The 72,089-nt window shown below is 44.2% G+C and overlaps 4 protein-coding genes across 5 annotated transcripts; all 4 read right to left on the bottom strand.

Moving 5' to 3' along the window:
- Positions 1-21,576: 21,576 nt before the first annotated feature.
- LOC123106679 (L-type lectin-domain containing receptor kinase IX.1-like) lies at positions 21,577-23,987 on the bottom strand. The gene has a single exon (XM_044528772.1). The coding sequence runs from the start codon at positions 23,834-23,836 to the stop codon at positions 21,659-21,661; it is 2,178 nt and encodes a 725-aa protein (XP_044384707.1). The 5' UTR covers positions 23,837-23,987; the 3' UTR covers positions 21,577-21,658.
- A 7,493-nt stretch (positions 23,988-31,480) lies between these two features.
- Positions 31,481-40,508, bottom strand: LOC123102533 (uncharacterized). 2 transcript variants are annotated; one of them, XM_044523921.1, is made up of 9 exons: positions 40,237-40,508; positions 39,189-39,279; positions 37,845-39,049; positions 36,148-36,991; positions 35,227-35,718; positions 34,823-35,103; positions 34,366-34,461; positions 34,127-34,252; positions 31,481-33,748 (listed from the first exon to the last, which is right to left on the bottom strand). In XM_044523921.1, exons 1-9 carry the CDS (start codon positions 40,378-40,380, stop codon positions 31,961-31,963), a joined length of 5,067 nt encoding a protein of 1,688 aa, XP_044379856.1. In that variant the 5' UTR covers positions 40,381-40,508; the 3' UTR covers positions 31,481-31,960. The 2 variants fall into 2 exon arrangements, with proteins under 2 accessions (XP_044379856.1, XP_044379857.1); XM_044523922.1 differs by lacking the exon at positions 34,366-34,461.
- Positions 40,509-41,124: 616 nt separating this feature from the next.
- LOC123102534 (membrane magnesium transporter) lies at positions 41,125-43,992 on the bottom strand. Its single transcript, XM_044523923.1, has 4 exons — positions 43,723-43,992; positions 43,338-43,390; positions 42,900-43,000; positions 41,125-41,506 (listed from the first exon to the last, which is right to left on the bottom strand). The coding sequence occupies exons 1-4, from the start codon at positions 43,793-43,795 to the stop codon at positions 41,413-41,415; spliced, it is 321 nt and encodes a 106-aa protein (XP_044379858.1). The 5' UTR covers positions 43,796-43,992; the 3' UTR covers positions 41,125-41,412.
- Positions 43,993-47,682: 3,690 nt separating this feature from the next.
- Positions 47,683-52,283, bottom strand: LOC123102535 (ATP-citrate synthase alpha chain protein 3). Its single transcript, XM_044523924.1, has 11 exons — positions 51,981-52,283; positions 50,602-50,778; positions 50,264-50,506; positions 50,065-50,116; positions 49,866-49,980; positions 49,261-49,342; positions 48,772-48,867; positions 48,591-48,692; positions 48,391-48,507; positions 48,167-48,283; positions 47,683-47,956 (listed from the first exon to the last, which is right to left on the bottom strand). The coding sequence occupies exons 1-11, from the start codon at positions 52,077-52,079 to the stop codon at positions 47,885-47,887; spliced, it is 1,272 nt and encodes a 423-aa protein (XP_044379859.1). The 5' UTR covers positions 52,080-52,283; the 3' UTR covers positions 47,683-47,884.
- Positions 52,284-72,089: the final 19,806 nt, after the last annotated feature.

Below are 72,089 nucleotides of genomic sequence, written 5' to 3' on the forward strand. Positions count from 1 at the left end.
GCGCCGGGTGTTGCCGTGACAGGAATTGCATGTACCATGGATGGATAGCAGCTGCCTGGTAGGGAAAGCAGGAAAATAAAAGAAGGGAAAAGGTAAACGGAAACGTAATTGTGCGGATCGGTCAATGCATTCGTGAGCAATTTCTCTCTCTCTATAACAAGGCAAGTTTGAAAGAAATTTCTATTGGTCACAGGCCAAATTCAGAACATTATGCTCCCTGCACATGCCAAATTTTAGGAAAAAATGTAATTGTCACACGACAATTTACAAACTCCATTTTTCTAAACCATGGCAACTCCCCTTTTATTGTTTTAGGTAAAAAAACATGAGGAATGCAAACAAAAATTGTATTTATCATGACACCTTTATTATAGACACCATGGAAAATTCTCTTTTTGATGTTTTTACCATGGCATTTTTTTTGTAGATAACTTGTACCAAATTCCTATTCTGTAGCATGGAAAAATCATAATTTTGTCGCATTTCTAGATAACAAAATTCCTAAAATTTTACCATGTGGCTAGGGAAAAATCTTATATTTCTAATCATTATTAAAAGAAAACATTCTTTAAATTTGCCATGACATGCACTATTTTTAAGAGCTTGATGGCATGTATTTGCTTATGCATCGTGGAACATTTCATACACAATCGCCACACTTTATTTTTTCTCAATTCCATGGCAAATAGTGTCATGGTAATTTTTACACGCATTTGCCATTTTTTTTCCATGTTGTGATTTTTTGGCTTTGACTTTATGATGATGTTTTAGTCGCCTCGAACTATGTACATGACATGGTATTTTAAATTATGTGCAATGTCTATTTGAGTTTTATTTGGGTTAGAGCAACTTCAATGGAGCGACCCAAACGGACGGCGCATTTGTCCGTTTTTTGCCCGTTTGGGTCTGCCGCCCGCCCGGTGTCCATCCAGTTTTGCATTTGGGTCAGCAATGCGCCCAACGCGCCAACCCATTTCATGTCCGCATTTAACTTTTGAATTAAAAAAGGCTCGCGGCCGATCATGCCAGCGGCCATGTCTCATGCCGGCACCATGTCACCACCGGCATACAATGTCGGCTTCAGAAAATACCACAGTTCCTGCTGGCGCACTCGCTCGCCAGCCGGCCGGCACACATGCCAGCACGCAAAAAATGGGGAGACTTAGAGTTCGACCACGTCACCGCGGCTCCCGTGGTCATGCCGGCACACCTGCCGGCATACAAAAAGATGGCCCTCGACGCCATAGATCAGTCGTCCTGGAACTTGAGCATGTCGGCCTGCATCTTCTCGAACCACGGCCTTTTCCTTGGCGACAAGGCGTTGAGATCCACCTTCATGATCTCCACCCCGGTCATCATGCTTGCAAGAGCCACTTCTTTTGCCTTTGTCTTGGCGTTGGCGGCCTCGATCTCTAGCATCTTCGCTTGCTTCTCGGCCTCGAGCTCAAACATCTTGGCTTGCTTCTCGGCGTCAAGGTCAAGCCTCCTCCTTTGGATCTCCATGAAAGCGCTCATTTGCTCTTCTTTGAAACGCCGGCGCTCCTCCTCCCTTGAGTCCTTCTTATTCATCATGCCGTCCACGCTTGCGATCAAGGCGTTGGTGGCCGCATCTTGCTTGTCCTCCTTCTTGGAGTTGGTCTTCCCCCGCGGCCGTGCCGGCTCGCCCTCCCCAACATCCTCCACGGCGCCCTTCCCCCCCACGTGCCTTGAGCGCGGCATATTGTGCCTTGAACATCTCTTCGTCCTTGATGATACGATAGCAATGGGAGAGGTTGAAGCACTTGCCATTGTGTTGAACCTTGAACGCCTCCAAAGCTTGAAATGCCTACAAAATGTTTCCATGCAAGTATATGGGTAAGTGATAGCAAATGAAGAAGTAAAAAATGATCTTGATGGCACAAAAGAGGCCGACTTGCTTGCTATCATACCATGTCTTGCACGCCGATGCCGCTCACGGGGCGGGCCTTGACACTCTCAAGGGTGGCACAAAACTTGTTGCACTCTTGTTGGATTACCCTCCACCGCTTGGAAATGGAGACCCACCCGCTCGTGCTCACAAATTGGTAGGGTGGAAACTTCTTGCGCTCATGAAACTCGCGGTGCACACGAGTCCAAAAGATTGAATGCTTTTGCTCGGCGCCCGTCTTTGGGTCTTGTCCAATATCTCGCCACACTCGCATAGAAGCTTGTCCTCGGCAGCCGTGTACGCCTTCGTGCGTTTGCTCTTGCGCTTCGGCTTCGGCCCGGCGGCTTGGTTGGCGAGCTCGTCCTCGAACAAAGGCTCCACTTCGATGTCGCACTCGTCCTCTTCCACTAGCCCATAGTCGTCCGGGAACTCGTGGTCGAGGGGGCAGCCGTCCAGGTCGATGCTGACCTGATCACGCATGAAGGCCGCCTGATAGGGATTATAGCCAGCGGCGGCGTGAACGCCCCGCGGCCGTCCTGGCTTTGCGTCTCATTAGGATCGTAGCCAGTGAAGGAAATATGCCTAAGAGGCAATAATAAAGTTATTATTTATTTCCTTATATCATGATAAATTTTTATTATTCATGCTAGAATTGTATTAACCGGAAACGTAATACTTGTGTGAATACATAGACAAACAAAGTGTCACTAGTATGCCTCTACTTGACTAGCTCGTTAATCAAAGATGGTTATGTTTCCTAACCATAGACATAAGTTGTCATTTGATTAACGGGATCACATCATTAGGAGAATGATGTGATTGACATGACCCATTCCATTAGCTTAGCACCCGATCGTTTAGTATGTTGCTATTGCTTTCTTCATGACTTATACATGTTCCTATGACTATGAGATTATGCAACTCCCGTTTACCGGAGGAACACTTTGTGTTCTACCAAACGTCACAACATAACTGGGTGATTATAAAGGTGCTCTACAGGTGTCTCCAAAGGTACATGTTGGGTTGGCGTATTTCGAGATTAGGATTTGTCGCTCCGATTGTCGGAGAGGTATCTCTGGGCCCTCTCGATAATACACATCACTTAAGCCTTGCAAGCAATGCAACTAATAAGTTAGTTGCAAGATGATGTATTACGGAACGAGTAAAGAGACTTGCCGGTAACGAGATTGAACTAGGTATTGAGATACCTACGATCGAATCTCGGGCAAGTAACATACCGATGACAAAGGGAACAACGTATGTTGTTATGCGGTCTGACCGATAAAGATCTTCGTAGAATATGTAGGAGCCAATATGAGCATCCAGGTTCCGCTATTGGTTATTGACCGGAGACGTGTCTCGGTCATGTCTACATTGTTCTCGAACCTGTAGGGTCCGCACGCTTAACGTTACGATGACAGTTTCATTATGAGTTTATATATTTTGATGTACCGAAGGTTGTTCGGAATCCCAGATGTGATCACGGACTTGACGAGGAGTCTCGAAATGGTCGAGACATAAAGATCGATATATTGGACGACTATATTTGGACACCGGAAAGATTCCGGGTAAGATTGGGACAATACCGGATCACCGGGAGGTTATCGGAACCCCCCGGGAGGTATATGGGCCTTATTGGGCCTTAGTGGAAAGGAGGGGAAAGGAGCAAGGGAGGGGGCGCCCCTCCCCCAAGCCCAATCCAAATTGGGAAGGGGGTCGGCCCCCCCTTTCCTTCCTTCCTCCTTCCTCTTCCTTCCGTCTCCTACTCCTAATAGGAAAAAGGGGAGTCCTACTCCCAGTGGGAGTTGGACTACCCCCTTGGGCGCGCCACCCTCCTTGGTCGGCCCCCTCCTCCACTCCTTTATATGCGGGGGCAGGGGGCACCCCAGAGACACAACAATTGATCATTGATCTCTTAGCCGTGTGCGGTGCCCCCCTCCACCATAATCATCGATAATATTTTTGCGGTGCTTAGGCGAAGCCCTACAACGGTAGAACATCAAGACGTCACCACGTCGTCGTGCTGACGGAACTCATCCCCGACACTTTGCTGGATCGGAGTCCGGGGATCGTCATCGAGCTGAACGTGTGCAAAAACTCGGAGGTGTCGTAGTTTCGGTGCTTGATCGGTCGGGCCGTGAAGACGTACGACTACATCAATCGCGTTATTATAACGCTTCTGCTTCCGGTCTACGAGGGTACGTAGACAACACTCTCCCCTCTCGTTGTTGTGCATCACCATGATCTTACGTGTGCGTAGGAAATTTTTTGAAATTACTACGTTCCCCAACAGTGGCATCCGAGCCTAGGTTTTATGTGTTGATGTTATATGCACGAGTAGAACACAAGTGAGTTGTGGGCGATATAAGTCATACTGCTTACCAGCATGTCATACTTTGGTTCGGCGGTATTGTTGGATGAAGTGGCTGAAGGAAATATGCCCTAGAGGCAATAATAAAGTTATTATTTATTTCCTTATATCATGATAAATGTTTATTATTCATGCTATAATTGTATTAACCGGAAACATAATACTTGTGTGAATACATATACAAACAAAGTGTCACTAGTATGCCTCTACTTGACTAGCTCGTTAATCAAAGATGGTTATGTTTCCTAACCATAGACATGAGTTGTCATTTGATTAACGGGGTCACATCATTAGGAGAATGATGTGATTGACATGACCCATTCCATTAGCTTAGCACTCGATCGTTTAGTATGTTGCTATTTCTTTCTTCATGACTTATACATGTTCCTATGACTACGAGATTATGCAACTCCCGTTTACCGGAGGAACACTTTGTGTGCTACCAAACGTCACAACGTAACTGGGTGATTATAAAGGAGCTCTATAGGTGTCTCCGAAGGTACATGTTGGGTTGGCGTATTTCGAGATTAGGATTTGTCACTCCGATTGTCGGAGAGGTATCTATGGGCCCTCTCGGTAATGCACATCACATAAGCCTTGCAAGCATTACAACTAATTAGTTAGTTGTGAGATGATGTATTACGGAACGAGTAAAGAGACTTGCCGGTAACGAGATTGAACTAGGTATTGAGATATCGACGATCGAATCTCGGGCAAGTAACTACCCATGACAAAGGGAACAACGTATGTTGTTATGCGGTCTGACCGATAAAGATCTTCGTAGAATATGTAGGAGCCAATATGAGCATCCAGGTTCCGCTATTGGTTATTGACCGGAGACGTGTCTCGGTCATGTCTACATTGTTCTCGAACCCGTAGGGTCCGCACGCTTAAAGTTACGATGACAGTTATATTATGAGTTTATGTGATTTGATGTACCGAAGGAGTTCGGAGTCCCGGATGAGATCGGGGACATGACGAGGAGTCTCTAAATGGTTGAGACGTAAAGATCGATATATTGGACGACTATATTCGGACATCGGAAAGGTTCTGAGTGATTCGGGTATTTTTCGGAGTACTGGAGAGTTACAGGAATACGTATTGGGCCTTAGTGGGCCATACGGGAAAGAAGGAAAAGGGCCTCAAGGGTGGCCGCACCCCTCCCCTTGGTCTGGTCCGAATTGGACTAGGGAAGGGGGGCACCCCCTTCCTTCCTTCTCCTTTTACCTTCCTGTTTTCCTATTCCATATGGTAGGTGGAATCCTACTAGGACTCGGGAGTCCTAGTAGGACTCCAAACTTGGCGTGCCCCCTCCTAGGGCCGGCCTCCTCCTCCCTTGCTCCTTTATGTACGGGGGCAGGGGGCACCCCAAAGACACAACAATTGATCCTTGAGATCTCTTAGCCATGTGCGGTGCCCCCTCCACCATAATCCTCGATAATATTGTAGCGGTGCTTAGGCGAAGCCCTGCGACGGTAGAACATCAAGATCGTCACCACGCCGTCTTGCTGACGGAACTCATCCCCGACACTTTGTTGGATCGGTGTCCGGGGATCGTCATCGAGCTGAACGTGTGCTAGAACTCGGAGGTGCCGTAGTTTCGGTGCTTGATCGGTCGGGCCGTGAAGACGTACGACTACATCAACCGCGTTGTTATAACGCTTCTGCTTTCGGTCTACGAGGGTACGTGGACAACACTCTCCCCTCTCATTGCTATGCATCACCATGATCTTGCGTGTGCGTAGGAAATTTTTTGAAATTACTACGTTCCCCAACAGTGGCATCCGAGTCTGGTTTTATGCGTTGATGTTATATGCACAAGTAGAACACAAGTGAGTTGTGGGCTATATAAGTCATACTGCTTACCAGCATGTCATAATTTGGTTCGGCGGTACTGTTGGATGAAGCGGCCCGGACCGACATTACGCGTACGCTTACGCGAGACTGGTTCTACCGACGTGCTTTGCACACAGGTGCTTGGCGGGTGTCAGTTGCTCCAACTTTAGTTGAACCGAGTGTGGCTACGCCCGGTCCTTACGAAGGTTAAAACAGCACCAGCTTGGCAAACTATCGTTGTGGTTTTGATGCGTAGGTAAGATCGGTTCTTGCTAAGCCCGTAGCAGCCACGTAAAATTTGCAACAACAAAGTAGAGGACGTCTAACTTGTTTTTGCAGGGCATGTTGTGATGTGATATGGTCAAGACGTGATGAGATATAAGTTCTTGTATGAGATGATCATGTTTTGTTGAAGTTATCGGCAACTGGCAGAAGCCTTATGGTTGTCTTTTTATTGCATAAGATGCAAGCGCCAAATAATTGCTTTACTTTATCGTTGTGCGATAGCAATAGTTGCAAGAGCAATAGTTGGCGAGACGACCATGTGACGACACATTGATATAGATCAAGATGATGCAGATCATGGTGTCATGCCGATGACGATAGAGATCATGACGGTACTTTGGAGATGGAGATCAAAGGCGCAAGATGATTATGGCCATATCATGTCACATATATTGATTGCATGTGATGTTTATCTTTTATGCATCTTATCTTGCTTTGATTGACGGTAGCTTTATAAGATGATCTCTCACTAAATTATCAAGGTATAAGTGTTCTCCCTGAGTATGCACCGTTGCGAAAGTTCTTCGTGCTGAGACACCACGTGATGATTAGGTGTGATAGGCTCTACGTTCAAATACAACGGGTGCAAAACAGTTGCACACGCGGAATACTCAGGTTAAACTTGACGAGCCTAGCATATAACAGATATGGCCTCGGAACACGGAGACCGAAAGGTCGAGCGTGAATCATATAGTAGATATGATCAACATAGTGATGTTCACCATTGAAACTACTCCATCTCACGTGATGATCAGACATGGTTTAGTTGATTTGGATCACGTGATCACTTAGAGGATTAGAGGGATGTCTATCTAAGTGGGAGTTCTTAAGTAATATGATTAATTGAACTTTAATTTATCATGAACTTAGTCCTGGTAGTATTAGCATATCTATGTTGTAGATCAATAGCTCGCGTTGTTGCATTCATATGTTTATTTTGATATGTTCCTAGAGAAAATTGTGTTGAAAGATGTTAGTAGCAATGATGCGGATTGGATCCGTGATCTGAGGTTTATCCTCATTGCTGCACAGAAGAATTATGTCCTTGATGCACCGCTAGGTGACAGACCTATTGCAGGAGCAGATGCAGACGTTATGAACGTTTGGCTAGCTCAGTATGATGACTACTTGATAGTTTAGTGCACCATGCTTAACGGCTTAGAATCGGGACTTCAAAGACATTTTGAACGTCATGGACCATATGAGATGTTCCAGGAGTTGAAGTTAATATTTCAAGCAAATACCCGAGTTGAGAGATATGAAGTCTCCAACAAGTTCTATAGCTAAAAGATGGAGGAGAATTGCTCAACTAGGGAGCATGTGCTCAGATTGTCTGGTTACTACAATCGCTTGAATCAAGTGGGAGTTAATCTTCCAGATAAGATAGTGATTGACAGAATTCTCTAGTCACCATCACCAAGTTAGTAGAACTTCATGATGAACTATAATATGCAAGGGATAATGGAAACAACTCCCAAGCTCTTCGTGATGCTGAAATCAAGAAAAACATCAAGTATTGATGGTTGACAAGACCACTAGTTTCAAGAAAAGGGCAAAGGGAAGAAGGGGAACTTCAAGAAGAACGGCAAGCAAGTTGCTACTCAAGTGAAGAAGTCCAAGTCTGATCCTAAGCCTGAGACTAAGTGCTTCTACTGCAAAGGGACTGGTCACTGGAAGTGGTACTGCCCCAAGTATTTGGCGGATAAGAAGGATGGCAAAGTAAACAAAGGTATATTGGATATACGTGTTATTGATGTGTACTTTACTAGTGTTTATAGCAACCCCTCGGCATTTGATAGTAGTTCTGTTGCTAAGAGTAATAACTCAAAAAGGGAGTTGCAGAATAAACAGAAACTAGTAAAGGGTGAGGTGACGATGTGTGTTGGAAGTAGTTCCAAGATTGATATGATCATCATCGCACACTCCCTATACTTTCGGGATTAGTGTTGAAACTAAATAAGTGTTATTTGGTGTTTGCATTGAGCATGAATATGATTTGATCATGTTTATTGCAATACGGTTATTCATTAAAGTCAGAGAATAATTGTTGTTCTATTTACACGAGTAAAACCTTCGATGGTCATACACCCAGTGAAAATAGTTCGTTGGATCTCGATCGTAGTGTTACACATATTCATAATATTGAAGCCAAAAGATGAAAGTTAATAATGATAGTGAAACTTATTTGTGGCACTGCCGTTTAGGTCATATCGGTGTAAAGCGCATGAAGAAACTCCATACTGATGGACTTTTGGAACCACTTGATTATGAATCACTTGTTACTTGTGAGCCGTGCCTCATGGGTAAGATGACTAAAACGCCGTTCTCCGGTACTATGGAGAGAGCAACAGATTTGTTGGAGATCATACATACAGATGTATGTGGTCCGATGAATGTTCAAGCTCGCGGCGGGTATCATTATTTTCTGACCTTCACAGATGATTTGAGCAGATATGGGTATATCTACTTGATGAAACATACGTCTGAAACATTTGAAAAGTTCAAATAATTTCAGGGTGAAGTGGAAAATCATCGTGACAAGAAAATAAGGTTTCTACGATCTGATCGCGAAGACAAATATTTGAGTTATGAGTTTGGTCTTCAATTAAAAAATGTGGAATAGTTTCACAAACTCATGCCACCTGGAACACCACAGCATAATGGTGTGTCCGATCGTCATAACCGTACTTTATTGGATATAGTGCAACTGATGTCTCTTACCGATCTACCACTATCGTTTTGGGGTTATGCATTAGAGACAGCTGCATTCATGTTAAAAAAGGCACCATCTAAATCCGTTGAGACGACACAATCTGAACTATGGTTTGGCAAGAAACCAAAGTTGTCGTTTCTTAAAGTTTTGGGTTGTGATGCTTATGTGAAATAGTTTCATCCTGATAAGCTCAAACCAGATCGGAGAAATATGTCTTCATAGGATACCCAAAGGAGACTGTTGGGTACACCTTCTATCACAGATCCGAAGGCAAGACATTCGTTGCTAAGAATGGATCCTTTCTAGAGAAGGAGTTTATCTTGAAAGAAGTGAGTCGGAGGAAAGTAGAACTTGATGAGGTAACTGTACCTACTCCCTTATTGGAAAGTATTTCATCACAGAAACCGGTTCCTGTGACTACTACACCAATTAGTGAGGAAGCTAATGATGATGATCATGTAACTTCAGATCAAGTTACTACCGAACCTCGTAGGTAAACTAGAGTGAGATCTGCACCAGAGTGGTACAGTAATCCTGTTCTGGAGGTCATGTTACTTGACCATGACGAACCTATGAACTATGAGGAAGCGATGATGAGCCCAGATTCTGCGAAATGGTTTGAGGCCATGAAATCTGAGATGGGATCCATGTATGAGAACAAAGTGTGGACTTTGGTTGACTTGCCCGATGATCGGCAAGCAATTGAGAATAAATGGATCTTCAAGAGGAAGACAGACGCTGATAGTAGTGTTACTATCTATAAAGCTAGACTTGTCGAAAAAGGTTTTTGACAAAGTTCAAGGTGTTGACTACGATGAAATTTTCTCACTCGTAGCGATGTTTAAGTCTGTCCAAATCATGTTAGCAATTGCCGCATTTTTATGAAATCTGGCAAATGGATAAACAAAACTACATTCCTTAATGGATTTAAAGAAGAGTTGTATATGATGCAACCAGAAGGTTTTGTCAATCCTAAAGGTGCTAACAAAACATGCAAGCTCTAGCGATTCATCTATGGACTGATGAAGCATCTCGGAGTTGGAATATACGCTTTGATAAGTTGATCAAAGCATATAGTTTTATACAAACTTGCGGTGAAGCCTGTATTTACAAGAAAGTGAGTGGGAGCACTACAACATTTCTGATAAATATATGTGAATGACATATTGTTGATCAGAAATAATGTAGAATTATTCTGCAAAGCATAAAGGAGTGTTTGAAAGGAGTTTTTTAAAGAAAGACCTCGAAGAAGCTGCTTACATATCGACCATCAAGATCTATAGAGATAGATCAAGACGCTTGATAAGTTTTTTTCAACGAGTACATACCTTGACAAGATTTTTAAGTAGTTCAAAATGGAACAGTCAAAGAAAGAGTTCTTGACTGTGTTACAAGGTGTGAAATTGAGTAAGACTCAAAGCCCGACCACTGCAGAAGATAGAAAAAGAATGAAAGTCATTCCCTATGCCTCAGCCATAGGTTCTATAAAGTATGCCATGCTATGTACCAGATCTATTGTATACCCTACACTGATTTTGGCAAGGGAGTACAATAGTGATCTAGGAGTAGATCACTGGACAGCGGTCAAAATTATCCTTACTGGAATAAGGATATGTTTCTCGATTATGGAGGTGACAAAAAGGTTCATCGTAAAGGGTTATGTCGATGCAAGTTTTGACACTGATCCAGATGGCTCTAAGTCTCAATCTGGATACATATTGAAAGTGGGAGCAAATAGCTAGAGTAGCTCCGTGCAGAGCATTGTTGACATAGAAATTCGCAAAATACTTACGGATCTGAATGTGACAGACCCGTTGACTAAAATTATCTCACAAGCAAAACATGATCACACCTTAGTACTCTTTGGGTGTTAATCACATAGCGATGTGAACTAGATTACTGACTCTATTAAACCATCTGGGTGTTGATCACATATCGATGTGAACTATGGGTGTTAATCACATGGTGATGTGAACTACTGCTGTTAAATCACATGGCGATGTGAACTAGAGTATTGACTCTAGTGCAAGTGGGAGACTGAAGGAAATATGCCCTAGAGGCAATAATAAAGTTATTATTTATTTCCTTATATCATGATAAATTTTTATTATTCATGCTAGAATTGTATTAACCGGAAACGTAATACTTGTGTGAATACATAGACAAACAAAGTGTCACTAGTATGCCTCTACTTGACTAGCTCGTTAATCAAAGATGGTTATGTTTCCTAACCATAGACATGAGTTGTCATTTGATTAACGGGATCAGATTATTAGGAGAATGATGTGATTGACATGACCCATTCCATTAGCTTAGCACCCGATCGTTTAGTATGTTGCTATTGCTTTCTTCATGACTTATACATGTTCCTATGACTATGAGATTATGCAACTCCCGTTTACCGGAGGAACACTTTGCGTGCTACCAAACGTCACAACGTAACTGGGTGATTATAAAGGAGCTCTACAGGTGTCTCCGAAGGTACATGTTGGGTTGGCGTATTTCAAGATTAGGATTTGTCACTCCGATTGTCGGAGAGGTATCTCTGGGCCCTCTCGGTAATGCACATCACATAAGCCTTGCAAGCATTATAACTAATTAGTTAGTTGTGAGATGATGTATTACGGAACGAGTAAAGAGACTTGCCGGTAACGAGATTGAACTAGGTATTGAGATACCGACGATCGAATCTCGGGCAAGTAACATACCGATGACAAAGGGAACAACGTATGTTGTTATGCGGTCTGACCGATAAAGATCTTCATAGAATATGTAGGAGCCAATATGAGCATCCAGGTTCCGCTATTGGTTATTGACCGGAGACGTGTCTCGGTCATGTCTACATTGTTCTCGAACCCGTAGGGTCCGCACGCTTAAAGTTACGATTACAGTTATATTATGAGTTTATGTGATTTGATGTACCGAAGGAGTTCGGAGTCCCGAATGAGATCGGGGACATGACGAGGAGTCTCGAAATGGTCGGGACGTAAAGATCTATATATTGGACGACTATATTCGGACATCGGAAAGGTTATGAGTGATTCGGGTATTTTTCGGAGTACTGGAGAGTTACAGGAATACGTATTGGGCCTTATTGGGCCATACGGGAAAGAAGGAAAAGGGCCTCAAGGGTGGCCGCACCCCTCCCCTTGGTCTGGTCCGAATTGGACTAGGGAAGGGGGACGCCCCCTTCCTTCCTTCTCCTTTTCCCTTCCTCTTTTCCTATTCCATATGGGAGGTGGAATCCTACTAGGACTCGGGAGTCCTAGTAGGACTCCACACTTGGCGCGCCCCCTTCTAGGGCTGGCCTCCTCCTCCCTTGCTCCTTTATATACGGGGGAAGGGGGCACCCCAAAGACACAACAATTGATCCTTGAGATCTCTTAGCCGTGTGCGGTGCCCCCTCCACCATAATCCTCGATAATATTGTAGCGGTGCTTAGGCAAAGCCCTGCGACGGTAGAACATCAAGATCGTCACCACACCGTCGTGCTGACGGAACTCATCCCCGACACTTTGCTGGGTCGGTGTCTGGGGATCGTCATCGAGCTGAACGTGTGGTAGAACTCGGAGGTGCCGTAGTTTCGGTGCTTGATCGGTCGGGCCGTGAAGACGTACGACTACATCAACCGTGTTGTTATAACGCTTCCGCTTTCGGTCTACGAGGGTACATGGACAACACTCTCCCCTCTCATTGCTATGCATCACCATGATCTTGCGTGTGCGTAGGAATTTTTTTGAAATTACTACGTTCAACAACAGTGGCCCGGACCGACATTACGCGTACGCTTACGCGAGACTGGTTCTACCGACGTGCTTTGCACACAGGTGGCTGGCGGGTGTCAGTTTCTCCAACTTTAGTTGAACCGAGTGTGGCTACGCCCGGTCCTTGCGAAGGTTAAAACAGCACCAACTTGACAAACTATCGTTGTGGTTTTTGATGCGTAGGTAAGATTGGTTCTTGCTAAGCCTGTAGCAGCCATGTAAAACTTGCAAGAAACAAAGTAGAGGACGTCTAACTTGTTTTTGCAGGGCATGTTGTGATGTGATATGGTCAAGGCATGATGCTAAATTCTATTGTATGAGATGATCATGTTTTGTAACCAAGTTATCGGCAACTGGCAGGAGCCATATGGTTATCGCTTTATTGTATGAAATGCAATCACCCTGTAATGCTTTACTTTATCACTAAGCGGTAGCGATAGTCGTAGAAGCATAAGATTGGCGAGACGACAACGATGCTACGATGGAGATCAAGGTGTCGCGCCGGTGACGATGGTGATCATGACGATGCTTCGGAGATGGAGATCACAAGCACAAGATGATGATGGCCATATCATATCACTTATATTGATTGCATGTGATGTTTATCTTTTATGCATCTTATCTTGCTTTGATTGAGGGTAGCATTATAAGATGATCTCTCACTAAATTTCAAGATAAAAGTGTTCTCCCTGAGTATGCACCGTTGCCAAAGTTTGTCGTGCCCAGACACCACGTGATGATCGGGTGTGATAAGCTCTACGTCCATCTACAACGGGTGCAAGCCAGTTTTGCACACGCAGAATACTCAGGTTAAACTTGACGAGCCTAGCATATGCAGATCTGGCCCCGGAACACTGAGACCGAAAGGTCGAGTGTGAATCATATAGTAGATATGATCAACATAGTGATGTTCACCATTGAAGACTACTCCATTTCACGTGATGATCGGTTATGGTTTAGTTGATTTGGATCACGTGATCACTTAGAAGATTAGAGGGATGTCTTTCTAAGTGGGAGTTCTTAAGTAATATGATTAATTGAACTTAAATTTATCATGAACTTAGTACCTGATAGTATCTTGCTTGTTTATGTTTGATTGTAGATAGATGGCCCGTGCTGTTGTTCCGTTGAATTTTAATGTGTTCCTTGAGAAAGCAAAGTTGAAAGATGATGGTAGCAATTATACGGACTGGGTCCGTAACTTGAGGATTATCCTCATTGCTGCACAGAAGAATTATATCCTGGAAGCACCGCTGGGTGCCAGGCCTGCTGCTGATGCAACTGACGACGTTAAGAACGTCTGGTAGAGCAAAGCTGATGACTACTCGATAGTTCAATGTGCCATGCTTTACGGCTTAGAACCGGGTCTTGAATGACGTTTTGAACGTCATGGAGCATATGAGATGTTCCAGGAGTTGAAGCTAATATTTCAAGCAAATGCCCGGATTGAGAGATATGAAGTCTCCAATAAGTTCTATAGTTGCAAGATGGAGGAGAACAGTTCTGTCAGTGAGCATATACTCAAGATGTCTGGGTATAATAATCACTTGATTCAACTGGGAGCTAATCTTCCAGATGATTGCGTCATTGACAGAATTCTCCAATCACTTCCACCTAGCTACAAGAGCTTCGTGATGAACTATAATATGCAAGGGATGGATAAGACAATTCCCGAGCTCTTCGCAATGCTAAAAGCTGCGGAGGTAGAAATCAAGAAGGAGCATCAAGTGTTGATGGTCAACAAGACCACTAGTTTCAAGAAAAAGGGCAAGGGGAAGAAGAAGGGGAACTTCAAGAAGAACAGCAAGCAAGTTGCTGCTCAGGAGAAGAAACCCAAGTCTGGACCTAAGCCTGAAACTAAGTGCTTCTACTGCAAGCAGACTGGTCACTGGAAGCGGAACTGCCCCAAGTATTTGGCGGATAAGAAGGATGGCAAGGTGAACAAAGGTATATGTGATATACATGTTATTGATGTACCTTACTAGAGCTCGCAGTAGCACCTGGGTATTTGATACTGGTTCTATTGCTAATATTTGCAACTCGAAACAGGGACTACGGATTAAGCGAACACTGGCGAAGGACGAGGTGACGATGCACGTGGGAAATGGTTCCAAAGTCGATGTGATCGCGGTCGGCACGCTACCTCTATATCTACCATCGGGATTAGTATTAGACCTAAATAATTGTTATTTGGTGCCAGCGTTGAGCATGAACATTATATCTGGATCTTGTTTGATGCAAGAAGGTTATTCATTTAAATCAGAGAATAATGGTTGTTCTATTTATATGAGTAATATCTGTTATGGTCATGCACCCTTGAAGAGTGGTCTATTTTTGATGAATCTCGATAGTAGTGATACACATATTCATAATGTTGAAGCCAAAAGATGCAGAGTTGATAATGATAGTGCAACTTATTTGTGACACTGTCATTTAGGTCATATCGGTGTAAAGCGCATGAAGCCAAAAGATGGTTGTTCTATTTATATGAGTAATATCTTTTATGGTCATGCACCCTTGAAGAGTGGTCTATTTTAGATGAATCTCGATAGTAGTGATACACATATTCATAATGTTGAAGCCAAAAGATGCAGAGTTGATAATGATAGTGCAACTTATTTGTGGCACTGCCATTTAGGTCATATCGGTGTAAAGCGCATGAAGAAACTCCATACTGATGGACTTTTGGAACCACTTGATTATGAATCACTTGGTACTTGCGAACCGTGCCTCATGGGCAAGATGACTAAAACGCCATTCTCCGGTACTATGGAGAGAGCAACAGATTTGTTGGAAATCATACATACAGATATATGTGGTCCAATGAATGTTGAAGCTCGTGGCAGATATCGTTATTTTCTCACCTTCACAGATGATTTAAGCAGATATGGGTATATCTACTTAATGAAACATAAGTCTGAAACATTTGAAAAGTTCAAAGAATTTTAGAGTGAAGTTGAAAATCATCGTAATAAGAAAATAAAGTTTCTATGATCTGATCGTGGAGGAGAATATTTGAGTTACGAGTTTGGTTTACATTTGAAACAATGCGGAATAGTTTCGCAACTCACGCCACCCGGAACACCACAGCGTAATGGTGTGTCCGAACGTTGTAATCGTACTTTACTTGATATGGTGCGATCTATGATGTCTCTTACAGATTTACCGCTATCGTTTTGGGGTTATGCTTTAGAGACGGCTGCATTCACGTTAAATAGGGCACCATCAAAATCCGTTGAGACGACGCCTTATGAACTATGATTTGGCAAGAAACCAAAGTTGTCGTTTCTGAAAGTTTGGGGCTGCGATGCTTATGTGAAAAAGCTTCAACCTGATAAGCTCGAACCCAAATCGGAGAAATGTGTCTTCATAGGATACCCGAAGGAGACTGTTGGGTACACCTTCTATCACAGATCCGAAGGCAAGACATTTGTTGCTAAGAATGGATCCTTTCTAGAGAAGGAGTTTCTCTCGAAAGAAGTGAGTGGGAGGAAAGTAGAACTTGATGAGGTAACTGTACCTGCTCCCTTATTGGAAAGTAGTACATCACAGAAACCGGTTTCTGTGACACCTACACCAATTAGTGAGGAAGCTAATGATGATGATCATGAAACTTCAGAACAAGTTACTACTGAACCTCGTAGATCAACCAGAGTAAGATCCGCACCAGAGTGGTACGGTAATCCTATTCTGGAAGTCATGCTACTAGATCATGATGAACCTACGAACTATGAAGAAGCAATGGTAAGCCCAGATTCCGCAAAATGGCTTGAAGCCATGAAATCTGAGATGGGATCCATGTATGAGAACAAAGTGTGGACTTTGGTTGACTTGCCCAATGATCGGCAAGCAATTGAAAATAAATGGATCTTCAAGAAGAAGACTGAAACTGACGGTAATGTTACTGTCTACAAAGCTCGACTTGTCGCAAAAGGTTTTGACAAGTTCAAGGAATTGACTACGATGAGACCTTCTCACCCGTAGAGATGCTTAAGTCTGTCCGAATCATGTTAGCAATTGCCGCATTTTATGATTATGAAATTTGGCAGATGGATGTCAAAACTGCATTCCTGAATGGATTTCTGGAAGAAGAGTTGTATATGATGCAGCCGGAAGGTTTTGTCGATCCAAAAGGATCTAACAAAGTGTGCAAGCTCCAGCGATCCATTTATGGACTGGTGCAAGCATCTCGGAGTTGGAATAAACGCTTTGATAGTGTGATCAAAGCATTTGGTTTTGTACAGACTTTCGGAGAAGCCTGTATTTACAAGAAAGTGAGTGGGAGCTCTGTAGCATTTCTGATATTATATGTGGATGACATATTGCTAATCGGAAATGATATAGAATTTTTAGATAGCATAAAGGGATACTTGAATAAGAGTTTTTCAATAAAAGACCTCAGTGAAGCTGCTTACATATTGGGCATTAAGATCTATAGAGATAGATCAAGACGCTTAATTGGACTTTCACAAAGCACATACCTTGACAAAGTTTTGAAGAAGTTCAAAATGGATCAAGCAAAGAAAGGATTCTTGCCTGTGCTACAAGGTGTGAAGTTGAGTAAGACTCAATGCCCGACCACTGCAGAAGATAGAGAGAAAATGAAAGATGTTCCCTATGCTTCAGCCATAGGCTCTATCATGTATGCAATGATGTGTACCAGACCTGATGTGTGCCTTGCTATAAGTCTAGCAAGGAGGTACCAAAGTAATCCAGGAGTGGATCACTGGACAGCGGTCAAGAACATCCTGAAATACCTGAAAAGGACTAAGGATATGTTTCTCGTATATGGAGGTGACAAAGAGTTCATCGTAAATGGTTACGTTGATGCAAGCTTTGACACTGATCCGGACGATTCTAAATCGCAAACCGGATACGTATTTACATTAAACGGTGGAGCTGTCAGTTGGTACAGTTCTAAACAAAGCGTCATGGCGGGATCTACATGTGAAGCGGAGTACATAGCTGCTTCAGAAGCAGCAAACGAAGGAGTCTGGATGAAGGAGTTCATATCCGATCTAGGTGTCATACCTAGTGCATCGGGTCCAATGAAAATCTTTTGTGACAATACTGGTGCAATTGCCTTGGCAAAGGAATCCAGATTTCACAAGAGAACCAAGCACATCAAGAGACGCTTCAATTCCATCCGGGATCTAGTCCAGGTGGGTGACATAGAGATTTGCAAGATACATACGGATCTGAATGTAGCAGACCCATTGACTAAGCCTCTTCCACGAGCAAAACATGATCAGCACCAAGGCTCCATGGGTGTTAGAATCATTACTGTGTAATCTAGATTATTGACTCTAGTGCAAGTGGGAGACTGAAGGAAATATGCCCTAGAGGCAATAATAAAGTTATTATTTATTTCCTTATATCATGATAAATGTTTATTATTCATGCTAGAATTGTATTAACCGGAAACGTAATACTTGTGTGAATACATAGACAAACAAAGTGTCACTAGTATGCCTCTACTTGACTAGCTCGTTAATCGAAGATGGTTATGTTTCCTAACCATAGACATGAGTTGTCATTTGATTAACGGGATCACATCATTAGGAGAATGATGTGATTGACATGACCCATTCCATTAGCTTAGCACCCGATCGTTTAGTATGTTGCTATTGCTTTCTTCATGACTTATACATGTTCCTATGACTATGAGATTATGCAACTCCCGTTTACCGGAGGAACACTTTGTGTGCTACCAAACGTCACAACGTAACTGGGTGATTATAAAGGTGCTCTACAGGTGTCTCCAAAGGTACATGTTGGGTTGGCGTATTTCGAGATTAGGATTTGTCGCTCCGATTGTCGGAGAGGTATCTCTGGGCCCTCTCGGTAATACACATCACTTAAGCCTTGCAAGCAATGCAACTAATAAGTTAGTTGCAAGATGATGTATTACGGAACGAGTAAAGAGACTTGCCGGTAACGAGATTGAACTAGGTATTGAGATACCGACGATCGAATCTCGGGCAAGTAACATACCGATGACAAAGGGAACAACGTATGTTGTTATGCGGTCTGACCGATAAAGATCTTCGTAGAATATGTAGGAGCCAATATGAGCATCCAGGTTCCGCTATTGGTTATTGACCGGAGACGTGTCTCGGTCATGTCTACATTGTTCTCGAACCCGTAGGGTCCGCACGCTTAACGTTACGATGACAGTTTCATTATGAGTTTATATATTTTGATGTACCGAAGGTTGTTCGGAATCCCGGATGTGATCACGGACTTGACGAGGAGTCTCGAAATGGTCGAGACATAAAGATCGATATATTGGACGACTATATTTGGACACCGGAAAGGTTCCGGGTAAGATTGGGACAATACCGGATCACCGGGAGGTTATCGGAACCCCCTGGGAGGTATATGGGCCTTATTGGGCCTTAGTGTAAAGGAGGGGAAAGGAGAAAGGGAGGGGGCGCCCCCCCCCAAGCCCAATCCGAATTGGGAAGGGGGCCGGCCCCCCTTTCCTTCCTCCCTCCTTCCTCTTCCTTCCCTCTCCTACTCCTAATAGGAAAAAGGGGAGTCCTACTCCCGGTGGGAGTTGGACTCCCCCCCTTGGGCGCGCCACCCTCCTTGGCCGGCCCCCTCCTCCACTCCTTTATATACGGGGGCAGGGGGCACCCCAGAGACACAACAATTGATCATTGATCTCTTAGCCGTGTGCGGTGCCCCCCTCCACCATAATCCTCGATAATATTGTAGCGGTGCTTAGGCGAAGCCCTGCGACGGTAGAACATCAAGATCGTCACCACGCCGTCGTGCTGACGGAACTCATCCCTGACACTTTGCTAGATCGGAGTCCGGGGATCGTCATCGAGCTGAACGTGTGCAAAAACTCGGAGGTGCCGTAGTTTCGGTGCTTGATCGGTCGGGCCGTGAAGACGTACGACTACATCAACCGCGTTGTTATAACGCTTCCGCTTCCGGTCTATGAGGGTACGTAGACAACACTCTCCCCTCTCGTTGCTGTGCATCACCATGATCTTGCGTGTGCGTAGGAATTTTTTTGAAATTACTACGTTCCCCAACAGCCAGCGCCCGGCGCACCACCCTCGAAGATGAGGTGTTGCATGTAGTCCTCGTCGACGGCGGACGGTATTTCCTCGAACAGGTTGCGGGCGTCCGGGAGACCGCCGGCCGGTGTCTGTCGCGTGCGTTTCCTCGCGCCGCCGGACGACGAGCCACCGACCACCGGGGTGGCATTGAGGTCGATGGGCGCGGGCGCGGGTGTGGAAGGCGCGACCACGCTCACGTCGGGTGAGCACTCCCTGGAGAGGCTGGAGGCCTGAGGGTAGACGTGGAAGCCGGGGACCGGGTTGCAAGCCGATGCGCGGGGTGAGTCGGGCATCACCATCCGAGGAAATGCCGACGAGCCGGTGCTGGCTGGGGCGACGGCGGCTTGGATGAGGTAGTGCTGGCTAGGGTTGACCCCAAGCATGTAAAGCGCATCCCTCGTTACAGCGGCGACACGAGCGTTGGTGAACTCCTGCTGCGCGGCGGCGGCCTGCGCGGCGGCCTCATCCCTCGCGTCCGCGGCGTGCCTCCGGCCCTTCCTCTTGGCCGACTCCCTTACCCGCTGTTTGGGCGTTAGCGCCTTCTTCGGCTTGGTCGTCGCGGCGGTCTTGCGCGGGGCACGAGGCTTGCCTTTCCCGGAGGGGGCGACGGCGCCGGACGAGGCGAGGGAGGCGAGGCCGGCGGCGGCTCGACCTAGGCGAGGCCGGCGGCGACCTCGAGGTCGAGGTCGATGGCGTCCTCCATCGCTGGTTTTGGGGCGGGAGGTGCGCGCTGGCGGGAGCGTTTTTGGAAAAATGGGGGGAAATGGTTGTGGCTGGCACCGACAGGCGGGCCTGTGGAGAGGAGTAGGGGCGCGTGCGTCCGTCTCTTGTCCGCGCCGACGTAGATCCGGCTTAAAAATGGGCCTGGAATGGGTCGCCCGCGGACAAAAAACGGACGCGCGTCCGTTTGGGTCGGCGCATTGGGCCGCCACTTTTGTCCATGCCAACCCAAACGGACGCGGGCGGACGAAATGGGTCGCTCCATTGAAATTGCTCTTAAATTTGATAATTTGGGATGTGGCGGGCCGGTTGGGTGCACCGATGGCCGAACGACCGCATCTGAACACCTGTGTCCATTTGGTCGACTCAAACGAACAAAATCCGGACAAAATAAATGTCCGTTTGAGGTCGACGGTTGGAGTTGGCCTTACTGCCCGTTCGTGTAAAAGTTGATATATCAAATTTCCTTATTTGTAGTTGGTGTGCCAACGTGCAGGCGTGGACGTGGAACCAACCTGGTATTTCCATTTTTACGTTCTGAAATTTGGTATTTTCCCACTAAAAAAAAGAAATTTGCTATTTCCTTTTCTTTGGGAAGCAACGACCCATGGTATTTCCAGTCGCGCATGTGTTGCGTCGCCCCTACGCCGTGATTCACATGTCCGTTAATCATGTGGGTCCCGTCCTATCTACAAAGCCCAATACACAACATATACACCCGACAGTACCTGGCACGGCCCACATATACACCCGACAGTACCTGGCAAAGTCCATGGAAAAGGGACATCAACGTGTGACCTCTAATCTAATTTTGACGTACGTAGAGATAGAGCATCCCGGTACATACAAGATCGACCAGAGAAATTAATACAGCGAAATCACAAACCAGATTAATCCAACCATGAATCACTCTGCTCGATGCAGTATCAAGGCAGCGCTCAATCCTTCAAAATAACTGTGGCGTCGCGGGTCAACGCAACAGGAAATCAATCAATTAGCTAGATCCTTGGAACGTCGTAGCAACGCGATCGGGGACGAGTCGGAAGAAAGAGTGGCGTCGCCGGTGTTGACCAAAGAAGAGCCGACGCGATCGGTGCCGTCGGGGGAGAACGCCCCGTGCCGGCCGGATGACGCAAGATCCGGCACGGTCCTGTACACATGCAGGGGGAGCGCCGGCAGCCTCGCCTCCTCGGACTGAAGGATACTCATGGCCTGCGCGACAGACGGCCGCTCGCTCCGCTCCGGGTGCGCGCACCAGAGCCCGACGACGAGCACCCGCTCCATCCACCACTCGTCGGCCTCGTCGCCCCTCAGCCGCTCATCCGCCGCGTCAAGGACCGCGTCCCTGCCGTACAGGCTCCACACCCACCTGAGCAGCGTGAAGGATATCTCCGCGGTCTCAACCACGGGCCGCCGGCCGGAGACGATCTCCAGGAGGACGACGCCGAAGCTATACACGTCGGACTCGGTGCTGGGCCGGCGCGTGTTGACGAACTCCGGGTCGATGTACCCGGCGGTGCCGAGCACGGCCTTGGTGGTCTGCAGCAATCCCGCGCCGTGGTCCACGAGCCGGGCCAGGCCGAAGTCCCCCAGCTTGGTGCAGTGCGAGGCGTCGAGCATGATGTTGCTCGGCTTGATGTCGCCGTGGACGACGCTCTGCTCCCACTCTCCGTGGAGGTAGCGCAGCGCCGATCCCAGGCCGAGGATGATCTTGTACCTCTGCGGCCATGTCAGGAACCTGTCTTTGCTGTAGAGATGCCTGTCAAGGCTGCCCTCGGCGACCAGCTCGTAGACGAGCAGCAGCCCCTTGCGGCTGTCGCACCAGCCCAGCAGCTGCACGAGGTTGCGATGCTTCAGCCTGCTGATGATCCTCACCTCTGCCTCGAACTCCTTCCTCCCCTGCGCCGACGACTCTGCCGACAGCACCTTTACCGCCACCGCGCGACGCTCTTGGTCACCGCCGGCGACGGCGAGCGTGAGGTTACCTCGGTACACGCTGCCGAAGCCGCCTCGCCCGAGCTTCTCCTCCTCCGCGAAGTTGCTCGTTGCAGCGACGAGCTCGTGGTACGTGTACCGTTTGGGGCCACCGGCGGCAACACCTCTCTCGAGGCCAGCTCTGTCCACACAATGTTCTTCGTCGTCGCTGTCACTGCTGCTGTCCCCGTTTGCTCTTTTTGATCTTCTTTTCTCGTGTCGCCGCCATAGCGTTACCATGGCCACGCATGCCAGCAGAAATAGCAGCGGAACTAGTACGGACAGCAGGGTTACTACTAACATTTTGTGCTTGTTGCTGGTCGGAGGAGGAAGTTGAGACGGCGGAGGCGCTTCCGTGTTGGATTCCAATTGGGATTCCAGCTGCAGAGTGGAACTGAATGACCATGACAGTATCTGGTGCAGCTCGGCGGCCCAGCCAGTCGCCGCCGAGAAGCCGATGGCAACCTCCTCCGGCAGATACCTTCTCAGGTCAATGGTTGCATTGACCTGGTACATGGCGTCGTCGATCAGGAGATCAACTGCCAGCAACTTGGACCCATTGTGGTACTTGACAGTGGCGGTCATAACGTGCGAGGACGTGAGGTTCCTGCCCGGGATGGTCGTCGTGTCCGTGGACGCCGTGGAGTTGACGGAGTTGACGTCGATGCCGACGTGGTTCCCGTTCACGTCGGCGTTCTGCGGGTTGAGGAACGTGTCGAACTCGACGGCGACGATCCGGGTGTAGCCCGTCCCGTTGGTGAGGGCCGGGAGGAGGCCGAGGCTGCCGCCCTCGCTCTTGGCCGGGATCACCGAAGGGAAATGGCCGAGGAAGAAGGCCATCCCGTCGCCGGCGTCGGACGGGCTGTCCCTGTCCGGGGTGATCCGGAAGGAGAAGGTGGTGGTGAAGCTAGCCGTCTCGCCGGTGGCGCTGTTCCACAGCGGCACTTTGTGCACGTACGACGCCCGGCTGGTACTGTACTGGATGTGTGCATCGCTTGTGTTGGTCGTCAGCTCGAGGGTGGAGGAGCTGAGGAACGCTTGGCCGGCGAAGTTGATGGACGCGCCGCGGTTGGGGACGCCGGGGTCCGAGAAGTTGAGGTTGAAGGAGAGCGACAGGGCCATGCGCGGCGCATGGTAGAGGCAGAGGAGCACCAGGACTAAGGTGGTGAGACTGCGACGACGGCGGGAGCCCATCGCTTGGTGTTTGCCAAGGAGAAAGCTTGAGCACTAGAAAACAAAGGGGAGATGTATATAGCCCATGGACATTTCACGCCTGCCGGGTATTCCATTTATTATTACTACTAGCTTACTACTACTACTCACCGAAAATACATAGGAGTTCTTGGGTGCTACGCCCCCCTATATTCAAAAATAATTTAGTAAGTCAAAAAATCCTCAAACTTTTTATGGAATCAAACATGACCAAGCATTGTACTCATATAAAAAGATTAAATAGGGAATGACTTTTATTGTATCCGGGATCAAAGATTTCCCAAAAAAATGCTAGATGCAAGTACTATTCATGCTATATTATCGTTATAAATTTGTTTTTTGCCTTGAAGTCAACAAGAATCATTCCTTGGCCAAACTTTTTATATGAGTACAATACCTAGTCATATTTGGTTCAAAAATATATCCAAGATTTTTTGAATTTTTTTTGAATTATTAAATTATTTTTTAATATAGGGGGTGGAGCACCCGAGTGCTCCTAATCCGCTTCCTACTACTCACTCGCAGAAAAAAGATAATACTACTATATTACCTCCGTCCTAAAAATGTTGAGACTTTTTATAGTATATCATACTACTGAAAATGATGGGTAGTATATAATTGATTCAATGGTCATTATTGATTCCTAATTTTTCTCTCTCTAGGATATGTTGGTAATTGGCTGTTAGGGTAGATTTGTCCTTTCTTGTGATGTTATAACTGTAATGATTCATAGCATCAATTTCAAGCCCCATATCAGAACTGTTCGTCATTGTTTGGACGCAGCCGCCCCAGCAGCCCGGCTGCCCTTCGCTAGGTCTCATTGTTCCTTGACGCAGCCGCACTAGCAGCCCCGCGGCCGTCAGCTCTATCTCATAGTTTCATGGACGCAGCCGCCCTAATTTATCTAGATATGGATGTATTTAACATTAAAACATGTTTAGATACATTTGTACCTAAATAAATTTAAGATAAGTTTTTTGGGATGGAGGGAGTATTATTTTTGTCATACATGGGCTAGAGACTGCGTGTAGCTGAGCTCGTCTTTATATTGGGTCTCCAAAATCTTACTAGTGGATTAGTCAGTTGTCACGGTCAAATTTGAAGTGGTCACCACAGGAACGCACAAAGTTAAGTTAGTGCATGATATAGCACAAGAAAGAAATTACGAAATTACTTTATGAACAACATTTTCCAGCCGAATTTTGGACGATGGGAGGACTCGACGGTGATGTTCACTTTTGGACTAGGCATTGGATGTCCTGATGTGCTGCATCGTCTCAAAATCGTCCAAAATGCGTCGGCTGTGTAGCAGCGTTCAAGAAATTAGAGAGCTAAGTTGGTGCATGATGTGCACGGCTTTGACCGAGCCGTGCACCAAATGGTTGCACAAGACGAAGTCACCAGCGTATATACAGGTTTAATGGTCGTTCAACAAAGCGCTTGGACGCATTCAACCTTTTCTCATCACTCATCCATTATATTTCTTCTTCTTTTGACCTTGCCTCTCGGTGATTTTGTATGGTGTCCTTGATGCTTGACCTGATAGAACAACCTAACGGCACTTCCAAGGGGCTCCCTCATTCCATTCCTACTTGTTCAGACTGGACTATGTTAGAATTTATGTGCTATTCGGTCTACCCTCTAATTCCTTTGCTCCGTGGTGCCGCTCATAATGCATATTGAGGCTAGAGGGTAGGGACCTATTTATAGACTCCACTTCCAGGTGTTTTATTATTCTACTTGTTTCCGAGATAGAGTCCAGATCAAATTACCAACCACGATCAAATTTGTCTGATAATGGATTCTACCCGTTGTGTCCCCGAAGCACACGTTTGTAAGCAACGCGTCATAATAGAGTGTAAATTCCTCTAGTTATGTAGATCAACATTAGTGCTGTTATCTAACTATATGATCTAGCTCCTTCCGATTATCACTGTATCCGGGTAGTCTTTCCAAAATAAATAGTATATTGTATTCCACTGATAATCGACCAGCTTCCTTAAGCATACAACTTAAGTACATTCCAACAAATGATAATTCCATGATAATCATGTAAAGTAATTCCATGCATTAATACATGTATAATTCAACAATGATGTGTTCCGAATATTAGTAATTTCTAGTAATTTGAATATAGTTGCGGGATACATAATTCCAACATCTCCCACTTGTCCCAAACGATCATTCAAATATTCGTAAACTCATAGCCTTAACATGCTTTCCAAATACCTCCTGACTAAGAGGCTTGGTCAAGGAATCAACAATCATATTAACACTACGTTGAAAACCCGCAAATATATATATATATATATATATATATATATATGGTGATACTTTCCTTCAATATGTTTCCTTGTTGTGACACCTAAGATCACTGAAGACCTTTAGTTTTCGCCTAATTATTCCAGCATAGCTGTCCTCGGCGCCTCGAGTATTATTTCCTCGAGTGTAATTCCACCTTTGTAGGCACCTTGAGTATTTTGCTTCCTCAAGTGAATTTCCACATCAATTATTTTCCATCACATATATCAATAATATGATTAATTCCACATCGAGTCAAATAGATGATAACCTTGTTGAATAGAGTTTTCAAAACCACATAAATATTAAATCCTTTAAGTAAATGAAGTTCCATAAGTAACTTATGTTTTGAAATAAATTCCTGACTTGTGTCAGTGAACCTGCACCTTATTAGTATTACAAAATAAATTGCATATGTGTACCTGGACTTGTTTCTCATCTTGTAGATACAATAATGGCTTTCTCAATGTGTTTACCTTTAATATAAATTTCAGAACAAGCGGCAGGTTGTGATGCAGTTTCCACAATCATATATGATGTGAGAGATTCCCTTAGCTGCTCGTCTTTCCTTCCACTGCTTGAATGCAGCATAAATTCCGGAAGCTAAGGTATGATTGTATAACGAAGATACAGTAAATTTCAACACCATTATTATCCCTTTGTCCTCAGGAGTTCAAACATATTTCCTCACTGAGTTTGGTCTAGGTACTTTAATAAGTTTGCAAATTTTCCATAGGAAACGTTTCAAAACATACCCTATGTAGTTCCACTCCTAAAACATCGGAAGCTTCAAACGTTCCTTTCATATGAAAGTTAAAACATGAACATGCATATATTCAATTAGCAAACAATGTCTTTAGTGCCTCTTTCCCAAAATTCCAGGAGAGAGAGTTCCACAAAGTATATTTTCCTTTGTGTGAAAAATCAAATAACAAGAGTGACATTATAATATTCCAATGAGCCAAATTTCCTTACAAAAAGAAAGTTCTCTTCCAGACAATAGGCTTGCGATTATTTGGTATGATATTATAAGTTCCCAAACTATGATCTTCCTCATTTGAGTTTATTCCTTCCCACAATTCTTCCACCCATAGTTGACACTGATGAAAAAAAACTTTCTTGGGAGAATCTAGTGATTCCTCTAAAATTTAGAGTGACATCCCCCAACAACACATAACAATTATCCAAACATAATATTCCAAACTAATTCCTCCCACTTATCCTAAGCATGTTAGTATCGGAAGTTTCACTTGTAGTTTCCTTTGATGTCAAGATTATGTTCTAGTATAATTGCCAATAATTCCACCATTATTCATAATAATATAGGCTTCCACTTTCCACCAGTTTTCCTTTTCCATATCAAAAACATACCTTTGATCCACTAGAATAACAATTAATAAATTCCTGGTGTGTGCTAGATGAAAAATTATATAAACGCAATATGTAATATTTCTTCAAAAGAAATAACAAGGGAGTATCAAAGATATTCTATTCCTCCACTCAATTGTGAAATATATGGTATATCAGAATGGGGAATGTAGTTCCATGCTGTTTACATATTAAATTGATATATTCCTGAAGTGTACTTCCCCCTTCAATCAGTTGTTAAGACTTTGATATACTTTAATTAACTGATTTTCCACTTCACTACAACATGTGAGCAACACAATAAAACCTTTTGTCTTGTATAATGAAAAGGTAAACATGTAACCATATGAAGTGCAATCATCGATGAGTGAAATGAAATAAACAATCTGACCTCTAGTGGGAGTGTCCAAATTTTTTTTTACCATAAGCATATAAAAAAATCTTAAGTTTTTTTTATCTCTCTCTACCTTAAGAAAAGGCGTGCAAGTCAAATACCCATTATATAGGTGCTTCAGAAAACCAAATTCCTCCCACTAAAGTTTTGAACTCCGGAATTAGTAAGTTACTCGATTTGATTCCATTATATGTGACCAAGTCGTCCATAACAAAAATAACAAATTCCAAGCATGTGTTCCATTATCAACATTCCTCTCCATGGAGTTATCTTCCCCAAATAACAATTTGGGTTGCTAACTTCCAATGGACCATCAAGAAAGAATAGACCATCGTGTGAATTTCGGTAATGCACTAATTTTATCATTGACCAATATTTCCACTCTTGCTTTTCCAAATAGTATTTCCTTTTAAAGAATGGGTTCCAAGATAGAACCATAAATTAAATCTATTCACACTGAAGTTGCATATAGTTTTTCCTATAACAATAATACTCTTCCTCCACCATGGAGTTTCATGGTAAAATTTCCAATTCCAAAGTGTATAATATTTAGCGGCAATGACAAACCACACAATATATATAATTTCCTTTGGTATTGTTAGCGAGTCAATAAAATTGCTATTGTATTCCAGCAATATAATACATAGAAGCTTCAATCCACAATCCAACTATTTGAAAAAGTAGTGACAGATTCATATTTAATGCAAATATTAACAATGTGCATACCGTTAAGTGAGAGTAAATTTCCTTAATTTCCCATGAAGTGGTACCCATCTTCCATCATAAATAAGTAATTGTCATAATAGACACGGTTTGAATTCCTTCTCATGCAAGATTAGTATACTAGTGTATCCATCAATAATAATTTTCCTCCACAGCGGAGTTTGAGGGCATACTTTCCAATTCCAAGTTTATTAACTTTATCATTTCCTTGGAATTGTTTGCATGGAAGTATATGATACATGAAAAATCCCGTGCATACAAATTATAGACATACCTTCCACTTTGCCTAATTGTATTTAAAAAAAAATATCTTCCTCTTTGAGGTGTAACCAATAAAATTTGGCTAGATCCTTCCCTCAGAGAGTTTCTATCTTCCTCCATAGAGCAAATAATATCCAATATAGCATATATTGAATAACCAATCAAGCTGACAAGTGTATATAAAATTATTCCAAACAATTTGGCGTAGAGTTTAGGACAGCAATGATTTGCACTTCCCAAAAATAGCCTGAGACATGTTCCACCAAGAATATATTCCAGATTGCACATAATTTTCCACAAAATCCGTACTCTTATATTCAGCAGTCACAGAACAATAAAATGATCATGGAAAGATTGTGCAAACCAGTTGGTATCCATATTCCAAGTGTCATATTGTCTAATTCCTTTTTTTTCTTAACAGTGGCATTTTAATGTAACTTTTCCGGTCCGTGCAAGTCAATAGACCAATAAAAAAATCCACATGCTGATTTCACGCACGAAAATTAATTCCTCCTTGAGAGATTGATAGCTGCAACTTGATTAAATTCCCGTCCGTGCGTGCAAGGGATGTTGCGGAGAGATGGAAACATCAACTCGGTCGATGCATAAAACAAAATTAGCCTGCGGACATCAATCTGAGAAACACACGGATCAGGGCAGCACTTGTGGAGAACACACGAACGCTGGGTCATGTAGCTCTGCAGAAGACCACCATCTTGGTAGCATCTTTATCACATATAATCCAACCAAGAAATTGTACTGCCATGATCCAATCAAGAAATTGTCTACCTCCTGGAGTAATAGTTCATCCGTGGACCGTAGTTAGATCCATATGAGTCTCTTCCACATACTACGTGGCAAACTGAGTTAGTAAAAAATTGCTTTGCATGTGATCCTCCATGCATGCGCATTACTTTTCCTCCAGCGAGTTCGCTAGCCGAGTGTGCGCGCGTCTCGGTCAATGTGATTAGTAGCAGCGGAAGCTGATTTTCCCATAGATTGATGCGAAGATGAATCATGGAGGCGTGCAAACTTTACTGACATTCCTCGATCCATGCGGCCACAAACAACCTGTAAATCCAATTTTCCTTCCGGATCCATCAATTCCGTCTTCCGTGCAAGCCCGAGCAGACAATTATCACAACAATACAGGAGCACGTGAACATGGAGCCAGCAGCCAGCAGGGGTCGGTGGTCGTGGACGGATAGAGCGCCGCTGGCTGGCGTGGGGACGTGCGGCGCAACAGAAGCGCCGCCCTCAGCACCGATCAGTTTGGCGTACTAGAGATTCCCATGAAAATCAATCACACGCGATGGCAAGTGATTCGTACGGATAGGCCCCGATGCGGCGGAGTTCGTAGTTGCGGATTAGGGTTAGCAGCGACCGCCGATAGCCAAAACCTAGCCTCGATACCAATGTTAGAATTTGTGTGCTATTCGGTCTAGCCTCTAATTCCTCTGACTTTTTCGTGATGCCGCTTACAATGCATATTGAGGCTAGAGGGTAGTGACCTATTTATAGACTTCACTTTCAGGTGTTTTATTATTCTACCTGTTTCCGGGATAGAGTCCAGATCAAATTATCAACCACGATCAAATTTGTCTGTTAATGGATTCTACCCGTTGTGTCCCCGAAGCACACGTTTGTGAGCAACATGTCATAATAAAATGTAAATTTCTCTAATTATGTATATCAACATTAATGGTGTTATCTAACTATATGATCTAGCTCCTTCCGATTATCACTGTATCCGGGTAATCTTTCCAAAATAAATAGTATATTGTATTCCACTGATAATCGACCAGCTTCCTTAAGCATACAACTTAAATACATTCCAACAAGTGATAATTTCATGATAATCATGTAAAGTAATTCCATGCATTAATACATGTATAATTCCACAATGATGTATTTCGAATATTAGTAATTTCTAGTAATTTGAATATAATTGCAGGACACATAATTTCAACAGACTATACATACCAAATTTACTATCCAACCGGCTCCCCAGTTTCAGCCCCTATATACAAACTAAAATAAGCAAGCAAACACATTAAATTAAAACGTGTCTTTATACATCAAAATCAAAAAAAATGTCAGACCATCTTATAACTCGGGAAAGAGGGAGTATATCTGAAGCAATCAGTTACGAGGATAAGGAGTCTATTCGGTAATCCACCAGCTCCGTGAAATCCCACGATCCACGATCCGGCTCCTCCCAGCGAGTTCGCGCTCCTTGATCGATGGTTTTTTCTTTTTGAGAGTTCTTGCCCAACTTTATATTGATTCAATAGAATGTCCATATAGAAACGCTAAAACGAACCGGTAAGCTTCACTTATTGGTGGCAGCCTTCCGTAAATTTGATGAACTCCTTCGTGCTTATCGTTGCTCACTCCGTTCCCGAGGATCTGCGATTTTCAACTGCTGCTCGCTCCATGCCACTCTCCAGGAGCGGAGGAACTCAGAACAGGGTAAATATAAGGCATTATCTCTCTTCAAATCACAGGTCATGATGAGTAATACAGATTACAGAATAGGTAACATGCTGAAACTGCGAATAAAAAGCACACGGCAGCAATAAACAAAAATTCTCATTCATATCCATCGACGATGGCGATTTAAAACAACAGTTATGGGTCATACACATCAACAGCGGAAGCTAAGACTAAAACTTTAAGACAGAAATCTGCCTTCAACATCGTTCTCAAGTCGGCCAGAAAGAAACGCCCCTCTGTGTAGGGTGGGTAAGCAAGCCAGTAAACCCATATATATGTGCCTGGTATCCTTCATCATCAACCTGCCAACCGGATCTGGTCTCATCGCCATGAAGTTGCCTGCCCAAACAAAAAGAAAACCATCTCCATCGTCATCATCACCACCAACATCATCTCCATATATGCCATGTCCCTTGCAGTAAACAGACAACACTAGCTACAGCCTCCACCTGGTTGTCAATCCCACCACCGATTCCACGTATCTACGTCACTTCCAGTAAGCACAACACTAAACTACAGCTTCCACCTGGATAATTCCACAGCTTCAGATCAAAGGGGCAAAACTAGGGTGGCATTACATTCAGCTCGATGCCTCGTTGCCTAGCGGCTTCTGTGATGCTATCCGTGTTGCTTCCACTGGCCTTGCAGGCAGTCAAGTAAGCATGCCACAGCTTGAATGAGAAGGGGTACACTGATGTTGCCTGCTGGTGGAACCGCTTCACCGTCTCAGCAGCCTGCAGTTTCTCCAGGAGATTGGCACCTTCTATCCATACTGATTCTGGTGCGACGGGTACAGCACGGAAAATGGCATTGATCAGAACAGAACTTGCCCAGAACCTGGTACCCATCGAGGTAGGGTCAGCGCCCTTGTAATGTTTAACCACAAATGTGCCAACTGCCAGAGCTAGGCGGTAGTTTGCAGGAAGAACCTCCATAACTGATTCAACAAAATCCACAAGGTATTTTACTCCGCCTATTTTTTCTGGAAGGAGGGACTGGCCATAGCACACCTCAAGGGTTGAGTTTATCACTGAAGAATCTGCAGAAGCTGGACCTATAGTGTCATCTATCAACTGCCTAAGCTTATGCTTCTTAACATTTTGGATAAACCTTCGAGACAGCAGTTCCTTCACAGGTAAGTTCCGAAGGTCTGCAAGATAACCACTGATCAGATTTAAGGTAGCTCGAGCTTGAGTGTCTGTACAAGATGGTCTCTCTAGCATGTTAATTGCAGCATGCTCCCTTAAACAGTGCTCATAGCTCTCCCCTCGGGCCAACTTCAATGCTTTGTTCACAGCAACTTGTGCTTCCTGTAGGTTGTTCTCTAGCATCCTGTACAGTGAGAGGTTTAACAACCAATAGACCTGATCTTCAGATGCAGATGGACCAGAACAAACTTCTTGTGTATAGGCTAGTGATGGTTGTTCGGACACTTCATTACCAACTTCCGCCATACAAACAGCAGCACTAGAATGGAGATCACCATCTTTTCCATATTCTTCAAACCAGCGAGCCAGAATCTTCTCAGCTAACTCACTATTATCTGCCAAAGCATGCTCAGCATACTGATTCCACAGAAACTGAACTCCTTGCACCTCTTTAGGCCAATCCATGAGCAACTCATCAAACCCTTTCAGACCAGGACATGTACCATACTTTTGACATATCCGAGCTGCGAAAAGAAGAATATTGGGGCACATTGGGTACTCCTTCATATACTTCATCAGCATATCAACAGAAGATTGCAAGCCTTCAAGAGCAGCTAAACAACTAATGTGGTTAACAGCGAGGAATTGTGACAATTTCAGGTAAGACGGATCCCCATTTTTAACAGTCTCGTTAATATCTAGAGACATCTTATCAGCAACATGTTTCAATAGTTCTGTAACCTGACGTCTGTTGTCTACCCTAAGTTCAATAGGATGCCATACTAACATGCGAGGTATATCTTTTGGAAATTCTAGCTGATCGCAAATTTCCTCTGGAAGCTTCCTATAAATTGAGATGTACAGGCATGAAATCCAAAATATGCATCTGTCAGACACGGTCAAGCAAGATATGGCATCCGAAAGTAACTTCTCGCCAGAGCAGTCAGCGGTTGCAGCAGGTAGAATCCCATATATCCTAGAAATAGCCTTATCTACATTTCCAGACATGCACAGGAAGTAAATCATCTGTAAGAAAATATCTAGGATGAAGGCACTCCTATCTTTCAATTCATTGTCAGCATCAGCTGGCATTTGGCAGAGCATACTCAGAGCATCGTTATAAGCATCCAATCGGTCATCAAAGCGCAACCTACTATTAATATACATGAGCCATAATTCGTAGGAGTAAACATTGTGTTGCACCTAAAAGGAAAAACACATAATATTAGGTACCAGATGATACGAAACTGAAGCAAACATGCACAGATTGGATGTAAATATGGACTCAATGCCTAATATACCATAACAAAGTTTTGATTTGGTCAACACAAGAACTTGTGTTTTTGTCACACGAGAGGGCCCAATGAACCTAGTATAAATGGCTTTAGTTACAGATAGAATAAAAAATTGTTCAAAAGAAACAACAAACTAGTTTTGCACCTCTAAGGTGAACCACCCGTGTAGATAAAATAGAAATGCAACCTAGCCAATACTAACAGGCACCTGTAGCTCATGGATCCTACTATGATAATTTTGTCTCATGTAACGAATTTAAATGGCAAAGGTTGAGAAACAGTGTACCGCATGGGAAAACATGTCATCTTTCCCAAGACCTTCATCCTTTTGATAGTAAATATGAAGATAAAACACCCACAGAATAACTGTGCTTGGATCAGCCTCAATGGAACGTGCTAGAAGTAAAAGAGCCTGTAGAATGCATGTTCGAGATTAGAGCTAAGCTGAATAACTGAAAGTCGATAAATCGAACCCATGTTAGAATGTGTAACATGTCCCTAAGCAGTAAGCAATACAAAGATCACCTTGAGCCTGTCAGGTTTGTTTACTTTCCCACAATATAAACCAAGTGCAGCCTCTAAGAAAAGCTCAACATCAACAGATCCATGTACAATCTTATTCTACAGAACAAAAGGTTAAATAAAACTAATCAAAATATAAGCAGATCAGAAAGCAATGAACTAGTAAATGGAAGTGTGGAACTAAAAATGTTAAAACATTAAATATGAAAAGGAAATGCATGTGAATAGATTAAATATCGTCAATAACAAGTTGAATTATTATTTTTTGTCCACTAGGAGCATAAAAGCATTCCAACTGTAAACTTTTTGAGCTAATTCCAGATATTCTGTATGGAAATGAGAACAGGCAAAGCAGCACACTCGTAAGAATAAGAACAGTGTGGAGAACCAGATACTGATATATATGCCACTTCCGCTGATGTGATGATAATGGTGAACAACAGATTCTACTGGCACCCACCTTCCTACCATCCAGCATTCGCAAATTTGATAGCTGTCTGTTCCTATCAAAATCTGCAATCGAACCATCACCAGCTTGTAAGAATGGTGCATCTGATGGAAGAACTCTCTGAACTGACAAAGGTAAAGGAAAGGAAGCGCAAAACCCCCTTTGCCAATATTGCCATATACTGCTAGCCAGCACCGACTGCATTAAGTTCAGATCGGCTCTAATAAGATTTGAACCAACACGATATGTTGGCACTGGCAGAATATGCTGAAACAGATCATAAGGACTCCGACCTACATATATTAGTTCCAGGTATCAATGACAAACCTTCACCAAGCACAATGCATATGTAAGGCAAACAGATATACATTAAAATTAAGTAATTAACAGGATATACTGGTTGCACATAAAACAACCTGAAACAGAAGACATGGCATGTTTTGTGTGATTTGACTTTCTCCAAGCATGATTCTCAATATGCTGCCATTGACACTCTTCGTCATTGCACTTTCCTCGGAGCTCAAACATGCAGAAGGGCCAGAAGGGATCAATCCCACTGTGCACCATGTCCTTATCCTTTGTAGCTGTTGAGACCATCTTCAAATTCTCTTCAACGCGGTCTTGTATCATATACTGTCCACTTACCATTGCATCAGATGCTACATTGCTGGTTATAGAATCATTTTTACAGAAGCCATGGACTACCCACTTGATGTGTTTAGCAGCATTTAGTGGCGCTGAAGAAGGAAAAATGAGAGAATTCACACTTGATGGCGCGCATAATTCTCCAAGAGAGGAAATATTGTCCTCAGGATCACAGTTGCCCATGGAAAGAGCATTACTAGAATTAGATAGTCCAGACATCTTTTCAACACAATCAGCGCCATCATTTGCAAGTTCCGCTGTGCCTACACAATAAAGTACCAAACATGAATTCAACAATCATTCATGAATACATGCAGTCCAGAGAAAGGCATGACATCTTTAGTGGGTGTACAAGAACATGCCCAGCGGTTAGTTCTTTCAATTCTCATGCATAAATGCTGCGCCAAAAGAACAAATCTTACTCAACAACACAACAAAGAAAATGGCAAAATCCTTTAGAGCTCATTCTTATTAAGAGTACTAAAGCATATTCATACCATGTGGGTACTTTAATAACCTGATTGCCTGACCATTATCTAGTTGATCGATTAACTTAACAACAAATGTCCGCAAGGTATATCTAGCAATTGACAACCTTTCACCGCATATGCAGGTCATCATTAAATGGAGAGCATATGGCAACCATAGATAATACGAATACAAATGACTTGGGTAAGTTAAGAAATGTGAACCTTCAGGATTTGTCATAATCTCATCAGCATCCTGTAACTGAAGTTCAACATTTGCAGGTTGTTTGCCTTGTTCCGTTACTTCTAAATGCTCTTCAGTGACTTCTCCAGAGTTATTCAGATGTGGATTCCTTGCAAATTTTTGCACCAATCTGGACCTCAAAGAAGCTTCTAAAAGTTCATAGTCCTGACCGTTATCACCAGAAGGCTCTCTGTTTTCCTCCAAATATGCATGTATAGTTTCCTCATTCTCCAGATTTGAAGTGCATTCTGATCTAGCCCGCTTAGAAGAGAACAGGAGATCCTCTTCCCTGTAATGTGAAGGTTCACTGTTATCATGGACAGTACTCGCAAATTTTGGATCAGCAATGCCAGCAGCAAGCTCATCACAATGGCGTGAGCGTGCCTCGTGCTTATCCACCGGCTGTTGAGGAGGTTCATCTTGGTATGGACTGCTAGACCTACCACCACAGATCTCAGGCATCTGAAGATCTGCATGGAACTGAGAGTTGAGTAGTGACGGCATTACAAAGCCACGTCCAGCATTCTGAATATTTGAACACTGCGCCAAAGAAGAATTCTCTGCAATCAAACCATGGACTTGTGCAGAGCAAACTTCTCTTTTTCCACGAAGAATGGTACATCTTTCATTGGCCTCAATTAAAGCTTTTTGTGCTTTGCGATATGCTCTGAGAGCTTCTCTTTCTTCAACTTCACATTTTCGCCTATGCTCCTGAGCAACCTCCAACTCCCTGTCTTGGAGTTCCTCCATCTCAAGCAGAGAGAGCAATGTTGTGTTCTGGCCTCTTATACCCACCTGGCCGCTCCGGTTTAAGAGATCAGCATTCTGACAAAATAAGAAGCCCACATTGACAAGTTACTCTTCTGTTTGGTTGCCATATATAGATTACAGTTGTCATCATAGGCATTATTATTAAACGAAAACAAACTTAAAGGCATTTCCAGACAATTGCAGAACAAATTATAGCATCTGAAACTGCAATGCATCGAATTTCAGTGACCGAAGCTTCTAGAGAAATTCAGAGAAGGTATTTTGATTTATATCTGCACCTTGCAGACATCAGGTTTAAGCAAGGGCGACAGAAAAACATTAGCTAACCCTTTTTACAAAGCATTTACCACAAAGTTCATCAATTGACTAGATGTATGCCCAACAAAGCAACGAAAAACAACCAGTATTCATGAAGGAGCGACAAGTGAGCAAAAAGATGTACCATACAGATTAGCATTTTCCTCACTGAGAGATACAAATCTAGTCAAATTTTCTTATGAACGAAACCTTAATAAAAAGGATATAAATATCACCTAAAACTTAAGCTATCGCTACTAGGATAAGGAAAAAGGTGCCAACCAGCAAACTACAACGGGTTCCAAACTTCGTGGCAAGCAAAAGAATTAAGCTGGTGATGGATCAGGGTTCCCTTGATTATTCGGAAGTGTAGTCTCAGTGTCAATGTATCTATTCTCATGTATCACATTATACAATGGTAGTATTTTGAAAATAGAGGAATCGTTAACTCCAGCTTTCCCACTTCCTAATGGAGGGCATGTGAAATACCTGATGACTGACTTTGGAACTAGTAGTAAATGGAACCAAACTCTTTTAGTATATTCGGAAGTACAACATAAACGAAATAGGAATAGAATAATTAGTAAGAGGATGGTAATGCTGAACCAACCTCCATTCCAGGCTGCAAGTGCAGCCTTTCATTTGACACAGTTGAAGTATCAACAGGCTTTACTTGTTGCCAATCCTGGGTAGAAAAAATATGGTCCTTGGCATGAAGAGATGACCTGTCTACATTGGCCCCTGCTGGTACAGAAGTAACGGGAACCAAAGCACTGGTATCTTCAGCCATAGGTTGCTCACTAGTAAATGGTGGCCCTGCAAGCTTGCTATGACATTCAACCATGGCATGGTTGCCACCATCTTGTAGAACCATGTGGTGACTTTTTGATGACAGAAGGTTCTTAGCAGTACCACCAATATGCATTTGATCTGAGGATTCTGTTGTGATGGCATGTTCTGTCTCATTACCTTTACAGTTCATGGTGATTCCATTTTCAATGTGATCCCTTCTTTCAGAAGATTGTACATTATCATTTCCCAATGAACTTCCAGGTGTTACCAGTGTTACCAAATCACCTCCTACTTGGTTATCGAAACACTGCTGATTGGGCTTCAGCCTTTTAACTGGTCTGCCATCATGTCCAAATGGACCGTCAAGGTGAGCATGCCGACCACTGTTGGAAGCTTCAAAGCCTATCTTCTCCAAAGGTGGCCTTGTCTGATCAGTGGAGTAGTCAGCTTCCTTCACAAAACCAGGTGATATCGGTCTTTTCTGAACTTTTAACTCATTTTCTCTAGCAGCAATTTTGTGGCGCAAACTTTCCAACTTGTCATCTGCTGACTTTACTCCCATACCAGTTCCATCCTTCTGGGAAGACTTCAGAGGTGTAACTTGACGAATAGGTGGCTCTCTTCTAGAAAAGGTAGCACCTGAGCCCCTACCTGCCGCCGAGTTTCTGAGTGTGTGTGCATTAGCAGACCATTTCGTGGATCCTATGTTTGCAGCATGGATCTTTTGTTGGGGTGCTTCCTCTCTCATAAGTCTAGTTTGCACACTCATCCCAGGTTTATGTGTAACTTGTGTGCTGGCTTTGCTACCTTTACCTCCAACTTGCTTTGACATTCCAGGGTCGGTCTCAATATCATCATCAGAGAAACTTATCACCAAGTTATCACTTGGCACAGGTTTCAACCAAGCAAGATTACGACTGGTGCCAAGTTTGAATTGCCCTTGATTCCCCCTCAAGGTCTTCTTATAACTTGGAGCAACTGTTTTCTGAGGAAGAACATTTGAGAGACTCAAACTACTACCTCCTGGTAAATCAAGGCAAACAGTGGGAAAAGTTTAAGAAAGCATCCTTTCAGCAAAGGAAATCACAGGACAATTGAAGAACACAACAAAGGCGCTAGATGAGCGATACAAAGAAGATCAAATAACTGCAATAGATTTTACCTTTACCAGGGAAAGTTGCCAACGTCACTTGAGCAGCAGCCTGCACATATTTCCCAGCATTGGATAGAGCTAACAGCTGAGATTGCAGAGCCTGCTCACAGCATTTGAACAAATCAGCTAAGCTATAAATGCCTGCCGCAAAGCTCCATGAGAAGGTGATAAATGCGCGAGCAGTACAAAGTATGTTACATAGAAAAGGCAATTAATACGCAAATACGTACATAGGTAGACCCGAGAAACTCATAAGACCCAAAGCATCGTCAATTTATAGTACCATCCGGCCCAAATCTAACTCAACCAGTTGGCAATAGCGACAGAGCATGCAACTCACACAGATTATTGCTCTTATACAGCTTCAATTATAGCAATATCCTGCCCAAATATAACTCACCCAGTTGGCAATAGCGACAGAACACACAACTCACACCGGTTATTGCTCTTACAGCTTCAATTATGTACCGGAACTTGCTAAACCGTAACGGCAGAGGCGGTGTTGTCGCTAGCGATGTGATGCATAACTGGTACCAATCATTTGTACATACAGCTTCAATTAAATAGCAGTAGATCTTAGGACGGCTACAACCATAACCCCAAAGGCGCATCACATCATGCTCGTGTCAATAATCATTAATCATTTGTACGTACAGCTTCACTTAAGTAGCAGTTGAACTTAGGACAGCTCCAACCATAACCCACAGAGGCGCATCACATCATGCTCGTGTCAAAACCCTACCCCTTGCTCCAACAGCCAAGTGATGAGATCGTGGGCAGCATCTATCTCACCCCCGAAGCCCTACTGCTAGATCTCAGCGGGCTTGATTAACACGACCGCACGCGGCAGTCCGCGCATCCATCAATACAGACCGATCGTACAGAAGAGAACATCTCGGCTACTCAATCCACAAGTCAAACCCTACGGAAGGTTAGTCAAAGGCGCAGCTGCTGCTTATAGTGCTACGACTACTTTCCCGCGACTCCACCGAGCGCCGCGAGCAGCTAGATCCGAGGAAGGGAGGAAGACGGGCAGCGACAGGGACGCGGGTCTCACCTCGTCGTCGGAGGGGCCTGAGGAGACCTCGCCCTCCTCGCGCACCCTGGCCGCGACCCTGGCGACGGCGGCCGGCGGGGGAGGGGGCGGGGAGGGCGACGCGGAGCTAGGGTTCGGCGCGGCGGCGGGACGCGGGCCCGACATGGGAGGGGGCGGAGGGGCAGCGGGTGCGGGTTTTGGGAGGCGGTTTCCGCCGTCCTCGCCTCGTCTTTGTAGGGAGCCAGTCGAGCGCGAGAGAAAAGAGAGATAGAGAGCTGGGGTGGAGGCGGAGAGACTGCGCGGTGGGCCCCCGTTGGCGAGGGCAGGACAGCGAGACGCGGAATCTGCCAACGTGGAGAGCGTTTTGCTTTTTGGCTCTTTGCTTGGCTGTGAAGGCCGTCTGATTTGACACGGAACCTTCGTCCCCGCCTCTCTCGTGTACGAGTCTTCTGGTGAGACTGGAAGGATTCATGACCGTCGGATTTCTGGATGTGCGGCCTGATTTGATCGTCACGATCAAATAAATCATCTTTAGCAACATTTGAGGCTTGTTGCGTTTGATCATCACGGCAAGTAATGATCAAAACATGGTAATGACAAAACTGGTATATAATCTATATGTCATTCGAACCACAAATAGAAAGAACGAAATGACAAGTCTAGCCAAAGATTTTGCTTGCACGTGATTTAGTCCAGATTGGTAAAGAAATGCATTGCAAGTGAGGGAAGTGGCCATATATGCCAGGCCACCAAAAATAGAAAGGACAGCATGGCCAAAAAACCGGTACTGAAAGTTCAAAAAATTGTCAATGAATAATGCAATTTTCAGTCACAAACAAACAGAACAGTTACCGAAAAATACATTTTTTTCAGTCGCAGACAGAACACATTCTATGGCACTCGGGATGATAAGTTTTGCAAACGCTCCAATGTGGATTTAAATGAATATAATATGGATGGATGCTTTAATGATGAAGTGATGATTCAGATATAAACTTGCACTAGATCAGGTCCTCGTGCTAACCGCCTCAAAATATATAGGACAGGTGTCCGTGTCACAAAATTCTACAGTTACAGCATAAACAAGTTATGGCCAAGAAAAAGCTTTCCCCTCTTACACATGGGTGACACAAGAATAACTGGATGGATCCTCCTCTTGGGCAAAAGGTTACATGACAAGAAAGGAACAGAATTTGTTCATATCTTCAACTTCAAGTCTGCGTCTGAAGGCAGTGCCCTTCCACGGTGGTTGAAGATCATGAAATCCAGGTTTGCTGGGAGCGATACGATCCTGTGGCAATAGGTGGATTAGAGACAGGAAATGGGTAGCAGGGGTTCCTCCCTAGGCAGTGTGTATTCAAAACAGAAGGAAAGCTGCTATGTAGGCTCAACAGTTCATGATGATAACATAATATGAGTGCAACGGTGACCATGGAGTCTTCACAAAGCATTAAATAGGAAAGCCATATCAGGAAAATTCAAAGGAAATATTTTTATTTCCTCACAAACCATCCACATAATTGGGAGGTAAGGTGACTTTCGGGCATACTATGGCAAATTCAGCAACATGTGGTAGGCTCAACAGTTCATTGATAACATAACATGAGTGCAACTGTGACTACGGAGTCTTCACAAAGCATTAAATAGGAAAGCCGTGTCAGGAAAATTCAAAGGAAATGTTTTTATTTCCTGAAAAACACCACACATAATTGGGAGGTAAGGTGACTTTCGGGCATACTATGGCAAATTCAGCAACATGTGGCAACAAAAGCTCATCATAATGCCCCAAAGGAAAAGAGAGAATGTGCCAAATAAACGAACTATCATGGATTATTTGCTGCTACAAACATGCCTAAATAACACCATAAACATTTCAGGCATCGAAAAACATCAACAGAAAATAGGTTTTAAAACAGTTCCATAGTTTTTCTATTCCTTATTAGATTATATCTTTAACCTAGTACCAAACTCAAATATGAAAAATAACACTCTTATGCTCTATCCAAGCAAATGTAAGGTACTCATTTTCAAAGGTCTAACATAGCTCAGAAACGAGACTGCCATCTTCAACTCAAGCTAACAAGTGCCGTCACTGCATCGAATTCAGAGGTGCTTACACGGTCGAGAATCAAGAGTCTATGCATCATAGGATCCCATGTCTGACTAGTGAATGACTAACATTTATGTTTGCCTGAATATGTGCGGTTTCAAATATTAAGCATCATGCAGCCTTTATTAGTATTTCTACTGCGCACTAATGCATAAATGTGAACATGGTGTACTGTTGTGTGCGTGTAATTGTGTATCTCCTTTCAAGTATTACATCTCTCTTTCAGCCGTACTATATGCCCGTATTACAAAAGCATGTTACTGAGGATGTTTATAAAATACACATGATCATGTAACAGGTTGCCCTGGAAGGACATAACAGTTAACTTCATGCTATTTAACAAGGAAAACAACTCATCATGCAAAACTGTAAAGGTACGTGGTCACATTTCCCGTAAATCCATTTCGTCGGTTCTGGTTCCATAATTTGTCAATCGCGAACTATAGAAGAAAACTACAGCTGAGTTTCTAAGCTTACTTAACCTCTGTATCCAATCTACGACTATACGCCACGACCCCAGATAAAAATTCAAGATTAGTTAACAAGGAGCTCCAAATAGTGAAATAGGCTTTACCTATTCTCCTCGGAATGGGGGAGCACCGAAAGGAACTTTGCTGGAACAGAGACACCTGCCCACATGCATAAGGCAAGCCCCAGGAGCAGCTGCATCATCACCTGCACAACAGAAAGCACAGGTTATGCAACGTAAACAACAGGCTTAAGCTGAGGTATAAGCTTCTGCAATTTTCTGGGGATAACATGCCCGAATTATTAGTGCTAATAAATGGCCTTTTTACATAGAATTGTACTAAATCAGAAGCAGCCACCACAGAAAAAATTATCTATTGGGCATTTTGTTACTACTGTACAAATCATGGTTACACCTACATAATTACGAGCCCAACATATTGCGCGAAACTACGACTCCCAAGCTAGTCAAATATAGTACTTAGAAAGCAAGACTACGCAGCAGAATCTGAGTGTTACTTCCAGAAGGAGGAAGTGCACGTACATCCACTGGCGGCCGCGAGAACTCCTCTTCCGTGATCTTCAGCACCGCACGATCTGCAGCAACAACAACAAAACACAATCAGATCCTGGAACCTAGCGACCAACCCCAGCAGCAACCTTCATCGTAAACTTCGAGCTCTGTCATGATTCTGGAAAGCTCGGCTGTCCCAAATCTAAACGGGATCAGCACACAGGTCAATTCAAATCGCGACCTAGATCTGAACACTAGCAGTATAACCAACGACGGGGCAGCTCGAGAACCAGGGTCCGTCGGCCGAGGATCTGAGCGCGCGGCGCCGGGAATCGGAAACCCTCTACGGAGTTTTGCGCCACCCGCCAGTCACAAAATCGAAAATCACGCGTAAGGAGTAGGAGCGCGGTGTTACATTGGATGGTGGCGTAGGCGGCGTGGGCGAGGAGGGCGCCGCCGAGGATGCCGATGACGTAGCCGATCCCCATGGCGAGGCGACGCAAGGCCAGGCGAGCTGCTTCTCCGGCCGCCCTCTCCTTCCTTTGCGCTTCCGCTGAGACTGCTGCTTCCCCGATCTCGATTCTCGAATCCGGCTGCTCGATCCGGTGCGGTGTTCTGTTGTGCTGTTCACGCTGACGATGCAAGCTGACAGACAGGTGGGGCAGGGGACGGCTATGGTTGTGCGGCGAGAAGCCAAGTCCTTGTGACCTCCTCGGAGCTGACACGACGGCCCCACATGTCGGTCGCTGTAATTTTTTTGTGGGATTTTTTCATGGATTTAAGTTAGGATTTGCTATCCGGAATTTGCTTGTGAGTGTAGTTTGTTGTTGGACATGGAAAAAGATCTGAAAAACAAGGCATTTGAATCTCGTTGTGGTTAAAGGTTAACGAGGAAGTTACGTCGGCGTGGTGCCAATTGGAGCCGCTAGGCAACCTGGATTGTGTGCATCCGCGTGGTGTGAGTGGTCATGTGTTCTGGTTATGCCTGGCGTGTTACTCCCTCTCCGGATCTGTGCAGGTGGCGTTGTTGGCCTCAGTGATGGCGCGATGATACGTCTCTGTCGTATCTATAGTTTTTGATTATATAACTTTCACATATTTTGGGCAATATTTTATATGATTTATTCCAGTGCCCATTGCCACTTCCTGTTTTTTGCATGTTTTTTGTTTCGCGGAATATCCATATCAAACGAAGTCCAAATGCAATAAAATTTTACGAGGAATTATTTTGGAATATATGTGATTTTTTAGACTTGGAATCAACGCAAATGGAGGCCCACAGCCCCCACAAGACACCAGGGCACGCCCAACTGGGTTGTGCTCACCTCGTACGTCGGTTGGATCTCTACTTCGAGCGCAAGGAAGCTTATATCCGGAAAAAATCGTGTTAAAATCTCAGCGCAATCGGAGTTACGGATCTCCGGAAATATAAGAAACGGTTTTCGGCCAGAAAACAGGAGCGTGAAACAGAAGAGAACAGGGAGACAGATCCAATCTCGGAGGGGCTCTCGCCCCTCCGCCGTCATGGAGGGCATGGACCAGAGGGGAAACCCTCCGCCCATCTAGGGAGGAGGTCAAGGAAGAAGAAGAAGGAAGGGGGCTCTCCCCCTCTCTCCCGGTGGCGCCGGAGTGCCGCCGGGGCAAGGATCGGGACGACGATATACATCAACAATCTTGCTACCGTCAACACCAACTTTCTCCCCCTCTATGCAGCAGTGTAACCTCTCTATTCCCGCTGTATTTCTCTACTTAAATAGGTGCTCAACACTATATATTATTATCCGATGATATGTGGTTATCCTATAATGTTTGAGTAGATCTGTTTTGTTCTATGAGTTGTTCGGTGAAATTGCTATGTTTGGTTTAAATTACTTGTGGTTATGTTGTTGTCCTTTGGTGCCCATCATATGAGCGTGTGTGTGGATCACACAATAGGTTTAGTTGTATGTTGATAGGACTATGTATTGGAGGGCCAGGGTGACAGCAGCTTCAGCCTAGCATAGAAATTGATGCATACGGGATTGGAGGGGGACCAATATATCTTAAGGCTATATATGGTTGGGTTTTACCTTAATGAACGATAGTAGTTGTAGATGCTTGCTGGAGTTTCAATCATAAGTGCATAGATTTTCAAGTAAGGGATGACATGCTAGCAGTGGCCTCTCCCACATAAAAAACTTGCTATCGGTCTAGTAACGTAGTCGATTGCCTAGGGACAAATCCTTCTCTTGTGTTACAAAAGGCTATCTACTTTCATTACCTTGCAATTTATTTCAAGTTATATTCTCGCAAAGTACTTCTAATTTTATTCTTGTTCAAGGTAAAGCAAACGTCAAGTGTGTGTAGAGTTGTATCGGTGGTCGATATAACTTGAGGAAATATTTGTTCTACCTTTAGCTCCTCGTTGGGTTCAACACTCTTATTTATCGAAGAAGGCTACAAACGATCCCCTATACTTGTGGGTTATCACGCGGCTACGTGTTGCTGTTGGCGGTGTGGTGAGTTCACACATGGTGGTGGCGGGGTGATGTGCGTCGGCGCGTGCACGTCTCCATGGTGTTGTTGTGGCTCGATCAACATGCTCTCAGATCCGGCAGTCATGGTCTTCTTATGCTAGTGCAGCGGGCTTTTGCTCTTTATTGGCCATTGATAAGCTCCTTCCCCGAGGCTCTAGTAGGTGGAGGTGCTTAGGCTCTAGGCGAAAGTCTTGGTTCGACGGGGGTCGAAGAACACCGGCGACGATGCTTCTTGGAGTTGTCGCTGAAGAGTTCCTCCTTTTCACTAGACTGCGGCTTGTTGGTTCGAGGGTTGCCGTGGAGGTTGTTGGTGTGGCTGGCCTTATCCCAAGGCCCGGTGGGGGCTGGTGTGGATAGCTCTGGGTGGTTCGATGGGGATCGAAGGATACCATCGACGATGCTTCTTGAAGGCATCTGCGAAGAGCTCGCTCACACATCTCCGGGTTGTGGACATGCTGGTAATGGGGTTCGAGTTGGCTGTTGTTGGCTGGTGTGGGTGGCTCTGGGTGGTTCGATGGGGATCAAAGGATACCATCGACGATGCTTCTTGAAGGCATCTGCGAAGAGCTCGCTCACACATCTCCGGGTTGTGGACATGTTGGTAGTGGGGTTCGAGTTGGCTGTTGTTGGCATGGTTGTTGGCATGGTTGTGGAGTTTTTTACGCGGTTGTCCCTTGATCAATCGTGTGATGTGTGCGGCCTGATTTCCCTTATAAATGGGGCCACTCTGTTTTTGTTTTTTGTTTTTTTACGTGCAAGGTAGCAGCTTATAAATCACATGTTATTTTTATGCAACCAAACATCTTAAGGATTCGGCGATTCATAACACTATCTTTTTACATTCCTATGATTTTAGAACCATCGGACCAGGGAATCACCTAGGTGGAAAGAGCAATAGAAGAAGTTATGTATATGCTCTTTTGTCCAAAACATTTGTTGATGACCATAGATCATATTCAACTTGGTTAGAAAAAAATCTTTGTTTAATTTTCACTTAGACAAACCATTATAAAAAACCACACAATTACCCAACACACTAACAGGGTGCCAAAATTTTCTTACGTCCCCACTTCCTTTCTTCTACCAACGTTTTATCGTTCTCTCTGCTCCCACACGTGAGTGTATTCATTGACCTTATTTTCCCCTCTTCTCTTCATATGCCACTCTCCCTTACTTCCACATGAAGGCCCCGGTCTCCTTGCCAAGCATCCCTAACACTCAGGTTGCATTTGGTGGCATTGTAGATTCTCATAATCCCGGTTTTTTCTCTATCATAATTTTGTTGGACTCACTTTTGCCCATTTTAATATTAACTTTTCCACAGTAGATTAGAAATAAGCACATCACAACACAACTTAGCAACCAGAAACTAAACCTTAACGAGGCTACAACCAAACAACCATGGTGCCTGCCTATGCCCCCTATGGGATACCGCAATGCCATCCTAGGCAGGAAACATGCATTCATCACTGCAAACCCCAAGAGTATCTCCGACATTTTGTATGCCAGTTTGTGGATAAGAGTGTCAATGTTACCAACCGATAACATAACTGTATTGCAAGGTGCGCTACTGCAGAGGATCCCAAACCGTCACAGTTAATGTAGCAGAGTGCATCTTAAGTTGTCTTTTAAGTTTGACCAAATTCATAGAAAAAATATGGATATTTACAATCTCGCGTACAATCAAACATTTTAAGGCATCTTCTTCTTTCTTGCTAAGGTAGAGCTGCATTTTTTTTTCACAAATGGTGGGTACAAAGTCACACACCCTGAAAGCCTGAAGCCACAGTCCGGAGAGACATCACACGCCGCTCCATCAGGAAGTTACGGACACAACAGAACCAAAAACGCTGTAAATCTGGAGAAGCTGGGTCGATTTATCTTGATCTCATTGTGCCTTGGCCAAGATATATATTATTGCGTAGTTGCATTACAACTGTAGTTTCTTTCCCCCACAAAACCGATCTTTCTCCGTTCGCTTCACACGAATAGTTGTTCATACTAAATGTATATGGAACAAAATGGACACAACTGTAAACACTGGAACTATACAATGACGAATCATGCTTCAGCCATGACGTAATCAATGGCTTGCTTGCAGATTCCAGTCATTGTGGCCTCTGGTCCATAGACCTGCAGTGAATCGTTGAGCAAAATCAGCTCGTCTGTCATGAGGATGGGAATGGCCAAACAATTTCTTTTGGAATATACTAAATCCACAGCTAACAGACTCCCAGATCAAGTTTGAAATGGAACATATGAGTTCTGTGTTAGAGAAGCTGAGGTCTTCATTTCTCAATAAAAATAGGGGCTGTTTGCCCGTTTTCACCTAAAAGAGCTTACCTCAATTGGAAGACCAAGCTCTGATCCTAGAGCACGCATTTTGGCGAGTCCAGTTTGGTAGTTTGGACCACCTCTCCGAACATAAATGTTCACCCTTGCAGCCTTTAATTTGGATTCCTGGCACCAGATTTGGAAGCAAAGTAATAAGATGGGTGAGGGTTTCAATGTAGGCAGCTGAGTGGTTGGGAAATAGAACATCAATCCAACCAAATGGTCCAACTTACCTTCTCTCTTAAAGCCCGAATGATGCCACTGAATGTAGCAGCGACATCAGTGAAGTTTGCGATACCCCCTCCAATGAGAAGAGCCCTCTTGCGGCCATCAGGATCAGCAGTGGCACACTACACAGTTTCAAAATGATATTCAGAACAGAAAAGATGAACATAATATGCAGAACAAAGCTATAAGATTCCAGGTTCCTTACATCCAAAACCACTCTAGCATAATGCAAAACCTCCTCCTCTTTGGGAGCTCCACTGTACTCGGCATAATTTCCTAGCTCTGAAGCATATCCCAAATCTCCAACCTGGCAATCAGATATGTCATCCATCCTGATTAACATTAAAACCTAGCTACAGAAATATCTGGAAGAAAGTTAAGTTTACCGTGTCAGCATATATGACACTAGCACCACCACCTGCAACCATTGTCCAAATGCGACCTTTCGGGTTAAGAACTGTGAATTTCAGTGATGCGCTTGTCTGAAAGAATAAAATAAATGTTACTTGCATGAATTTCCATTCAATACTAAATGAAGAATCCCATGTTAATCCAAATACAACTGTAGATGCTACTACCTCCATTTCAAAATACATTGGACATTAGTTTTGTCCCAAGCCAAACTTTTAAAGTTTAACCAAGTTCATAGAGAAAAATATCAACATCTACAATACCGAATGAATATCATTAGATCCATCATGAAATATATTTTAAAATTGTATTTATTTGGTATCGCAGATGTTAATATTTTAATCTACAAAAAAGTTTACAAAAATTAACTTGGAACAAAAATTATATGCAATGTATTTTGAAATGGAGGGGGTAATCATTTATATGAAGCGGACTTAAAAAATGTAATTAAAGAAATATGATACCTTCTCATCCAGTTCATGGATATAACTTTCTGATGGGCTCAGGACTCTTCCGAAAGGTAGAGGGAACTCAATGTCACCCCACCTGTAAAATAATAAAAAATGGTCAGAGTTATTAGTACAGAGATAAAATAAGTACTTGGGGCAAAAAGTCACTTTGGAACCCAGGTGCATTGGAGCCCTATTTTTTGAACTGTGCCAAAATGCTATTTTGAAGTTTTACAAAATTCTGAAAACAAATCAATATGTTCATATGAATCTATATTACACATGTGCAAAGTTTGATGCTGAAATAAGTAACCATGCGAGTTACACAAAAATGACAAAATCGTGATTTTGGAAAGATGAACAGTGCATGCTTTATTCACTATTTGGAAATCACCATTTTGTCATTTTTGTGTAGGTTGCATATTTACTTATTTCATCACCAAACTTTACACATGTGTAATATACATCCATATGATCATGTAGAATTTTTCTCAGAATTTTTTGAAACCTTAAATGTGATTTTCAAAGTATTTAAAATAAGGTCCTCCAATACACCCGGGTTCCAAAAATCCACTCTCGTACTTGGAGTTACTAAACAAGACTTGAACCCTGAACCATACTTCTTAAAGTTCTTGAAAGCAGCTGTGTCATCCAGTTCACCTCTCATGTCCAGAGGGTATGGTTCACCCTTTACCAGGGTGAATGGGTTCATCTCCATAAATGAGAAATCTAAGTCTGCCAAAAGAATTAATAGTTATAACATGGTTTCAATGGCAAAGCAGCAACTTCAATTTCTACGCATATGCAAGTGCGAGCTACCTTGGAAAACAGAAAACGACCCTCTAATGAAATCGCCTATTTTCGTGCGGACCTGAAATTAAGACACATATTGCGAATGATGGTTAATGCAGAACTAGATAACTATCAGCAGCAGCCAAGAACTTCTTAAATATAAGGAATTAAAAACATTACAAATGGCATGATATAAGTAACAACATAGTAGAATGCAAAAGCTTACTTCCAAGGGAAGAGTGGCAATCAATGGAGCGCATGCATCAAGTGTCATTGGCTTCTCTGTTGGAAGGAAGATTGTCTTAACCTTGTCCCAGTTCTCCTCAATCTCAATACCCCCACACTCTGAGAAACTAATGGTGCAACCAAGCCTGTCTGACACAATTGAGAGATAATACTCTTGATCGTGTGGCACAAATGGCTCGACTATGAATGTTGTAATTGGAGCCTTACATCCACCCATCTCAACCTAGATATATAGGCATACTTAGAAGTATTAGAAAAATAGTTATCGTTATCAAGATTGATGGGAGAAGTATGCCATGATGTTAGATGTGTAACTACCTCAACTCCTAACCGCTCCTTGACAAATTGGCGGACTTGAGCAAGATCTAGGTTGAGGGCCACAAGGCCGCTCTTCCCACGCTTGCCAAACAGCATGTCAGGTTTAACAACCAACTTCATCGACGAGAGCCATGGCTCCTGGTTTGAAAGCTCCGTGAAATCCGTTGATTGGGTGACCTTACAAGGAGCAAGTTACAAATTTCAGAAACTGAACATATAATATCAAACATTAGGTTATTACAAAATAAACTAACATATAAGACCCAAACATTTCAATCATGAACTATGTAATTCAAGCCAGTTCTTTTCAACCGGTGAAATTGGCTAATGTGATGTTGAGAAAAGGCACTACCTATAGAAAGAAAGATCAGCACTGATTTTTTGCAACTCTCTGTTTCACTCAGAAATAAATAAACTGGCTGCTCACTGATGAAGAACTGATATTTTACAGGATGACAGGAATTCTATGATGGAAGCCATCAAAATAAATATAATGCTGAACTAAATATCAATATTGCTGGTTAGAAGTTAAATCCCACAAATGTTGACAGTACAAACTTCGCCGGCAGCACCTTGACATACATTCAGGTGAAGAAATGACCATATGGACCTATTACAATTTACAGGCAGAAAAATCCCAGCTAAAAACTAATTGATTCACCTATCTCAATTTGTATTTACTTGAATGATGCTACAAATCTCCATCAAAATGAGTCATTTCATAATTGAATAAAAATGAGGAGCCGAAGATTCTAGGGGGCTACAGCTGCGCTTTTGCAGCACTGAACATGGTTCCGAAGCCATTAAAACTTCACTGAACAAACAACATACTTGATAAAAAGATAACCTACTAGACTCCAACAAACATCACAACAAAACAACAGATCTAATAAGGGGTGTTACTTTTCTCGGTCAATGAAACCCTGAGGGCGACATAGAAACACGGATTGTTAGGCAACACACCACCGGTGAAACCCCACATCCGGGATTTTCCCGTCAGCGCAGCAAAGTCCACAGCTCTGGTGAATGATTTTTGCAGTCAGCTCCTTCTCGCACGTACATGCTGCGAGCCAACTATCCAAATATACTGACAGGTCCAAGTTTCGGACGATCGCACATCGGAAAGCCTAATGCTCCGCGAATTCCACATTTTCAGTCTCTTCCAGTGTCAAATCCCCACCCAATTGGCAGTAGAAACGCGTCTTATCCGAAAATTCTAGCACGACGCCCACATGCTCCCAAGCTGAACCCCGCGCGCCGGCCCAGGGACGTCGAGATCCAGCGACCAGCCCGCGGGATCCACCCGATCACGAGCCGATTCGAGAAGAAGAAGCGCGCGCGCACCCACGGGCGGAGGAGACAGAGAGGGGGGTCATCACCTGCGCGGAGAGGATCTGGAGGTCGATGCCAGCGAGGCGCTTGAGGTGCTCCTTGAGGAGGCGCTTGGAGTCGTACTCCCGGATCTTCTTCCGCGCCATGGCCTCGCCGACGCTTCTCGAGGCGGAGGACGGGTAGGTGGACGCTGTGGTAGCGGTGGTTTGTAGCACTGGCGCGCCGGAGCTTGGGGCGCGGGTCGCACCCAGGACGGGGTATATATAGGCAGCTCTGGTTTTCACCGGCTGCTCCAGTTTGGTGCTGGGTAGATGGGATCTGGGTCGCTGGAGTGTGGTGGTTGTGTTGTGTCGTTGCTGTGTTTTTCAGCTACTCCAGCTTGGAGCTACTAACTTGCAATGACTGGTGGGTCTTGGGTGGACCCGGTGCACATACAGTGCATTGGAGCTGGCACTATTATGCCGCTGCTTTCTTGGGACCGTTTTCACGAACTAGACTTTCACATCGAATTATATATTAATATAATATATAAAACAACACGTCAAAATATATGGCCTAACGATACAATATGATGAGAATGTCACATGAAGCATAGAACCAATCTAACATCTCATCGAGGCCCGACCGACGACGACAGTCTAAGAGTAAACAATTGAGATTAGGCCAATATGCCACAATGGGGCGACCATTACGTTAACATAATATAGGGTACAAGCCTTGGAGATCAATGTGAACCCTAACCAAATCATAACAAGGATCGGCAGGTGATGACATTCATATACAAGTTAACTATACAAAAGATATATTTTAACACCCCCCCCCCTCAACTTGTGCGCCCATTGGTAGTAAGCATACATTGGACCGAAACTCGGAGAAGAGTTACGACGGAAGTCCTTCTGTCATAATGGCAGCATACTGATGTGTTGATAGCACATGAAGAACCCGGATCTGACCAAGGGACACATTTTCTCGAACAAAATGAATGTCGATCTCAATGTGTTTCGTGCGGCGATGTTGAACCGGATTAGAGGCCATGTAAATTGTACTGAACATTGTCACAAAAAACAACTATAGTACCCGCAAAAAAACTATAGCAACAGTCAGGGGATGATGTAGCTCAGTCAGAAGTTGTCGAACCCAAGAACACTCCATGACAGTATGAGGAACGACGCGATACCCTGCCTCATCACTGGAGCGGGACACTGCTGTTTGTCGTTTGGACGACCAAGAAACCATGTTATCACTGAGGTAGACACGGTACCCGGACATAGAACGTCGAGTGTCAGGGCAACCAACCCAATCGGCGTCAAAGTAAGTGGTGAGTGTCATCGTCGGTGAGCGAGAAAGGTGTAGACTGAGGTCGAGTGTTCCCTTGATACAATGAAGTATTTGATACGTCTCCAACGTATCTATAATTTTGTATTGTTCCATGCTATTATAGTATCAACCTTGAATATTTTATATGCAATTATATGCTATTTTATATCAATTTTTGGGACTAACCTATTAACATAGTGTCGAGTGCTAGTTGTTGTCTTTTGCTTGTTTGCTTTCCAGAAAATCAATATCAAACAAAGTCCAAACGGAGAATAATCTTTGAATTATTTTTTCTAGACCGGAAGGGACCCACCAAGGTTCGAGAGAACACCAGAAGAGCCACGAGGGAGCAACAAGCTGTAGGATGCGTCCCTTGAGCTTGTGGGCCCCTCATGGCACCTTTTGATCCAATTCCGCCTCTATAAATTCTCAAATATTTCCAATATACCAGAGAGCCACCCGAAACATTTTTTTTCGCCGCCTCAAGCTTCTGTTCTTCCGCGATCCCATCTGAAGGCCTTTTCCGATACTCTGCCGGAGGGGAAATCAATCACAGAGGGCTTTTACATCATCCTTGTTGCCTTTCGATGATGTGTGAGTAGTTCACCACAGACCTACGGGTCCATAGCTAGTAGCTAGACGACTTCTCTCTCTTTGATCTTCAATACAATGTTCTCCTTGATGTTCTTGGAGTTCTATCCAATGTAATCTTCTTTTGCGATGTGTTTGTTGGAATCTAATGAATTGTGGGTTTATGATCTAAATATTTATGATAAGTAATGGAGTCTTTTCTAAACTATATTATGCATAATTGTTATAACTTTATATTTCTCTCTGATCTATCCGGTTGGTTTGGCCGACTAGATTGATTTATCTTCAGTAGGAGAGGTGCTTTGTGATGGGTTCAATCTTGTAGTACTCTATCCCAATGACAGAAAGGGACAAGACATGTATTTGTATTGTTGCCATTAAGGGTAAGATGATGGGGTTTATTCATATTAGTTGAGTTTACTTTGTCTACATCATGTCATCTTGCTTAAGGTGTTACTCTGTTTTTATTAACTTAACACCCTAGATGCATGCTAGATAACAGTCGATGGATGGAGTAATAGTAGTAGATGCAGGCGGGAGTCGGTCTATTTGTCTCGGACGTTATGCCTCTATACATGATCATTGCCTTGAATATCGTCATAACTATGCACTTTTGTATCAATTGTCCAACAATAATTTGTTTATCCACCGTATGATATGTGTTCGAGAGAGAAGCCTCTAGTGAAACTGTGGCCCCCGGGTCTACTTTTATCATATATAAAAAAACCAAAATATTCTTGCTGCAATTTTAGTATCTTTATTTTATTTTACAATTTATCTATCTACCAATATGAGATTTAATCCTTGCAAGTATGAGTTCAAGGGGATTTACAACCCTCTTGCTCGCATTGGGTGCAAGTATTTGCTTTTATGTGTGTAGGTGTTGTTTACGAGGCTTTGCGTGATTCTCCTACTGGATTCATACCTTGGTTCTCACTGAGGGAAACACTTATCTCTACGATGTTGCATCTCCTCTCCTCTTCGGGGAGAACCCGAACGCAGCTCACAAGTAGCAGGAAGAATTTCTGACGCCGTTGCAGGGGAGACATCATCAAAACCTATCAAGTACCTTCACACAAACTATCATCTACTTGCTCTTATTTTGATTTGCCTTCGCCTCTCGTTTTCATCTCCCACTTCTATTTTTTTTTACAAAAAACACAAAAAAAGGTTTGCTTGCTTTGCTACCATGTCTGGATTTGTTATCGCCAAGGGCGAGAGTGAGGATAGTGAGACTCCTAAGATGGAAATCCCCATAAATTTGGATACTAAAAACTTTTGTGACGGGGAGTGGGAATATCATAGGAAAAACACTACAAAAAACACTTCCGTGATGATACGTGTTTGTCACAGTAGGTCACATTTTCTGTCATGCATGTACATCCATGGTAATTTTATGACAGAATCAAGATAGTCATACATGTGCTGTCGTAGAAGTGTTCCATGACAATACCAAAATTATCATCACGGAAGTGTCCACTTCCATGACGATAAATGACACGTCATGGAAGTGCTTTCGTCAAGGGTAACCGACACGTGACATCCACCGTAACGGGTCGTCGTTAAGCTACCGGGTTTCGGTTTGGATCCGATAACCCGTTAACAGCCCAGACCAATGGGGATTTTCTACGTGTAAAATTCTCATTGGCCGTAGCAACCACGTGTCAGCTCCGCGTTGAGACAGATGTCAATCGTGCAATGGTGTGACGCCCCCGATTTGACCGTACACTAATCATGCACACAAATGTGTACGATCAAGATCAAGGACTCACGAAAAGATATCACAACACAACTCTACAAATAAAATAAGTCATACAAGCATCATATTACAAGCCAGGGGCCTCGAGGGCTCGAATACAAGAGCTCGATCATAGACGAGTCAGCGGAAGCAACAATATCTGAGTACAGACATAAGTTAAACAAGTTTGCCTTAAGAAGGCTAGCACAAACTGGGATACAGATCGAAAGAGGCGCAGCCTCCTGCCTGGGATCCTCCTAACTACTCCTGGTCGTCGTCAGCGGGCAACACGTAGTAGTAGGCACCTCCGGTGTAGTAGGAGTCATCGTCGACGATGGCGTCTGGCTCCTGGGCTCCAGCATCTGATTGCGACAACCAGGTAGAAAGGATAGAGGGAAGAGAAGGAGAAAGCAACCGTGAGTACTCATCCAAAGTACTCGCAAGCAAGGAGCTACACTACATATGTATGCATTGGTATCAACTAGAATAAGGCTATTATACGTGGACTGAACTGCAAAAAGCCGGGATAAGGGGGGATAGCTAGTCCTTTCGAAGACTACGCTTCTGGCAGCCTCGTCTTGCAGCATGTAGAAGAGAGTAGACTGAAGACCTCCAAGTAGCATCATATAGCATAATCCTAACCGATGATCCTCCCCTCGTCGCCCTGTGAGAGAGCGATCACCGGTTGTATCTGACACTTGGAAGGGTGTGTTTTATTAAGTATCCGGTTCTAGTTGTCATAAGGTCAAGGTACAACTCCAAGTCGTCCTGTTACCGAAGATCACAGCTATTCGAATAGATTAACTTCCCTGCAGGGGTGCACCACATATCCCAACATGCTCGATCCCATTTGGCCGGACACACTTTCCTGGGTCATGCCCGGCCTCGGAAGATCAACACGTCGCAACCCTACCTAGGCACAACAGAGAGGTCAGCACGTCGGTCTAAATCCTATGGCGCAGGGGTCTGGGCCCATCGCCCATTGCACACCTGCACGTTGCGTACGCGGCCGGAAGCAGAACTAGCCCCCTTAATACAAGAGCAGGCTTACGGTCCAATCCGGCGCGTGCCACTCAGTCACTGACGTCACGAAGGCTTCGGCTGATACCACGACGTCGAGTGCCCATAACTGTCCCCGCGTAGATGGTTAGTGCGTATAGGCCAATGGCCAGACTCAGATCAAATACCAAGATCTCGTTAAGCGTGTTATTTTGAAATAACCGCGAACGCCGACCAGGGCCAGGCCCACCTCTCTCCTAGGTGGTCTCAACCTGCCCTGTCGTTTCGCCACAAAGATCCACACAGAGGGCCGTTGGGACAAAGGTCCTTTCAGCCCCCAATCCGTGAATCACTCACGGGTGCTCCACAAGCCGACCCGTCTTTAGTCACCACATGTATCCTGTATAAAGCATATAGTATATACCCATGATCACCTCCCGAGTGATCACGGCCCGATAATATAGCATGGCAGACGAACAAGAATGTATGGCCACTGATGATAAACTAGCATCCTATACTAAGCATTAGGATTGCAGGTAAAGGTATCAACAGTAGTGGCAAGGACAGGCTATGCATCAGAATAGGATTAACGGAAAGCAGTAGCATGTTACACTACTCTAATGCAAGCAGTAGGGAGAAGAGTAGGCGATATCTGGTGATCAAAGGGGGGGCTTGCCTGGTTGCTCTGGCAAGAGAGAGTGGTCGTCAACCCCGTAGTCGTACTGGGTAGGAGCGGCGTCGGTCTCGGTGTCTAGCGAGAGAAGAGGGGGAAGAAACAATAAATATAATGCAAACAAATGCATGACGATGCATGACATGACAAAGCGTGACGCTAGGTGTGCCCTAACGCGGTACGAGGTGGTACCAGTGAAGGGGGGAAACATCCGAGAACGTATTCCCGATGTTTCGCGTTTTTGGACAGATGAACCGGAGGGGGAAAATTGCGTGTTCAATAGGTTAGGGAGGTGTGGCGGACGAACGGGTTGCGTATCCGGAATCGTCTCGTCGTTCTGAGCAACTTTCATGTACAAAGTTTTTTCATCCGAGCTACGGTTTATTTTATATGATTTTTCAAAGTTTTAACAATTTCTAAAATTTTCTGAATTTATTTATTATTTCAAAATTAAAGGTGAAATTGCTAAGTGTACCCACAGCTTGTACACAAAAATGTACTAAAGGGGCTGACAGGTGGGGTCCAGTTGACTTCCCAGTCAACAGTCAACTAGGACCGTTGACTGGTCAAAGGGGTCTAGTGGGACCCTCCTGTCAATGACTAGGCTAGTCCAGTCAGCAGTTTGACTTGGTCAAACTGGACAGCAGGCCCACCTGTCATTGGCTATACTGTTAATTAACAATAGTTAATTAGGTTAAGTAGTTAATTAGGTTAATTAAATTAGGATTAATTAAGTTAATTAATTCTTTAATTAATTAATTAATTAATTTAATTATTATTATTTTTAATTTTTTATAACACATTTTTTTTCGTTCTCGGTGTGGGGCCCGTTGTCCAGTGGCCCCTGGGGCCTAAGCGGATCGGGCGTAACGGGCGAAGGGCGTGTGGGCGCCCGACCGCAGACCTCAGGCGCGGCGGCGCGGCACGCCGGGCGTTGGGCGCTGCCCAAATGGCGCATCCACGGGCTACCGGGGTCCGGCACCGGCGGCGGCTATGGCCGCGGCCACTGCTTGAGCAGCAGCACCAAGGGGGGCACGGTGAGCGGCGGGCCAGCGAGCGTGGTGGCTCCGGCAGAGGAAGGCAGCAGGCGGAGCCCCGACGAGCGCGGGCAAGGGGGCGAGGGGGGGCGCGGCCGAACGTGCGGCTGCAGGCGCTGGCGTGGAAGGGGACGCACGGACGCGCACCAGCGCTCGGGGCAAGGCGCGTGCAGGGCGTGCGGGAGCGCGGCCGGAGCGCGGGATGCGGCGGTGGCGCGCGCGCGAGCTCGGGTGAGGGGATGTGACAGCGGGCGCGGCAGCAGAGACCGAGGAGAGGGAAGGCAGTGGCACGGGCGTTTTGGCCGGGGCGCGCGGCCGATGCGGTGAGCGCGCGCGGGGCTTGTGGCGACGAGCGCGAGCGGCGAGGGAGAGGGAGGAAGCGAGGCGCGTGCTCACTGGGGCCGTAGGGGAAATGGCAGCGGGGGTCGAGGAGGATGTCGGGGACGACGCGGCGGAGAGGGGCAGGCCGGCGAGGGAGGTCCGGGCGGCGTCGAGGCGACGGGAATCGGCGACGGGGTCGGGGTGTCGTTCCCCGATCCAGATCCAGCGGGGGGGGGGGAGGGAAACGAGAGAGAGAGTGGGGGTCGTGGGGTGTCGGTGGCGGTTCGGGGTCTCACCGGTGGGGGATAAGGGAATTGTGGGGGTGGCCGGTTGGGCCTGGTGGGTTGGCCCAGTGGGGTTGATGGCCTGCTGGGCCGGAGCCCAGGGGGTGTTCTTTTCTTTTGATTTGTTTTCATTTGTCTTTCTTTTATTTGTTCCTTTTCTGTTTTTATTTATTCTTTACTGTTTTCTTTTTCTTATTTAATAGTTTATAGTTTTTAGAAGAAGTGAAACTCACCCCTCAATTAGATTTGTAAAATCAATTGTTTCCACAAAAAGTTTGGGACAAAAGTAAAGTACCTTGTATTCTCTATTAATTTAAAAAGACATTTAAGTTATTGTTTCGGTCATTGTTTTATTTATTTTAGTGCCTCTAATTATTTTATAATAATGTGGATCCTCCACCATAATTACTTATGATTTATTTGTCACATTTAGAACATTATAGTTTTAACTTTTGAAAACTTTTAGTGTTTGACTTTATTTTAAATTTGAATTTGACTCGGTTTTGAACTAACACGAGATTTAACAACAGTAACCGTGGTGACGTGGCATCGTTAACGTGGGATTACTGTAGCCTAATTATCCGGGCGTCACAAATGGATAGGAGACACCTATGATACGTCGACACGTGGCAAGGCCCAACAGCGGCCCATTCAGGTCAAAAGGTCAGCCTGTTTGACTTGGTCAAAAGGAAGCGGGCCGACTCACGAAAATCTTGTTAACGACCTTTTCGCATATAGCCCATTAACAGCCCGCTAACTCACGAGCCGTTATGGCCTATCCGAGTTAGGCCCAGTAGAGTCATCTAGGCCGTCCAATATGATTTCGGCCCATTGTAACTTTCAACCCATGTATGTCCCACGACGTCTTTCGGCCCATATGAGGCCCTTTGTAACTCTGGGCCCATTAAAGGCCCGTGGTGAAATTGGCCCATAATGAACAGTGTATCGCTTTATACCCATTATTCCATGGGATTTTTACATTTGTGCCCCTAGTTCCTTAGCTCTACTCATTCATCCCCACGCTCTTAACTTTTGCTCACTTTCCCCCACTCTCTTGTTCGAAACCCTTAGAAATGGTCACAAACGGTGGATGTTGTCGGGTCAGTGCTTTGACCATTAACTCTGACGAGTGGGGTTGCGCTGGACTGTGTCGCCCGTTGGACCTGACAATTGGGGCCGTTGTTCACCCGTTGGGTCGTGGTTAGATTGTTGGGCCCTGCGCACGTCGCAACGATATGAGCCTCCTATGCATGCACGACATGTCTAGCTAGGTTGCTATGCATGCACGTAGCTCGCCTACCTACATGCTCCGACGTCCACCATCATGATGCGCTGACCTCCCTCTTTCTGCACGCGAGCCGCCACTGATGCTGACCGGCCTCTTTCTGCACGCGAGCCGCCACGGACGCAGGGACGGTCGCTGCCGCTGGTTCGTCTCATCTCGCACGCTTGTCTCCTCAATGTAGAGCATTGTTTCAAACTTTTCATTCCACTCGCATCTATTCAACATGGCAATTAAAGTGGCATATCGACCGACACCGCTCGTTTGAACCTAGCAAATCCAAAGCGCGGTCGGTGCCACTCCCCTTCCCTTCCCCTTTCTCTATTTAAACCACCCACGCCTCCACCTATTCTCCATACATCCATTTGCGTCGTCCCCTTCTCTTCTTCACCCAAACCCAGAGCACTCTCAAAGCCAGACGAGGATGCAGTACAACGGCCTCACCTTCCAGCTCCCATCGACCATGCCGGAGAGGCGGTATCCTGCTGGTGTCGTCATGGAGACGACGCTCCACGTGTGGGCGTTCTCACGCTGGAGGGGTGGAAAGGAGTTTGCCTAGTGGTTCCTCGGTGCGGGCTTCACTCACCTCTCGGCGGGCTCGCCGGTGATGTTTCAACTGGAGGAAGTGCGTCCAAACTCCACCACTCCGCCGATAGGGCTCATCGCCAACTTCACCAACAGATTCGATGCGTACTACCTCCTCGACAAGGTGTTTTGGTGTGGGTGCGAGTTCATCGCATTCACCACCTACATGTTCATGGACTTCAACAACATCTTCCCCACCCGCAATGGTATGCACAACCTCCCCTACTACATCGGCGAGGACGGCATGGAGGAGGAGCAGTGAAGAGGAGGCGCAATGAAGATGGTGGTGAAGACCCGGTCTCGTGAAGCTTATCTTGCCCTAGGGTGTTAGGGCTTTTTATATTTTATATACTTCTATCTTAATTATGTCATTGGTTGTACCGTGAACTTTTTATCTCTATTAAGAACTATGTTATGCTTGCTACCCTTATTTGATATGTCGTTGGTTATCTGTGTTTTGCTTGCTATTTCTATCTTATTTGACGTGAGATATCGCTAGATGGATATGGTGCCGTAGACGAGCCCTTCTGCTAAATCAATCAATGAAGGTATCCTTCAATGAAAACCATCAAGTTTTGGGGTTAGCTTTGTAAAAATGGTTGGAGGGTAGCCCATTCGTCTTGTTATATTTATGTTGTGTAGGTCAAGTTTAAATGGCCCATTTAGAGTAGGCCCTTATATTTTAGGGTCAAGTTTTCACACATGCGGATAATGGACTAGTTGAAGTGTCAAAAAGGAAACTAAAGCTAGAAAAATGAGCCATGTTGATGTTGAAAATAAGAAGGAGAAAAGCTATTTTTTTGAATTGTTGGTGGCCCTATTCCATATACTGTATGAACAAAAACAAGCTAATTTTTGAATAGTTTCTAGACATTTGGCATGATGAAATTAATGTTGGCCCTTATATTATAGGTTTTATTGGTTCCAAGTTTTGGCATAGGCGGCTAATGGACTAGTTGAGGTGTCAAAAAGAAAATTAAAGCTGGAAAGATGAGTCATGTTGATGTTGAAAAGAAGAAAAGGAAGCTATTTTTTTGAATTGTTGGTGCTCATATATATTGTAAGATACCTATATTGTATGAACAAAAAGAAGCTATTTTTTTGAATAGTTTGTGGCCATTTGACAGGATGAAAATAATTTTTGAAGGGTAGCCCATTGTTTACTTGTTGGTGGCTCTTGGTGGCAATATCTATTGTTGTGTAATTTCAAACGATGTAACCTATTCTTGTCATGTAACCAACGTGCACTCAATCTCTGTAGGTGCAATCAAAACAATCAAGCAAAAAAACAGAGGAAAAACAAAGCCATCACATGCACTATTTTTCTAGGCTTCTTTAATCTTTGTGGGCCTTCGATAGTCAACACAATGCGACGGCCCAACCAGAGCTTGGTTTCATTTTGGGCCCAATAACCACGTTTTTTCTCTTGCCCTCGGTGTTGTCTGGCGAAATTGAAAGTGTCAAAAACTAACACCTACAGAGATTCAGAGATGAAGATAGAGACATAGTTTAAGCAACACAAAGAGCACATGATCCACAAATTAAGCAACACAGAGAGCACATGATCCACAAACCCTTAAGAAAATCGTAGAGCACATGATACAACACAAACAACATCTCTAACGAGTGATGACCAACAAGTAAGCAAATCCTAGAGCAACTATACAAAAATAAAATCCTAAAGCTATCAGATTCGCTTGCTTGTTCAACTGAATCATCTGCCTCAAGTTCTTATTCATCTTCTTTAATTCCCCCTTTAGATCATCATCCCCAACTATCGGAGCAGCACTTTCAGAGACCAAATTCCGAGTGGCTGACGGCAGATTAACCTCCCGGGTTGCGGCTGTTGGGGAACGTAGTAATTTCAAAAAAATTCCTACGCACACGCAAGATCATGGTGATGCATAGCAACGAGAGGGGAGAGTGTTGTCCATGTACCCTCGTAGACCGAAAGCGGAAGCGTTAGCACAACGCGGTTGATGTAGTCGTACGTCTTCACGATCCGACCGATCAAGTACCAAACGTACGGCACCTCCGAGTTCAGCACACGTTCAGCCCGATGACATCCCTCGAACTCCGATCCAGCCGAGTGTTGAGGGAGAGTTTCATCATCACGACGGCGTGGTGACGATGTTAATGTTCTATCGACGCAGGGCTTCGCCTAAGCACAACCACAATATTATCGAGGTGGACTATGGTGGAGGGGGGCACCGCACACGGCTAAAAGATCAACTTGATCAATTGTTGTGTCTATGGGGTGCCCCTGCCCCCATATATAAAGGAGCAAGGGGGTGCGGCCGGCCAGGGAGAGGGCGCGCCAGGAGGAGTCCTACTCCTACCGGGAGTAGGACTCCCCCCTTTCCTAGTTGGAATAGGATTCGAGAGGGGGAAAGAGGAGGGAGAGAAGGAAAGGGGGGCGCCGCCCCCCTCTCCTTGTCCTATTAGGACTAGGGGGAGGGGCGCGCGGCACAGCCCTGGCCTCCTCTCCTCTTCTCCGTAAAGGCCCACTAAGGCCCATTTACCTCCCGGGGGGTTCCGGTAACCTCCCGGTACTCTGGTAAAATCCTGATTTCACCCGGAACACTTCCGATATCCAAACATAGGCTTCCGATAACGGAATGGGTCATGTAAATCACATCATTCTCCTAATGATGTGACCCTATTAATCAAATGACAACTCATGTCCATGGTTAGGAAACATTACCATCTTTGATCAACGAGCTAGTGAAGTAGAGGCATACTAGTGACAACCTGTTTGTCTATGTATTCACACATGTATTATGTTTCCGGTTAATACAATTCTAGCATGAATAATAAACATTTACCATTAATAAACATTTATCATTGAATAATAAACACATATATCCCACTCACTTCTTTTGAGAGAAACTCCTCTAGAAAGGATCCATTCTTAGCAACGAATGTCTTGCCTTCGGATCTGTGATAGAAGGTGTACCCAACAGTCTCCTTTGGGTATCCTATGAAGACACATTTCTCCGATTTGGGTTCGAGTTTAACAGGTTGAAGCTTTTTCACATAAGCATCGCAGCCCCAAACTTTCAGAAACGACAACTTTGGTTTCTTGCCAAACCACAGTTCATAAGGCGTCGTCTCAACGGATTTCGATGGTGCTCTATTTAAGGTGAATGCGGCCGTCTCTAAAGCATAACCCCAAAATGATAGCGGTAAATCCGTAAGAGACATCATAGATCACACCATATCTAGTAAGTACGATTACGACGTTCGGACACACCATTACGCTGTGGTGTTCCGGGTGGCGTGAGTTGCGAAACTATTCCGCATTGTTTCAAATGTAGACCAAACTTGTAACTCAAATATTCTCCTCCATGATCAGATCGTAGAAACTTTATTTTCTTGTTACGATGATTTTCAACTTCACTCTGAAATTCTTTGAACTTTTCAAATGTTTCAGACTTATGCTTCATTAAGTAGATATACCCATATCTGCTTAAATCATCTGTGAATGTGAGAAAATAACGATATCCGCCACGAGCCTCAACATTCATCGGACCACATACATTTGTATGTATGATTTCCAACAAATCTGTTGCTCTCTCCATAGTTCTGGAGAACGGTGTTTTAGTCATCTTGCCCATGAGGCACGGTTCACAAGTACCAAGTGATTCATAATCAAGTGGTTCCAAAAGTCCATCAGTATGGAGTTTCTTCATGCGCTTTACACCGATATGACCTAAACGGCAGTGCCACAAATAAGTTGCACTATCATTATCAACTCTACATCTTTTGGCTTCAACATTATGAATATGTGTATCACTACTATGATTCATCAAAAATAGACCACTCTTTAAGGGTGCATGACCATAAAAGATATTACTCATATAAATAGAACAACCATTATTCTCTGATTTAAATTAATAACCGTCTCGCATCAAACAAGATCCAGATATAATGTTCATGCTCAACGCTGGCACTAAATAACAATTATTTAGGTCTAATACTAATCCCGAAGGTAGATGTAGAGGTAGCGTGCTGATCGCAATCACATCGACTTTGGAACCATTTCCCACGCGCATTGTCACCTCATCCTTAGCCAGTGTTCGCTTAATCCGTAGTCCCTGTTTTGAGTTGCATATATTAGCAACGGAACCAGTATCAAATATCCAGGTGCTACTGCGAGCTCTAGTAAGGTACACATCAATGACATGTATATCACATATACCTTTGTTCACCTTGCCATCCTTCTTATCTGCCAAATACTTGGGGCAGTTCCGCTTCCAGTGACCAGTCTGCTTGCAGTAGAAGCACTGAGTTTCAGGCTTAGGTCCAGACTTGGGTTTCTTCTCCTTAGCAGCAACTTGCTCGCTGTTCTTCTTCAAGTTCCCCTTCTTCTTCCCTTTACCCTTTTTCTTGAAACTGGTGGTCTTATTGACCATCAATACTTGATGCTCCTTCTTGATTTCTACCTCCGCTGCCTTTAGCATTGCGAAGAGCTCGGGAATTGTCTTATCCATCCCTTGCATATTATAGTTCATCACGAAGCTCTTGTAGCTTGGTGGCAGTGATTGTAGAACTCTGTCGATGACACTATCAACCGGAAGATTAACTCCCAGCTGACTTAAGTGATTATGGTACCCAGAGATTCTGAGTATATGTTCACTGACAGAACTATTCTCCTCCATCTTGCAGGTGTAGAACTTATTGGAGACTTCATATCTCTCAATCCGGGAATTTGCTTGAAATATTAACTTCAACTCCTGGAACATCTCATATGCTCCATGACGTTCAAAACGTCGTTGAAGTCCCGGTTCTAAGTCGTAAAGCATGGCACACTGAACTATCGAGTAGTCATCAGCTTTGCTCTGCTAGATGTTCTTAACATCATCAGTTGCATCAGCAGCAGGCCTGGCACTCAGCGGTGTTTCCAGGACGTAATTCTTCTGAGCAGCAACGAGGATAATCCTCAAGTTACGGACCCAATCCGTGTAATTGCTACCATCATCTTTCAAGTTTGCTTTCTCAAGGAACGCATTAAAATTCAACGGAACAACAACACGGGCCATCTATCTACAATCAAACATAGACAAGCAAGATACTATCATGTACTAAGTTCATGATAAATCGAAGTTCAATTAATCATATTTCTTAAGAACTCCCACTTAGAAAGACATCCCTCTAATCTTCTAAGTGATCACGTGTTCCAAATCAACTAAACCATAACCGATCATCACGTGAAATGGAGTAGTTTTCAATGGTGAACATCACTATGTTGATCATATCTACTATATGATTCACGCTCGACCTTTCGGTCTCAGTGTTCCGAGGCCAGATCTGCATATGCTAGGCTCGTCAAGTTTAACCTAAGTATTCTGCGTGTGCAAAACTGGCTTGCACCTGTTGTAGATGGATGTAGAGCTTATCACACCCGATCATCACGTGGTGTCTGGGCACGACGAACTTTGGCAATGGTGCATACTCAAGGAGAACACTTTTTATCTTGAAATTTAGTGAGAGATCATATTATAATGCTACCGTCAATCAAAGCAAGATAAGATGCATAAAAGATAAACATCACATGCAATCAATATAAGTGATATGATATGGCCATCATCATCTTGTGCTTGTGATCTCCATCTCCGAAGCATCGTCATGATCACCACCGTCACCGGCGCGACACCTTGATCTCCATCGTTGCATCGTTGTCGTCTCGCCAATCTTATGCTTCTACGACTATCGCTACCGCTTAGTGATAAAGTAAAGCATCACAGGGCGATTGCATTGCATACAATAAAGCGACAACCATATGGCTCCTGCCAGTTGCCGATAACTTGGTTACAAAACATGATCATCTCATACAATAGAATTTAGCATCATGTCTTGACCATATCACATCACAACATGCCCTGCAAAAACAAGTTAGACGTCCTCTACTTTGTTGTTGCAAGTTTTACGTGGCTGCTACGGGCTTAGCAAGAACCGTTCTTACCTACACATCAAAACCGCAACGATAGTTTGTCAAGTTGGTGCTGTTTTAACCTTCGCAAGGACCGGGCGTAGTGTAACATCCCAAATTTTCAATTTGGAATGTTATACATTAGATCATCATGCATATCATATTTTATACATTAGATCATCATCATCCCATGAGTTGAATTACGCTACGCATGATTTGGAGTTAGCAGCCGTAGTGCATGCCTTGAAGACATGGAGACATTTCCTCATCGGAAATCATTGTGAGGTGTACACAGATAATAAGAGTTTGAAGTACATTTTCACACAGAAGGAGTTGAACCTCAGACAAAAGAGATGGTTGGAGCTCATCAAGGATTATGATATGAGATTGCATTATCATCCCGGGAAGGCTAATGTAGTAGCTGATGCATTAAGCCGCAAGAGCCATGTCAATACGTTAATGACGGGAGAAATACCCAAGGAGTTAGCAGAAAATCTTCGTGAACTATGTTTGGAAATAGTTCTGAGAGGCTATGTAGCAATGTTGGAAATTCAGTCAACTTTGATGGACAGAATCAGGAAAGCTCAGAAGACTGACAAGGAGATTGCTTCCATAAAGGAGAAAATGAAAGAAGGAAAAGCTAAAGGATTTCGTGAGGATGAGCACGATACCCTATGGTTTGAAGACCGTGTCTATGTGCCCAATGACCCGGAGATCAGGAAGTTAATTCTGCAAGAGGCCCATGATTCACCCTATTCGATTCACCCAGGGAATACCAAGATGTATCTGGATTTGAAGGATATTTTCTGGTGGACCGGAATGAAGAAAGAAATAGCAGAGTATGTAGCAGTTTGTGATGTATGCCAGAGAGTAAAGGCAGATCATCAGAAGCCAGCAGGATTGTTACAACCATTGCCGATACCCGAATGGAAGTGGGATAAGTTAGGCATGGATTTTATCACGGGATTTCCCAGGACTCGTTCAGGCTATGACTCGATTTGGGTTGTAGTCGATCGATTGACGAAAGTAGCTCATTTCATCCCAGTAAAGACCACATATACCATTGCTAAGTTGGAAAAAATATACATGACCAGAATAGTATGTCTGCATGGAGTTCCGAGGAGTATCGTATCAGATAGAGGAACCCAGTTTACCTCAAAGTTCTGGAAGCAGTTGCACGAAACTTTGGGAACCAGGCTAGAATTCAGTATAGCTTTTCATCCGCAGACAGATGGACATACCGAGAGAGTCAATCAGATTTTGGAGGATATGCTGAGAGCTTGTGTGCTAGATTATGGATCTAGTTGGGACGATAATTTGCCATATGCAGAGTTCTCTTACAACAACAGTTACCAAACCAGTTTGAAGATGGCCCCTTTCGAAGCTTTGTACGGAAGGAGGTGCAGGACACCATTGTCGTGGGACGAAGTTGGAGACCGTCAGTTGTTTGGACCTGACTTGATTAAGGAGTCTGAACAGAAAGTGAAGATGATTCGCGATAGGCTCAAGGTAGCCCAGTCCAGACAGAAGAGTTATGCAGATTCTAAACGCAAGGAGACAATTTATGAAGTTGGAGATAGAGCTTATCTTCGAGTATCTCCACTTCGGGGAACAAAGCGTTTTGGAGTTAAAGGGAAGTTAGCGCCACGATTTGTAGGACCATATCGAATTTTGGAGCGTATGGGAGAAGTGGCCTACAAGTTGAAATTGCCCGAAGGATTGTCAGGAATTCATGATGTGTTCCACGTTTCTCAGTTAAAGAAGTGTCACGCAGAGATGGCTGACATACCATTGAGAGACACAATGCCTTTGGAAACTATTCAGTTGGATAACGATTTGACCTACGAGGAGAAACCAGTTAAGATCCTCGAGTTTGCCAGCCGAGTTACTTGCAGCAAAGTTATCAAGTTTTGCAAGGTTCAGTGGAGCCACCACACGGAGGATGAAGCCACCTGGGAACGAGAGGAAGATTTGCTCAAAGACCACCCTCACCTATTTTCTAGCCAACCCGAATCTCGAGGGCGAGATTCATCTTAAGGGGGGTAGGTTTGTAACATCCCACATTTTCAATTTGGAATGTTATACATTAGATCATCATGCATATCATATTTTATTTGCTTTGGGTTTTGATCCTAGAAAATTCTAAGCAACTCAAGGACCCACAGAGAGAGTTGGGGATTTCGTTATTTTCATATTTGAGTTTTTTCTCAAATTTTGAGAATAGGATCATTTGATTTTATTTATTTTATCATCAATTATTTCTATTAAAAAAATATGAGAGAGGGAATAAAATGACTTTCCCAAAATATAGAAATATTGAGGATTTAATAAAAAATCAAATAGTTTTATTTCGGAGTTTTTTTGTTGTTTTTATTTGAATTAAGATAAATGCACGTTTTTCAAAATCGCATTTAGGGCCCAAATAAATGTTCATTTTGTCGGGCTTGATTTTAGAAGCCCGGGAAAATTTATTTCGGGATTTTTGGAGTCTGTTTAGTATTTCTTTTTATTTTTCTTCCGAGCGAAAAAAAACGCAACCGACTACGGGCCGTAACCGGCCAGAACTCTGCCGGCCGGGGGGATTTATAAGCCACGCCTCGGGCCCGAGCCAGCCCACCAACAGCCGCCGCCCGAACCCTAACCCTAGCAGCCCCAGCTCCGCCGCCGCCGCCACCCGAGGTTCGCGGCACCTCGAAATCCGTGCCGTTTAAAAAAAAATAATGTTTTTTTCCGTTCGTCATTTTTCTTTTTCGTCGGATTTTTCCGCGGTTATTTTCTGATCGCGATTTCTGATCCGATTTTCGTTTTAGTATAACTCTTCGCTCGTTTATCGGAATCAGGCGATTCAAGCGCCTGGAGTTTCGTCTCGAAACCCTCTATCCGAATAATCAACTTAAACAAGTTTTTGCTACTGTAAAATTTGACTTAGGTTCAGATTACTAGAACGAAGTTGTTTTCTTTCGCCGTTTGACTTTCTTTGCTTCGTTCGATTTGATTCTTTTTGCCAACCAGAGTTCTTAAGTTGAACCTTCTGGTTAGATCTCTTATTTGAGTTTTACATGTGCATTAGATGAGTACTTATTGTATGCTTGTTTGTTTGCCTGCGATAGAGTACCCGAGTGCGCCGCCTGTTACTTCGAATCGTTAGGTTTCACGGATCATCAGCAAGGCAAGTAACACTTTGATCATACCTTTTCTACAACCCAGTTTTTTTGCATTAGATCAATCTTCACACATTGCATGATTAGGATCTAATTAAACTGTGGGATGGGAAGTAGATGAGGTAGTACCTATTACCTGTTTATTATCAAACCTTTGGGAGTTACTTCTACGTTTGCTTATTATGCCATGCTATGCTAGTAGACGTGGATTGGGTGAGTGAAATCCATGACAGATGTGAGATTGATAATTAATGGTTTATCTAAGGTGGCAACTTAAACACACATCTGGGTGGATTGAGGCACCTGGGTATTCCAGGACATGCCTGTTTTCTTTTGGACCGCCACCCAGGCTCAAAGGGATCATGAGATTTTTCAAACTAGAAACTTCCGTGTGCAGCCACAAGCCATTATGGGCTCTGGCATAGTTGATTAAGTCGTGCGAACTCTTACAGGGTAGACTAGCAGATGTAGGGGAAAGTAGGTGTACCGGTCTATCCATCGTAAGGTGCTAGCGCTTCTGAAAGACTGTGTCTCGGTCATCCGTTTCTCAAACACCATGTAGTGCGAGAAATCCAACGGAGGCGATCGAGTCTTGTGGGGAAAAGTGCGCAAACCTCTGCAGAGTGTAACAAACTAATCATGATTAGCCGTGTCCCCGGTTATGGACATCTTGAGTATCTAGTATCTGGATTATCATGTGAATCTCAACATGTTACTCTAAAATTAATGTTGTTGGGTTAATGATGATGCTTAATTGGGATTGAGAATGCTGTCAACCATTCTCAATGTTTAACAACCACCATGATAGTAATTAAATTTATTCCTTTTGAAGTAGGGAAAAATTGGCTTTATGCAAAACTGTAACCATAGAGCTTTCCACCAGCCAAATATGCATATAGTATAGCTGTTGCATTCCATTACTCTCTATGTGTTACCTTGCCAGCATATTCCATGTGCTGACCCGTTTTCGGGCTGCAACGTTAATGTTGCAGACTTTTCAGACGACGATTAAGGAGTTTTAGGTCGTGGTTCTATACTCAGTGATGCCGTTGGAGTTGATGGACTCACTTATCTTCCAAGCCTTCCGCTGTTATTGTTATTAGATGGCCTTAAGCCATATTTATTGTAATAAGTTCTCTTTTGAGACACTCGATGTAATAAGTGTGTGATTGCTACTCTGCTATAAATCCTCTGAGTACTGTGTGGTGTCAGCATTACTGATCCAGGGATGACACCAGAGCACAAAGATCAGACTGTTTGAGGTCTGGTCGCTACAGAGATGGTATCAAAGCACACGCTGACTGTAGGACACGACCACTAAGCTAAAGACCTAGATCACTACTCACTCTCTTCTCTTCTGACCTCTCATCTTTTCTACTCTTTAGGATGGCGGATGTAAGGAACAAGTTCACCCAGCCGGATGAAGATACACCCTTTGGACGCCACTTGAAGGAAGTCACTAGATACCTGAACATAGGAGTACCAAGCTTCACGGGAACCTACAACGCCACTTTACCTGAAGAAGAGCGGTGGATGATTCAAGTTCAAATCCCAGGAAGGACATTCATGCCAGTCACTGAGCCCATAGAGTTTTCTTTTGATGCACCAACTTGGAGTCTAGGAAAGAGCATGGCAGCTCACATCGCCATGGGACGCATTGGAGAAGTCTACCGCAAGGATCTTAAGGATACTATCTACCAGATTTGCGGGCACCGAGATGAACACTGGGAGATGATTAACACCAGGAAAGATAGATCAATTGCAGCTTTTATTCAGGAGTTAAATCAGCACATTCGACTACAGGAGAATCAGATGTGCGCCGACATGATAGATCTGAAGAAGGCTAAGACCAGAATCAAGGAACTGGAGTAAGAACTCAAGACTACATGTGAAGATTATGAAGAAGAAATTGAATTATTGGTGGAGAAGAATGACGGCCTGATCAAGAAGATTGGAATATTTATGGGAGGCCCGACACCAGTAGATGAAGACGAAGAACCCAAGGAGATTAGCCCGGAAGACTACATCATCATCGACGGCACCGACTCGGAAGCAGATAGTAGCGATGATGATTATGTTGATGAAGTAGGAGCAGATATCATGGAGTCTACAACCGTAGAATATTTCTAGTAGACCACCTCATTAGTAGTAGTAGTCCACCATGTAAATATAGTAGTCCGAGCACTTTGCGATAGTTAGATCGATTGTATGCCTTTGTTTGTTTGAATGAAGTGAA

This window comes from Triticum aestivum, chromosome 5A (assembly GCF_018294505.1).
Source record: "Triticum aestivum cultivar Chinese Spring chromosome 5A, IWGSC CS RefSeq v2.1, whole genome shotgun sequence".
Lineage (NCBI taxonomy): Eukaryota > Viridiplantae > Streptophyta > Magnoliopsida > Poales > Poaceae > Triticum > Triticum aestivum.

Excerpts from the sequence above, each read along its gene's own strand:
- LOC123102533 (XM_044523921.1), bottom strand. The coding sequence starts at position 40,380 with ATGTCGGGCCCGCGTCCCGCCGCCGCGCCGAACCCTAGCTCCGCGTCG. Across the intron at positions 39,280-40,236 it reads CAGGCCCCTCCGACGACGAG|GCTCTGCAATCTCAGCTGTT; the intron begins GTGAGACCCGCG and ends TGCTGTGAGCAG. Across the intron at positions 36,992-37,844 it reads ACTTGCAGCCTGGAATGGAG|AATGCTGATCTCTTAAACCG; the intron begins GTTGGTTCAGCA and ends TTATTTTGTCAG.
- LOC123102534 (XM_044523923.1), bottom strand. The coding sequence starts at position 43,795 with ATGGGGATCGGCTACGTCATCGGCATCCTCGGCGGCGCCCTCCTCGCC. Across the intron at positions 43,391-43,722 it reads CGCCTACGCCACCATCCAAT|ATCGTGCGGTGCTGAAGATC; the intron begins GTAACACCGCGC and ends TTGTTGCTGCAG. Across the intron at positions 43,001-43,337 it reads TCTCGCGGCCGCCAGTGGAT|GTGATGATGCAGCTGCTCCT; the intron begins GTACGTGCACTT and ends TCTGTTGTGCAG.
- LOC123106679 (XM_044528772.1), bottom strand. The coding sequence starts at position 23,836 with ATGGGCTCCCGCCGTCGTCGCAGTCTCACCACCTTAGTCCTGGTGCTC.
- LOC123102535 (XM_044523924.1), bottom strand. The coding sequence starts at position 52,079 with ATGGCGCGGAAGAAGATCCGGGAGTACGACTCCAAGCGCCTCCTCAAG. Across the intron at positions 50,117-50,263 it reads TTGCCACTCTTCCCTTGGAA|GTCCGCACGAAAATAGGCGA; the intron begins GTAAGCTTTTGC and ends TCTTAATTTCAG. Across the intron at positions 48,868-49,260 it reads TCCATGAACTGGATGAGAAG|ACAAGCGCATCACTGAAATT; the intron begins GTATCATATTTC and ends TTATTCTTTCAG.